The sequence below is a fragment of the Rhyacophila brunnea genome, unplaced genomic scaffold (genome assembly GCF_057557595.1).
Source record: "Rhyacophila brunnea isolate RB1 unplaced genomic scaffold, BYU_Rbru_1.0 scaffold_11, whole genome shotgun sequence".
In the NCBI taxonomy this organism is placed as follows: domain Eukaryota; kingdom Metazoa; phylum Arthropoda; class Insecta; order Trichoptera; family Rhyacophilidae; genus Rhyacophila; species Rhyacophila brunnea.
In genome coordinates this window covers 19,364,720-19,436,808 of record NW_028232763.1, presented here as the reverse complement: position 1 = coordinate 19,436,808, position 72,089 = coordinate 19,364,720, and the positions used below count along the sequence as shown (strand labels likewise).

General features: G+C 33.4%; 5 protein-coding genes across 6 annotated transcripts; 3 read left to right on the top strand and 2 right to left on the bottom strand.

Moving 5' to 3' along the window:
• Positions 1-710: 710 nt before the first annotated feature.
• On the top strand, positions 711-4,834 carry LOC147078460 (uncharacterized). Of its 2 annotated transcripts, XM_085957162.1 has the most exons (4): positions 711-887; positions 1,825-1,934; positions 2,145-2,988; positions 3,686-4,834. In XM_085957162.1, exons 2-4 carry the CDS (start codon positions 1,831-1,833, stop codon positions 3,782-3,784), a joined length of 1,047 nt encoding a protein of 348 aa, XP_085813288.1. In that variant the 5' UTR covers positions 711-887; positions 1,825-1,830; the 3' UTR covers positions 3,785-4,834. The 2 variants fall into 2 exon arrangements, with proteins under 2 accessions (XP_085813288.1, XP_085813279.1); XM_085957153.1 differs by having other exon boundaries at positions 1,825-2,988.
• Positions 4,835-26,652: 21,818 nt separating this feature from the next.
• LOC147078459 (synaptic vesicle 2-related protein) lies at positions 26,653-37,465 on the top strand. Its single transcript, XM_085959736.1, has 13 exons — positions 26,653-27,080; positions 28,241-28,400; positions 28,834-28,930; positions 29,051-29,175; positions 30,844-30,907; positions 31,966-32,091; positions 32,542-32,613; positions 33,049-33,188; positions 33,959-34,116; positions 35,183-35,294; positions 35,962-36,046; positions 36,401-36,490; positions 36,788-37,465. Exons 1-13 carry the CDS (start codon positions 26,951-26,953, stop codon positions 36,932-36,934), a joined length of 1,506 nt encoding a protein of 501 aa, XP_085815862.1. The 5' UTR covers positions 26,653-26,950; the 3' UTR covers positions 36,935-37,465.
• Positions 37,466-40,618: 3,153 nt separating this feature from the next.
• Positions 40,619-49,650, bottom strand: LOC147078458 (lysine-specific demethylase 5D-like). The gene has a single exon (XM_085959724.1). It carries the CDS (start codon positions 49,540-49,542, stop codon positions 47,107-47,109), a length of 2,436 nt encoding a protein of 811 aa, XP_085815850.1. The 5' UTR covers positions 49,543-49,650; the 3' UTR covers positions 40,619-47,106.
• A 1,571-nt stretch (positions 49,651-51,221) lies between these two features.
• Positions 51,222-54,814, top strand: mRpL38 (mitochondrial ribosomal protein L38). Its single transcript, XM_085959712.1, has 4 exons — positions 51,222-51,423; positions 51,512-52,068; positions 54,076-54,234; positions 54,492-54,814. The coding sequence occupies exons 1-4, from the start codon at positions 51,233-51,235 to the stop codon at positions 54,764-54,766; spliced, it is 1,182 nt and encodes a 393-aa protein (XP_085815838.1). The 5' UTR covers positions 51,222-51,232; the 3' UTR covers positions 54,767-54,814.
• A 1,499-nt stretch (positions 54,815-56,313) lies between these two features.
• Positions 56,314-67,917, bottom strand: LOC147078456 (putative protein FAM10A4). The gene is made up of 8 exons (XM_085959702.1): positions 67,869-67,917; positions 67,539-67,763; positions 64,815-64,900; positions 63,831-64,042; positions 63,467-63,576; positions 60,013-60,172; positions 59,095-59,310; positions 56,314-57,850 (listed from the first exon to the last, which is right to left on the bottom strand). The coding sequence occupies exons 2-8, from the start codon at positions 67,739-67,741 to the stop codon at positions 57,641-57,643; spliced, it is 1,197 nt and encodes a 398-aa protein (XP_085815828.1). The 5' UTR covers positions 67,742-67,763; positions 67,869-67,917; the 3' UTR covers positions 56,314-57,640.
• Positions 67,918-72,089: the final 4,172 nt, after the last annotated feature.

The following is a 72,089-nucleotide window of genomic DNA, read 5'->3' as shown; positions in this document are numbered from 1 at the left end:
TTAGGTGCGTGTGAAATACAAAAACGCCATTTACTAAAAATATTGAATTGTTGACTTGTTTGTGTTTGGAAATAGAAGTTTCATATTTAAATTCGATAATATATATAGATGTGGTCTAAAAATAGACTGGCGCATTTTTATGTTAAATTCAAAATTTAATTAAAGCATAGGTGTTTAAAAATTAAGAACTACCCCTTTGTTCTATTTTTGGAAGGCAAAACTCGAATCCATAAATAATCCCTGTGAACAAATCGACCACATTAGTTAAACGGCACGTCGTCGCAAGAAATTGAGCAGTGCAACGGGGGAACAAAAGCGGAAGCGTGGGCCGATTTAAAGACCAAGTCCCCACATAACTAGGCACGGTGAATTTGTGAATGAACACCGTCGCGGCGCGGGGGAAAGGGACGCCGTCCCGGGCATCGCGGCCTCTCCCTCGCACCGACGTCATTCCTATCTTGTTAATATTTACGGAATATTTCCGCGGCCCACACAACCTGTGGATATAAAGCGAGATCAATACTCTGGAATAAATTCGACCAATCAGATATCAGCTTGAAGATGCGCTGGCCAATGGGTATGGGCTACAGGAGCCGCAGCGCGCGCCGAGCTTTTCATTGAGAACGAGTGGGCGGCTGAGGCTTCGCGGGCGGGCCACCTCTATAAATACAGGGCGCCGAGCTGCGGGCGTCATTCTGCCCTAAGCATTTTCCACAAACGGTTTGGCATACAGCCTACAGCGGCCTAAGAAAATTAAATCAACGAAGTAAAAGTTTTCAAAGAATATACTATCAATAAAAATACATTCTAATTAAATTTTGTCAATTAAAAGTGAAATTGCACACAAGTTATAAAGTGTTTACATCTTGGATACCTTAAATTAAACGGTAAGTTTTTTACTTTAACATTTTTAATATCATTTTAAATATCCAAACATTTAAAAGTGTGTGTTCGATTACTGTTAATAATTAAACAATTATAATAAGTGTTTTTTTTTGTAAATATATATAAAAACGTGGTTAAAGTTTCCCAATCCGTTCTCATAACCTGTTGCCGTGGCGCCAACTCTGTCTGAAGCTTCTTTATAGTTATATTATTGATCGTCCAAAAATAGAATCTCAACGGCTTGGCCCGGCCTACTTTCATTCATAATAATTATAGATATTTTTTGATTTAAGATAATAACATCTAAATTATATTTAATTTAAAAAAAAAATTAAAAAACACATTTACCCGTATATAATACAGAATGACAGAATAATAACTGCAAAATTAATAATCTGTATTTATTTTTATCCAACGGATACATAATGTGAAAACAAATCGACATTAATTTTATTTATTAACAACTACGATTAGAACAGTTACATACAATTAAATCTACAGTATTTACTATTATAGATAATCACTTTATTTTGTATTTTCTAAACTTTCCTTTTCACTATTATTATAATCAATCGTTTTCATAATAATATGAGAAAGTTGCATAATCGATTTTTTATGCTAGGCCTGGTCATTACCTGTTGAAATGAGGTCAAACCAATCAACCTATTTTTATTCGTTGAAACAATTCACAACAGCATTTTTATTACTTATCGATTCACAGCGAATCATGATACAATAAAATAAATTACATTTGCATGAGGAAATGTGCTAATCATAATTAATGAATATATTTATTTGATCGATACTTAAATCACTTTAATTTTGTATTACATACTGAAACGTATCGCAATTTTATTTTTATCTACGTACATCCTTAATATATGTTATACAATGATTGGGAATAGTGACTATATAGAAATTGTTTTTATTTTTTCTCAGGTAGCCATGATAAGGATGACAGCAGCCTTGACGTTGTTGGGGTGTTTTCTGGGAGCCATGGAGGCATCTGGCGCCCCTAATGGAGCACTTCCTGTCTACGGAACAGCACGGTACGGCCATCCGGCGTGGGCATACCGAGCGCCTCCACCATATTATCGACAACCATACCCTTACGCCCAAAACTACCCTGAAGACCTTTACTATCAAATGGATCCGATCATCCACTACCCTTACTATCCAGTAGCCAACCCTTACGCCAAAAATCAAGTATACAGAACTATGTATCCTTATTATTATAATGACAGAATGCGCCCTTACAGCTATTACGGCAACGAAGAAGCATTCGAACCGGCTGAAGACATTCAAGGAGACATCCACGACGATAGTTCAAGGACTATAGACCGCGCGGAATCATTGCCTGTTGGTCAAGAAACTTGGTTTGAAGGCGAAGCTGCTCCTCGGTGGCAGAATGATTATGATGATGTAAATGCGGCTTTCCTGCAAAATTTGATAATGTCTCAAATGTATAATGACGCGTTGGCTAAAAATGGAGATACCACCGCCGAACCCGATGAAGCTCATCACGATGCTGATTATGACGATCATCGCACAGGTGAATATTATGGAGATAGAAACACTCGAGACTTTGAAGACGAAGATGTCAGAGAATTGAAAGCATTAGCTGGAAAGCCTCTGTATCACGTACCTAAAACGAGCGTTTATACTGCACCCAGCGACATGAACAATGATGGTGACAATTACAATAGACAACAGCAATGGCGGCGGGATGTTACTACACCGAAAACTATCCGACGCGAAGAAGATCATTTCAATGACGATTACCAGAATGATGAGCCGTGGATCAACTGGGGAAGCAAACGAAACGATAAATCATCAAGAGTAGAGCGCAAGCAAAAGATTGTGGGAGTCTCTTCGACGACGGCTGCTCCTTCTGTAACTGCAACGACACGATCGCCAGGTGTTGTGCGAGCGCTCAATGGACAAAAAGAAGTGGTGCTGCTGCGGCCTGCCACACCGGTACGACATCCTTTCCCTGGTCCCGTTCTGCAAATGTTGGCGGCCAACTCTGCACAGACCAAACGCACGCCCTCAGTCTACGATACCATTAAGCAGCTCCTGAGTATGGAAGAATCAATGAAGCCTGTAAGTATACAATTCCTTTTTTGCGAAACAATTTAATTTAAAAAAAACTTATTACCTAAGTATTAATGCAACCTTTTCTATCTAGCTTTTTTATAAAATAATTGCAATCGCCTTTCTTTAGGAAAACATTTATAATCGTACTGGATTAAATGGAACTGATACCTGAAATGATTCATAAAAAAATAATAAGTTATTTCCGTGTTGAAACTACATTTTTAATCTTTCCGTTACTAATTATTTTAGTTATTTCCGCATTTATTTTAACGTAATATTAAATAAATGTTATAAAAGATAGAATAATAATAATTATGCGGTAATATGATGAATTTCCTTGAAATAATTTGTTAAGTCACGCTGAAGAATATCGTAGCGGGAAGATAAAAGCAATATAAAATAAGAGGCTTTGCGGGTAGCTTCGATCGTCTCATCCTCCGCCCGGATCGAGCTAAAAATAGCCGCAGAGAGCTTTCATTGAACGCAGCCTGTGTTTTTTCGTATAACTGCGTGCTACGAAAGGGTCACACACTTTTACGTTCAACAATCATAAAAGCTTCTATAAAAAAGCTTTTCAATAAGAACATGAATACAGTACGAAATTACTTAGCTTTTTTATCATGCAGGAAGTCTAAGTAACGACTACTGAATATTTGCCTACTTTTATAATATGTATTAATGGTGTTTTTTCTTTTGTTCGCAGAGCACAGATACTAAGGCGAGAATGCAAAAAAGGTTTGTGGCTTCTGATGATGATTTAGTAGGGGAACTTAAAGGTCTAAAGCGGAGAATACCCGCGTAATTAAACTGTTTATGAAAAATCGAACGCTAATTGATGAACTTAAGAGATATGCATTAATATTATTAATAAAAAATATTTATCAAAGCAACATCAAAAATATATCTTTGAAAGTTTTGTATATTTCTTCATTTTTGAGACTGATTGTGTATATTATTGTACAAAAATTAAACTTACATTATTGTTTTCTAATCATTTTTCTTTCATTTCTGAGAGGTTTTACCTCCACGTCATCAATATAATTCGTTTTAATTCGAATATCTCAAAATCGATACATTATAAATTCTGTACATCAGAGCCAGTATGCCATACCAAAATAATTATAAACGCATATACACGTCATATTTTTTAAATAATAAAGCCGTAATTTTATTGTATTTAAAATTAAGGGCATTAAACATTAAAAATTGAAAAAATCCCCAAAAGTGTTATTTTTGGACTCAGCTCTACACTGGTTCTAAAGTATACAATTTAATATCATGGCAACTCTTAATTATTATTATAATTGATTTGTTTTCCTTGATTTTTCACGAAAGAAGCAAATAACTCACTACTATTAGCTTAATTGTAATTATTGTATAAAAATATTCCAAAAAGCATTTGTTATTACGAAATGCAGACCCCTTCCATGGCAGCTATAGTCGCTCACTGAGTAATTATTGTAAATAAAAATCTTAAATAAGATAATAATTATAAGATAGATAGAAAAATGTTTGTTTTTATAAATGATAAACTTGAAGTGTGGCGTGTGATCATAATATTTCTATAAATAAATGTGGTTTTTATATTCATGTAGATAGATATTTTTGCAAATATATTCTTCTCAAAGAAAAGCCTTTAGACATATATTATTAAAAACAATGTTGCATTATCACAAAGAACATTGTAACTATTTAATACCAAATTTGGTATTAAAAAGGGAAAAAAATTAAATACAAACCAACCATAACTTCAGTTCGACACATCACAAAACACAATATACTTACATCAAATTTGACATTTTTCATAATTTTATTCTACACGATTTCGATTTTTTGTCGTATTTTCTTAAAATTAAAATTGGGAATTAAAATAAATATTAAATATAGATTAAAATGATATCTACTATTGGAAAATGTCTGTACCTTACTGCATTTATAATTAGAAAATAATGATAATTGTCATATTATGAAGAAAAAAAATCATATAGAAATCGATGTTTGCTTATTTTTGTATACATATATTTTATTTTCAATGCGCGTTTATAGATAATATATTTCGAATACATTCAAAACGTAAACGCATATATTTTGTATTTATACAAATCAACCATAGTACAATAGTTATATTGAAGCTGTCATTAAAATAATCAAGTAGAAATAATTATAATTCAAGTCAATCCGCTGAGATAAGTATTACTGAAAATTCCTCTGTAAATATGCTCTGAATTTTCTCAGGTGACATTGACGGTTACTCAAAATTTTCGATATATAAAAACATGCATTTATTTATTCAAGTCTCGGTATTTTTTGGATAATTATAATATTTCAATCTAGATTTAATATTTTCATATGCACAAGCGTGGGTTGGCTTTTTACTACATTTACGACTTAAATTTAAATAATATTCAACTATATTTATTTTAAAATCATTATCAAATATGGTCTGGTACTAACTAATTTATCAGTGCTAATTTATAAATTATAATAATGAAAAAAACGTCTTATGCTCTAATTGACAGTACAGTTTACAAAGCCAGCCCTTAGAATAATGCCTATTTATTACAGAAGCATATATTTAAAAAAATACTAAGAAATTCTTCTCGAATTTCAGTGATATCTCAGCTTTACGAGCTCGCGTTTTTCTCTGCCTATGTTTTTTAAAACATAATAAATGTAAATTTTATGATAGTATTACGGCATTTTGATTTGTTTTATGTACGCTAATTTTTCATCAGTATTATAATTTAATTTTTTTTTTAGATATCATCACACATTCGGCATAAAGAATGATTTCCATTCTCTAAATTAACATATCCCAGCTAATTTATAAACAATAAAATAATTGTCTATGAAATGTAAATATAAAATATGTTAATAATTGTTATAAAATAGAATATTGTATTCTTTATTTTTTACCGATGGCAATGTAGCTAAAACATAAGTATTTTTATACGCAAACTTGCGTACAAAACTTTTTTATAAAATAAATAATTGATAATATAATATCAAATTGCTCCAGCTTGACAACATATTGTGCATGATGTGAGCACTTTGTGATTTTTTTTATCAAAGTAAGTTTTCATTCTTTTGTAACTTTCATAGATATTGATAAGTAACTATCTTTCTTATACATGTATTTATAATGTTTCATTTCATATTGCCAACGGATACTATGATAGCCATCCAACATACAATTATTACTGTTGTATTTTCTGAAAGTAGTTTACCATTGTAAGGCATCATAAATTGGACTGATTGTGAAGTAAAAAATATACGATTGAATATTAAAACTCTTTTACTTGACATTTCCACAACCTCTTTATAATATACTATGACACTCTAATAGAACCCACCACACCTAATCGTAATCGTGCATATCACGATGCGTGATAGGAAACGGAGGCGGCGTCTACCCATGGTTTAAGTTTCCACACATACAACTACCTTTTTCTTTTTAATACGACAGCAGGCAATGAGTCCCATTGATAGTAGTGTAGTAGTAGCGGTGAAATAATAACAGAAACACCCAGGCTTTGAGAAAATCACATAGATGTATTGTGACATCACCGGAGTGAGATGCCAGTGCCTAACACATTAAACTATAAGACTCATACATACAATTTTCCAAAGAGTAGAACATATGAACTCATAATAATAATTATAATATACACTAATAAAATTATGAAGGAACTCTTATATCAATACTATCTAGGTATATAGTAGGTATTAAATTGCAGCGATTTCGATCTTAAAGGGTAATAAATGTTGAGTAAGTATGACAAAAAGAAATATAAACAAGTTTTTAAAAACTAACCTTCCGTGAGAACAAAAAATTAGAAAAGTTTCTAAGCCACGAAAATTCTTTGTTCATCGAATTTATATGTACGATTACGATCTCTGAATAAGATAAATCAAAATTAAGACACATTTTAAGGTAACATGATGAAAATATTGTAGCTATGCCATCGTAATAGATGAGGATATTGGTTTACATGGGGCATCAGTATCGAATAAAGTATTATAAAGTATTTTGTCATTTATTTTCCATTCTGAATTTATCAAACTCTCATCAAACTACATTGAATCGATTGGTGAAGATTTTAAATCGATAATAAAATGATAGCAAAAATGTTTCTTGGCCAACTCCGAGTATCAGTTTAATATCCTAATGCATTCTCACCTGATTATCACGTCTATGCTGAATAAAGTCTGTTGGCAGTTTAAACTATATGTGTTAAATTGAAGACCATAACAATGACGCTCATCAGGACCGGATATACCATAAGGGTAAAGGGGATATAGCCCAGGATCTCCGAATTGGTAAAAAAGGCCCCGCAGCCAGAAAAATTAACTGAAAATATCAACGAAAAAAATATGATCTTAGGAAACAGCTGCCTCTGCGCTAAGCTTGAAAAAAATAGTAAAGTACTTTCAATAAAATACAATGATATTAAAATCATGAAATATGTATTTGTTTTTCAAATATAAATGCGGCACTGATGCTAAGATTCTATGTCTAATCGGTAGCCATCTTTGCAATGGAGGAATAGAACTGGAAAGCATAACGTTAAAACACAGCTAATGAATAATAATTATGGTTATAACTTATATCGATGCATACTTCATATCAAAAAGTTACTACACTGAAGATGAGTATCTACGAAGATAATTAAACTATAAAAAAATCCTACTTCGAAATGAGATGGAGATGATGTGTGATGTCTGACTTCTGCACGCTAAACTTTGACACTTTTAAGGAAATGACCGTCCAAGTTCAAAAACCTGAAAGACTGATTCAATTACAGCACATCTTCCTGGTAAGGATAACTGCGGATAGTGACGTCATAGCAGGAAATATTTCCGACGTATCACATATAGCAAAAGAACAAGGCATCCCAATACAAGGTGAAATGGAGTCTGTCCGTACTACTCACCCCATGCCCTGTATCCTGGGTTATCGAGTCACCTCTGTGCAGAAATAAGCTCAAGCTGATAGTGAGACTAATTTTACATTATCAACAAAAAATATATGTCCTTGGTGGAGAAGCGTTCAGCAACTCTGCCTTGAATGTGATATGTTACAATGCCCTAAATTTGAGCGACTTGCAGACATCCTTGAAAACGTCGAGGGGCACAAACGTCCCGTGGCAATGGAGAAAACGGAAGAGTTCGGCAAGATTTTAAAGTTTTTTTTCTTTTATTTTGTTAACTGTCAATTCATGGTGGAACTGCATTGTATTGTTGTTTAATTTAATAAAACGCATTTTTTTGTAGTACTTATTCCACTTTTAATCAATAAATTAGGACCGGTTTCGTCCGCCTTAGAGGGGGCTGAAAACTTGAAAATGTCCCTCTGAGGCGGACGAAACCGGTCCTAATTTATTGATTAAAAGTGGAATAAACACTACAACAAAGGTACGTTTTATTAAATTATACAACAAGATTTTAAAGTTTTTTAAGAAAATTTGAGAGATGGCCTGAACAACGGATCCTCACTCATCTGACTCATCGGAGAAGAAGCGATATGACATCGGATCGCGATAAAACTATAAAAAAGAAAAGTTTACAATAACTGCTTATGAAATAATAACACCCTAATAATAATATCTAAGCCTAATTAAAATACACGTGTGAGACTTAAAGCTTAGTGTCAACCTGTCAACGAAGATGCTCGAATTACTAATTTCCAGAGTTAGTTTTGCTTAACAGAGGACTGCTGATTGAACCGTTTATATTAATTTTGAGACGTCAAGTTCCTTTCTGGATTGTAAAGGAAAATAATACGATATCCTATATTTAACTACCTACCACTAGGGAATCTAATCCCGAGCCAAAATTTTGATCCCGTGATTTCGGGATTACAATTTGGCGATCAAGGGATACCGGGACTGGTACCGGGATTGGCATGTTTTCGATAGTTAATAATAAATTTGTATATATACAAATAACGTTGAATAAAGTCAGTCAAAAATGTCTAGTAGGTATAATTTATACTATTTAAGACATTTATTGTTAATATCGTGTTCGTTAAATCTTCGACATACATATGTTTAATGGAGTAAATAATATTGTAATATAAATAATAATGTGAAAGTATTTAGAGATACGATAAGAAATAAGAAAGTAAGAAACAGATGTATTTATATTAAAATAAAATATAATATATTGTGTTGACAATAAATCCAATACATATTATAATATAATAAGAAAATTAAACAGTTAAACAATTAAAAAGTGTTACTGAATAGACAAATTTTAAGGGGACCACCATGTTGTTACTAAACCTGTAGACCATTTACATAGATGTTTGTGAGAAAAGTTTATGAGGCAATTGTATGAATCCCCAGCTACAGTCGGTGATATTATAATCAAAAAATCTCGTGTGTGTATGTATCTTCATTGACAAATACTGTTTATAATATTATGCATGCAATACCAATTGATTATGATTCATAAAAAAATTAATCCCAAAAGTTTCGGTTTTATGTTTACCAATCCCGGGATTCATATGTATCGAAAATTGTCCAGGATCCCGGGATTGGATTCACTGCCTACCACCTACATACATAGTAAACAAATATTATTATTTAGCAGTCGCTGGTGTATTCTGTATTTGGGCAATGTTTACTTTTTCACAGCAAATTCTAAAATTAATCGAATTGTTTTTATTTTTAAGGGGGGACATGCTCAGCGTAAGTCAAAATGGAGCTTTTGTTCTATTTTCAAAGCATGATCCTGGACATACCTTAAACGTTGGAGATAATCTATTTATATTTTTGAAGCCTTATTATCCTTTATATTTATTTTAAACATTTGATGACTGCATAAAGTATTTTTATTACATAAAATAGTATTTTTTTAAACCTCTCGCTCTAATGTTTTAGAATATAGTCATATTTCAGTACATAAATGTGCAGTAGTGTTAAGATTTTTTACATTTATTAATTTTTAAACGCATTTATAAAACCATCAGTATAATTTATATCGACATTATTATAGTGAAATATTTACGATAAAAAATTATATTGATAATCTCTGTGATCCCAAATTTGACAAGAATTAGGCATTTTATTATTCAAAAAATCGGCAAGATTAACACATTTGAAGATGATTCTAAAGATACTCATTATAAGCTATGGCAAAAATGTCAGTTGCAAGATGTTGATTAAATTATAATAACATATTGGGGTTTAACCACGAATTCAGTATGTTACAGTTACAGTATGCCATTGTAGAAATCGGATTATAAAAGAGTCGCTCGTACCCGAATGACGAAAAATTCAGATCACTGTGCATACTGTTGACACTACACATATTATTATATTGTGCCTTTCTTGGGAGATTATCAGGCTCAATAATTTTTGTACGGGTTCTAGGGTATGCTGTCTATCTTGTCTGATATGTATATTCCATGTATCTTTTTAAGTTTTATATTGGTTAAATACGGGTAAAATTAACGATCACAGCATTTTTTAAAAAATGCTATAATTTTAAATGCTACCCTTCCTATAATTTAACGCTCTTGAGATACTGACAGCATGGCAGTAGCAATTAGTCTAAATACCAGCAAGATATAATGCAGGAGTTTACAAAAATGACTGAAAAGTAGGTTTAAAGATATATTTTTCGAAGATAAACGAAATAATACACTGCCCAGCTTATTCAAAAGTGATTATTATCAACAGCACTCAAATTGAGCATGTTAACAACTACATCTGTCTCGGCCAACAAATGGCTATTGACGGCATTGATATAATTGACGAATGTATATGACGAGCTTGACAACCAACCAGCCATAAAGCACATCCGAATAGTATCTTCGAGAGAGTCTTTCAATTACATATGCCTAAAGCAAAAATATTTAACCATGTTTTCTACCGGTACAGACGTAGGTACGCTAGTGAAATATTTTCCTTTATTTTAAGAGAAATGTAGGATTGGTATCTATGGGGTGACCAGTAAAACACATGTGATCACTTTTGATATCAGTATATTTTTAGTTAATAAATTATATTATAAAGATGTTAATTTATACTCGTGTATTGCAACATGCTTGTCATGGACTGGTTGAATCAAAGCTGCTACATGACCCCCCTCATAGTGGAATGCTTAAGAGCATACATAAGTGAAACGGCAAATAATTTTCAACAATAGGTGGGACGAAATTTCGCACTCGTCGCCAATCGAAGAGCGGCAGTCGAGATGTGAGCACGTCAATTTGTTTTGTGATGGCGTCGATGGAATATATTATTCTTATATCGTGAAAAGATGACTAAAAACGTTACGCATGTACTCGAAAAATAAAACATGTCAATGAATATATTATTATTATTACTAATATAACAATAAACATAACATTAAATGGACGCATGTTGAATTTTTATGACAAATTATATTTCTTTCGGCAAGCGTCATTTGCACAATCCGCGCGTCGAATAGTCACGATCTTTTTAGACCATGCCTTAGCTGAAGTATAGCCTTAAGAAATGAGATCGTAGCATTGAGATAATTTGATAATTATTACTGTAAAGATAATACTTATTTTAAATAATATAACAATTAAGGAATGCGCAAAGTGGTAATAAAAATGTGGAAATATCAGAAAAGAAACCGATGTACCGTACCGTATGCGTGCCGACGTGCGTATAACATGCATATGTGGGGATTACATCCCTCTTTGTATGAGTCAGGAGAAATCTATTTGCTTTTCCTGACGAACTTTCCTGGCACCTACGAAGCTGACAAAAACACGTTGACGTGGACTGATCTTTCTCTAGCACAAAGTATTTCTTAACAGTTAGATTTTTTTGTGACTGCGGTTTCATTTTTGTGGATCTCTATGTTGTCATATACAACAGTCTGCCGCAATACCAGTGGATATATTGAAAATCGAGAATATAACTTTTCAAAGAATTCAAGTATTTTTTTAGTCGAGGATGTTGCAACATTATTAATATACCTAGCTATTAGAAATTCTGTTTGAAAAGTACCTACTCGTAAGTTGGGTAAGATGGGGATGGCAAAACGATAAGAATTCGTTCTTAAAAAAACATATTTTATTTATATATATGCGAATACATTATTATTATTATTATTATTTCGCTTTCAATCTTGAAAGAGAATATGTATAATTCGCTCTTTTCAACTGTTAACTATTTATTAAGAAAAAAACATTTAAAGGTATTGTTATTGACAGACTTGAAAATATTTCCGAGAGCGATGTCCTCACGTTAGACGAGGCGACCCATTAAAAGCAGATCAATAAATGTTGGGCCTGCAGGGGGTCAGGGGGGGGGGGTGAATTTCTGCAACTACCTGCAATGATGGCCTATTTTCCGGATTCACTTTCAAAACACATAACATTATGGTAACGCTGCGACGTAGCTTGGCCGGTGGAGCACCGGTGCAACGTAATGTTCAGACGTAGAGTATACGTTGTATAACTTAGCGCTTTTTTTGCACGTTTACTACACTGATATGCCTCTTTGCCTGATTACCTCGTATAAAATGAGATCAAATGATATTCACTTGTATTGAAATATGAAGTAATAAATAGATAATATAATAAGTATGTAAAAAAATATTTTTAGAATATATTATATCATTTTCATTCTAGAACCAGAGTGCAAGGTTATGAAGCATATTATACTCTACGCAGGTCTAATTTTTATACGAGTTAAGACATTTTTATTAAATAACTAGCTGACCCGGCAAACGTTGTTCTGCCATATAAATTATTTCTAGTGAATATTTTGGTTGTTAAATAAAAAATAACGAATGTATCGTAAGTGTGTGGGGATCGTATCTATGACAGAAAGAGAAATAGAGCGCTGTAGACGATGACCGCCGATAAAAACAAAAAAACATCAACCATTCATTTTCTCAATTCAAAATGAGTAATGATGTTCATAATGAATGAATTACCTGTGACAAGATCTCGTTGTTTAATGTTTATGCAATATCCGTCTTGTCCCTTCCATAAAATTAGCGGATATTGGAGAGCGTTGTATGAACGGTGTGTGTCAGCGATGAGCTCCAGATTATTGTTTCTTCTTCGAATCACGATTTCTCGCGTCGATGTGCGGTCGCCAACCATGATTCCAGCAATATCGTCAACAACAGGAGCATTGAATCGACGCACGTGCTCTCCAGCTGGTGTTTTATCAGGATTGATGACAATATCGTGATTGTCACTTTGCAATTCGTGCATGTGTGCTTTGAAGAATTTCAATAATTCATTGTGCTCATTCAACAGGGCGTCCAGTTCGCCGACGATGCGCCTGGCATTACGTCGCTATAGGATTTGTTTCCCGAATAGACCAAATGTCAATTTTACAGGAGACGAAAAACAAATTTCACTGTCGTATATTTAAATATCAGTAGATGTATTAATCATTCTTTCTACATTGTATGATTGCAACATTATCTAAGAATAGATTCCAAGAATAATATACTGGTATAAATCATTAAATGCACAGAAAATGCGTTTTATTTACAAGTACTCACTGTGGATATTCGGGAAATTTTTAGCGCTCTCTGAGAATAATGGATTCGGGACAAAACAAGGATATTCGGGATTTAAGACCGTAGCGTATTGCTGCACGGCCCACGGATTACTGAGTGGTCAAAAAGTACGCGCCTCAAATGTTATATTTATTTACACGATAATTGTTAATAATTACTTCTACTATTTAAATACTTAATGATAATAATTACCCAAGTTCGTATGTAATAATAACATGCGGCAATCGCTTTTTCGGGTTTTTTCGGATTAAGTAATAAAATAGTTTTTAAGTAATTAACTATTTTTTTATTGAACGAAGATTTAAGAATGTACCATTCTAATAATTGAATATGCATAATTTTTAAAATCACTTCTGAGAAAATATATTATAACCAATAGAAAATACCTTTTTGAAAAAAGTAAGACACCCGGCAGGAATCGACCCTGCATCTCCTGGGTTTACGCCCCAGTCCACGAATTATCCGATATGCTACGAGGTGACATACTTATGACGACAAACTTTAACTATTGGCCTTTTAATACCTGCTCATCAGCACTCTTCAAAATCAAGCAACTATTGGCGATCGGTTTTTGTCTATTAAATAAAAGTAGGTGTCTACTACTTCAATTACTAACCGACGTCACAGATTTCTCCAATGTTTGATGATGGTACTAACTCGTACTTGCTAACAATTTTATATTAATACTTTTTCCAAAAAAAAATCTATGTATATATATCTGTATATTATTATATCTATATATTTCTATTATTAACAATTAAACTTATTACAAACCACCAAATAATATTATATATTTACTATTGTAAGGAATAACAACACAAAATAATAGCATGTATAAATTAATTACCATTGGCTGCTAATATTAGGTAGGTACCAATATCCAAGTATATAATATTCACCAAATAAATAGTTACTAACATACATATTAAATTTAATTAACTATCAGCGCATTCAAAAATAAATAATAGCATCGCCTTTCTTTTCATAGAAATACCTAGATTAAAAGTAAAATAAAGACAAACAATGTTTGATTAATAATAATTTGAAATAATAATTATTTTTTACGTCATAGTAGTTTCCGGGTCACACTGTAGAATTCATATAACCGTTGGGATTTTGTGTCATTTATCAAAACAAAATGCAGTTATTTAGGTTGAATTACTCACTTCCATAACTCTACTGTAAGTTCAGGACGAATTGGTGATATACCAGCTATGAATGATCTCTTCAAATTTGATAAATTCACTATTAAAACAATAGTAACTTTAAAAACAATATCAATAAGACGAAATTTGAAAGAGGACTCCGGACGGCCAAAAAATATGAAAGTGGGCGTGATTGTTTTAGAGCTAGACAGCGTGAATGTGGGAGCGAGATGCACGGCGTCAGCGCGGTTTGATTGGCTAAAAGTCATATTCGGGAAATAAAAACTCAGACAGAGATCTTTTTCGACCGAAATTAACTTGGATATTCAGGTACGAATAGTTGGACATTCGGGAGAACACCACGGAGTAATTGTAACTTAACATGGCGTATTCGGGTTTTTTTTTAAAATATCTCTGTTCCTAGATTAAAATATATTGTTTTTATAAATGATTTCGGTAGAGTTCGATAAAAGAAATTGAACTGCATTAAAATGGCGATTTCGACAAAAATGGATATTCGGGAAACAAATCCTATAGCGACGATTAGGCGAATTGAGGCTATTGTAGCCGCAACGTGCACCCACATGATTGATGGCCTCACCGCCCATGAAGTAGATTTGTAAAAATTTATGTGGTTCGTTTGGCATTGGCAGCAATGAGCCTACTTTGTGGTATACTTGGCCTTTGATTTTGAACGTAGAATGGAATTGTTGACCATTTGCCGCAGTATTGTGAACTATTTCTGTTGCTCCGAACGAAGTCATTTGGAAGCGTGAATTGAATGTGCGAATGGAATTCAGGAACAGGTTTGAATCTGGAACCGTGCCGATGAGCAAGTGGTATATCAATTTCTGGTAGTTGCACTTTTCCTGATGCGCAACACATCCCGGCTGACTCATGTTTGAATTTGAGCGCATGACAATGGGGACATTCTTTGTCCATAGCACCAATCAGCACTTTCGGATGAGCGGAATATTCAATATCTGGCTCGTACTCGAACGCGAGACGAAGGAACGAAGCGGATGTAAATGTTCGATGTACTTGTTGGCGTTGTCGGTCATTTGCTCTGCGTGTGTTAACTACGAACCGGCGCGCTTGGCTCCGTTCCAATTGTCGTTGTTGATTTCGTTCAGCTCGTGCCTCTTGTGATTGGGATGCACGCAATTGCGAAATGCTTACACGCACGTTTTTGTTATCTTGTTGGATTTGTTCGTCTGTTCTTTCTGCTCTACTATTTCGCATGTTTGTTGCTTTATTCGTTCGACGGCCCAAATGGCCCCCCTTGCGTCTTGCTGGCATTAATAATTAATAATAAGGCAAAAATAGATAAATTAAAATAAATCGTACAAAATTTTGCACGCACTGCGTTGTGATATGCCGAATGAAATTTCAAAATGATGCGACGCTTCTCTTTAATTCTTCTCGGACGTAGCGCCATCTGTCATTCAACAACATAAATAATTTCGTTCTGTTTGAAATACGAACGACGGTTAAATTTGTTCATACAAAAATAATAAAATCGCGATTAAAAAATGGGACGGTGGGGCTAGGAGGGTGAAAATTTGGGATTATAGGTATTTTTTTATGCCAAATAATAAAAAAAATACAAAAAAAAATTGTCAAAAAATTAAAGAAAAATGTTCTGGATAGAAATACCCTAATCATTTAGCGGCATGAAATATACTTGTTGACCTATTCTCATACCTAACAAATATACATTTAAAAAAATCATAAAAATCAGTCGAGCCATTTCGGAGGAGTTCGACCACAAACATCGTGACACGAGATTTTTATATATATAGAGATGTAAGTGACTATATTTACCCAGTTTTATAAATAGAAATAGGGTAAGAGGTACAATCGTGGGCCACCCTCCAGTGATGGGCCACTCAGCAGTAAAACACAAAAAATAGGTATTCAAAAACCTAAGTTATGGGTATTTGTTCCTATATGTGACTCACAACATCATATACTTCGGTTCTAGCACATTATTTCCTGTATAGGTAGCAGGACTGACCCTATAAGTGACCATTTTGTATACCAAGTCACACGTTTTGCATTTTGTCTGACAATTGCTTAACTTTTTGTTAAGGAAATAACATACTTTGGAAGGTAAGATCTCTTTAACTATATTACTAATTATACTTTTTATTTAATTATCGTTATGCTGGATATTCAAACATATAATTATGTTAAGTCTACGACAATTTTAAATTAAAATGACACATCTAGCTTGGTGGCCATTTACTGCACTAAATATATATAGCAGTTGTATAATGGGCCGGGCTGGCCCATGACTGAAAAAATGGTTTTTGACTTTAAGTTAACTTTTTTATGCTAAATACAATATTTATAACGCACTATGGTACCTGCCGTTTTTATTTTTATGTTATTTTAATTTTAGACAGTCGTTGGCCACGTGGCCGATCACTGTATTTAGAAACATTTAACTTCCCATTTCTTTCAGAATATCAAAATACTGAATAATTTAAGTTTAAATATGATGTTAAAACAATAGATGATGCTGTTGCATACTTTTATAAAAATGGGGGATCACTATGTGAAGTTGCAAAAAAAAAAAAAAATCGGAGTGCCACAATACACAATACATTGGAAATATTTTCTATCCGAATCTGGTTACTCTGTGAATAGAGTTTCCTATATTATTTATCGAAAGGCCATAAGTCACATCTTATCTACCAAGTTTTGTCTAAAATTTTATTTAAAATACATCTTATAGCACTATAATCCTAATGCATCTAGGATTCTTCAGCCTATAGATATAACTGTTTTCCCTCCAGTTTAAGCTGCAAAATATCGCAAAATGCTGTTTTCATCCTTAAAGATTTAACGAATGTAGTGGGCAATTAAACAGAAGAAAAGCTTAAAAATATTCAAAATACTATCTGAGGTAAACAGATAAAACATTTTTATACCATACTTACCGATTGCGGAAAAACTTAATCAAATTAAGTCATTATCTGACAACAGCAAGAGCATAGAAAATATAACCCTATTAAATGTATCTAACGTGTCAGTGCCGTCAGAGAATGCAACATGGAAATAGATACTGAACGCATGGAAGAAATAAATGAATATATGGTTAATATATCTACAGTTCTAATTCAAACATTATCATGGCCTCAGATACCAAAAATAAACGATAAACATGTTTAACAAAGAGTTCCATTCGCCATCACTTCGCAAAAATATAGAGATATTTAAGATCAAAAAATGGAAAACAAGAAAAGTGCAGAGGAAGATAAAAAGAATAAAGGCAAAAACCACACATTTTAATGAGGCAATTGAAAGTAGAGGCAATCAAAAATTATAGTTTAAAAAATGGCGGCCAAAATCGTTGTGCGATTTGTGAAATAATAATAAAACATCTTATTAAATAAGAATTTTCAGTGTATAAAGATAGCTTCCATTCAAATTGCGTTCCAAAATCTCAGCAGGTCCATGTCTCAATTGAGATTGATGTTTTATTTAGTGACTCAGGTGATGAAGTATTCAACAGATAGGTCGATAATTTTCTAATACCTTAGAATACACTCTCTGTCACTCTATCCTCTTTTATTACATCAACGGTGAGATAAAGGAGTATGTTTGTTGATTATATCATAAGATTAGACACGTCGATTCATTATTTTATTGAAAATTATGCCTTAGTTGTTTAATTTATGCAGAAAAAGACGGGTGGCCCATCACTGTCTGGAAAGTGGCCGATCACTATCTGAGCGTGGCCCATCACTGTACTTTTTGCGATTTTTTTTTCATTTATATTTTTTGTAATAACCATGTTTGGTATTATAAAATATGTACACATATATATCAATATACATGCTTTGTGAACACGAAAAAAATTGCATTTCAATAAAACCGCATTAATAAGCTTGTTCTGACCAATCAAAGCAAGCCATTCGCTTAACTGGCCCATCATTGTACCTCTTACCCTATATTGGTACAAAAATCAAAATTATTATATGAATAACAGAGGTTTTTTTGTTGTACTTATACGTCTTCATCATTTTAACCACTCTTAATAGGTCATTTTAAGTGGGTAGTTACTTTTTCTGATTTTTGTAGTGGAACTACTTTAGACACAGGTGTAATTTCGTTCAATGGAATAGAAAACTGAAACGGAAATCGAAACCTTATGGCTTGCTATGGTGACAAAAGCGCATCATGCTCTCTCTGTAGTATCTGTCAGTCGATGGAGTGGCTAGAGTCTTCATCGCGCATTGCGAGCCGTCGACCTAGACTTCGACTTCTATATCAAGACGTACTTACACATCACTGCGGCCGTTTCTGGAACTAAAACCGTAGCATGTAAAAAACGTGTAATACTGTCATCGCATACAACGCCATGACGTAGACGTCAACATATAAAAGCCGAACAGTACCAGTTGTTTGTTACGGTTCGAATGAGCCGGACTACAATTAGCGTAGTATTTTATAGATATTTATAATAATTACATTATATGACTTACGTATCATATTTTAGTTATCATAAAAAGATAATTTCATTTTGAAGTTCTTAACAAATAAATACATTTTTCAATTATTCTTTATGCTATGTGTTAGTATATTTACCGCTATATAATTCTTACTCCCCCACTTATTTTTGGTATAAATCATCGACAAGTCGTGGTACTTTAAGCAAGTGGTTTTCGAAATACATCGTCAATACTATTCTTCAAGTAGGTACACAACGAATTAAAAAAATGGAGTGATCAGATCCGATTGAGCCAACACAGTAGTATACAATATTGATGAATGTTAGATACAAAAAAAAAATAGAAATAAAGGCCCCAATATCAGACGGACACAGAAAAAAAATAATAAATCATAGAATTATATAAGACTTGTATATAGTGAAGGGATAAATTAAAAATGAGCACAAAAAACAGTTCGTATAAATAACCAGGTCACCAGAGAATGATAAATATAAAAAGGACAGACAATATAAATTATGTAAGAAAACAAATCCAATCCAATTATTATCCAGTTATTATGAATGGTAAGAAACAGAGGCGTACGGTGCATAGATACTGTGTGTCACGTGTGTGTCATGAATCCTTTTCATAAATTATCGATAAACTCCTAATTAAGAATAATAATCTAAAGATAATAATTATCATTTAACTTTAATTATTCTAAAAGTTCAATAGTATTCACATTACGTACATATTTTTAGAACAAATCACAGCTAGCATGTTGCTGTACCGGGTAGGTACTATCAGTGGCGATGGGTGGAGGTAGTCTGTTAAGATTATAAGTCATACTTATTTGTTTTCATCGAACTAAGAATACAATTTGCAGATGATGCTGGTTAGTTTTTAAAATTCAATTTACCCCTGCTTAAACCTAACCATAATAGTCTATGTTTGCTATCTAACCAACGCCATCTGTAAAATGTATTCCTAATTCGGCGAAAACAATAATTAAGTATGACCGAAAAATTGTGCACTATTTTTGTTGGATCCAGCCTACCTCCACCCTATACTATACTATTTGTACTGTACTATTTCATCGGATGCCTACCAAGGTTCAATTAATTAAAACAAGTAGATATATAGCAAATTTTAGGTATTTATCCCAGTGTCCCTACGAACAATAAATTAATCTAACCATACGCCACTGATAAGAAAGCTTTGGAGACTCTTATTTTCAGTTTTATATCCGGTTATATTTTACTTAAGACGATACATCAGTGAAACGGCAAATAATTTTCAACTATAGGCGCGACGAAATTTTGGACTCGCTGGCTTCCGGAGAGAGAACGTCGAGCTGGGAACACGTCAATTAGTTTTTCGTGATGGCGACGGGAGTATTAATTCTTAAATCGTGTAAAGATTACTAAAAACGTTACCCATTTACTTGAAAAAGAAAACATGTCAATGGATATATTATTATTGTTACTAATAGAACAATAAACAGAATATTTAATGGACGCATATTGGATTTGTTTGACAAATTATATTTCATTTGCACCCGCGACCCGCAATCCGCGCATCGCCTAGCCACGATCTTTTTAGAGCGTGCCTCAACTGAGGTTATAGCCTTTGTTTAACGAAAATTTGCGTCCTAGTACTAATACCAAATACTATACAATAATTATGTACATAATATACAATGACATATTAATATATTGTTTTTAAAGGGCAGCATTGACGAAAATTCGGCAAACTAAATGGCGTTAAAAACATAATTTTTCTGCCGGAAATCTCTCTGATTGTTTATAACAATCCATTCAATTTCTATCATATGAGATATCAATCATATGCTCGTACCTACTCTTTTTTTCAGAAGAATTTCTATCTAATTCTTTGTATATTACACAAATTATTCAAGTATAACCAGTCACCTCTCATATACAACTGGCTTAGAACCACTGAATCGTATGTAATTATGGGGATGTCCCCTCAGCTTAATCGCCATGTTTATTGTTTACGAAAACCCAGACAGACTTTCACCAGCCTGCGATAACAACGCAATATTTTTACTCAACACTACTTGCAATAGGTACGTACCAAATTTATAGTACTACCTTTTCTTGGTAGTAAGTCCTATCTTACGGATAGTAGAGAACAGGTATGTCCAACCCGCGGTCTCGGCTCAAAAATCCAATTAATTTTGAAATAGTACTCTTTCGTGAAAAAGTCTGACGACGAGTTTATGATCAAACTAAAGAAATTTTAACAAGGAGATCTGAAATCAAAAGATCTCACTTGGATTCTGGAAGAACAAATCATGGCAGGAAGAATAAATAAGCTATTATAATGGTTTCTGGATAGAAAAAAAATAAAGAGAGAGTTAAAAAAAACTTATTTTTTCTATATGCGAGTGTAGTCTAGAGCAGATAAAAGGTTGCACTCATAGTGTAAAAGATAGTTTCCAATTTTTCGGCTTTTTTCAGCGAAATTTGGATATTTCTATTTCCATCTCAACTAATAATAAAATTGCTAGTATAATTTTTGAATTTCACGGTGTTAGTTTATTTAGTCTAAAGACCGCGTTGATCCCTGCATTCAACTCAACATGATGACGGAAATGCAATCAATAAATTTCTTACCATGGCCTCAGGCCTCGAAATGGAACGGAACGCACCGGAGCGCCGTACCGGCTCGTGAAATTTGTAAAATTATCGCTCCGTCTCGTGGTAAAAATATGTTGACCGTCTGAGCTAGATAGGCCATAGAATAGAAAATCTGATACACTTATTTTTATAAAATACACATACGATTTGATGACTATGTAAATATCTTCAGAAAATTTGTCGAGCGCTCCGGTTCGTAAACGTTTCCATTTCGAGCGCTGCATGGCCTATAATAACCCAGGATAACGTGTGCCATCTGCTTTTGCATCCATCACTTATGGTACCCGTGTGTTAACGTCATGTTTCCTTGGCAGTAGTGCCCATTTTAGGAAACCATGGCGTGAAAATATACACACATCATATAAAATCGAAGATAATGTGTTACAAACCTCAATAACTTGACCGATAAAATGTATTGTTATAACTGGGGTGAACAACCCTTTTGTCAATTACAACAGCTATGATAATGGAGAAGTTTTTCATACTACAGCCTATATAATATACCCCAAAAACCGTGGATAGATTAGGAATATTGTATAATATTTTGGAATGATTCTATCAAATCGGACTTCTCACTTTGCAAATCCCAAAATATAAACGATATAGTGTTTAAGAAGAGAGAATGAATCAGATTACGAATTAACTTAAGGTGAATACTTCACCTACCACCAGAGGCACCCAATAGAAAAATAAATTACAAAGTTTACAATTTGAGACATTTTCTTGACAAGTGTTGCAATAAGAAAAAAGACTTTTTTAAAGTCAAAGATTAACTGGCAATTAAAAAAACGTTATAAAATGTGAATACGTAAATTTTATTATTGTTTACATAATAATATTTTATGGTCATGTTTATTATTAAAATTTAGATTCAGAAGAGACATATTATATTTTCATAAATGTTCATTAATTGTGATTTTGATTACTTAACCAATCAACGACAGTAAAAATGTGTTGATGCATAAAATTAATTTCAATTATTTTATCGCAGCTAATGTTTTATTTTCACATCGGTTCATTATTAATTTTTCCAAGAGGCCAAAAGGACTAATCGAGTCCTTGATCCCTTGCCCCGGATCTGTTACGGCTGAGACCTGACGTATGTAGTATAGTATGTAGGTACACGCACTAAATATTAATAATGACAATAATTCATAATTAATTTCTGAGCGTTACCTCTCATTTAACGTTCAATAATATTTTTCTCAACAAATATTGTAAACAATTTGAGTCGTAAGCCAATAACTGTTTTAAAAAATAAGTTACAAGAAACCATACCATATTTTCCCAATTTTCTATTTTATTATTATACATTTCCAAGATAAGGCGTATTATAGCGATACTTATTCAATAAATCGTGTACGTTTTGATAACGGGGATTTTCAACACCCTCGGGAAATTTCGAAACATTTCCCCCCAGTTAAAGGAAGAGAGTTTTCCAGGAACGATCGCAGAGCCTATTCATAGCATCTTAACTTAACCAATAACGAGCTGACCTAGATTTATATTTAGAGTACCTACCTACGTACTGCTTGTCGTACCTACAGCACAACCATTTCCAAGCCTCTCTTGCTATAATCTTTTATATTGGATTTTACTTTTATATAATTATTTATTTATTCAAAAAAACATATTGAATACATAGTAATGGCGGTTCCACATTTCCACATCAACGGGTATATCAATGGTTTTATAATCATTAACCGTGAAAATAACAAGATAGTGAATTAAGAAAGACAAGATATAGCCAGCACTTGAAATAGAAAATTGTATGAACCGGAGCTTTCTGCTGAATATTAAAGTGTGTGATTTTTTAATTATAATATTATATACATTTAACGGCTAAAAATGATATCACATTTTAACTTTATCATGCATATTATTATCTACTGTCAAAGATTGTATTATAATCTTGTTTTCTTCTATATGCCACCCATAAGCAGGGCATGGTCTGCTTACCCCACAGGACATCACTTCGTTGTACTTATAAAATAAAAACGTATTTTTTTCGATCGTTTAACTCGTGATACTGTGCTGATTGCTGATAGCTTAAAGAGTTTACATCAACTGGTAGAAATGGTTAATGAGGTCAGTAATTCTTATGGTCTAAAAATGAACCTCAAGAAAACAAAACTATTACTAATATCAAAAATAGCGACACCAGACACCAACACAAATTTTGTCATTAACAGCGAACCAATCGAACGTGTGACCCATTATAAATATTTAGGTACATGGGTCAATGAGAAATGGGACCATTATCAGGAAATAAAAACTAGAATTGAAATCGCAAGGAGTGCCTTTCTCAAAACGAGACGCCTCCTTAGCAATCGAGACCTTAACCTAGGTACGTTGTTATGTTCTCTCAATTCTTTTCTATGGCATGGAAGTATGGACGTTAAACCAAGAGATGTCACGGAAACATGAAGCTTTCGAGATGTGGCTGTATGGACGCATCCTCAAAATCTCTTGGACTGACCGTGTGACAAATGTTGAAGTTCTCAATCGAATGGGGAAGGACTGAGAAGTTCTACGTAGTATCAAAACCAGGAAACTATTGTACCTCGGCCACATTATGAGAGGACAAAAGTACAGTATTCCCCAACATGTCATTCAAGGAAAGATCAATGGTAAGCGTAGCAGAAGACAGCGTCGCATTTCGTGGCTTAAGAACCTCCATGATTGGTACGAGTGCTGCACCACTGAACTGTTCCGGGTAGCAGATGACAAAGCTAAGGTCGCCTTGATGGTGGCCGACCTCCGCTAGGGGATGGCACAATAAGAAGAAGAATATATGCAATATATCCACAGATGTCGAAAGACAAAACCCGAGAAGCTAATCCCAAAAAAAAATCACCATTATGGGCCTTCACAGAGTGGAGGTTGTATTAACAGTTTTTACGAGGAATAGTTGCTAGCCATACCTCCCTCCACCTCATTGGGCCTTGCACTAGAATAATTAATATACATTGATAATACAAGATGCATTTTTGTTCATTAACTTTAATCATTAAGTCATTATCTTTGACACAGAACGGAATTTCTTAAATTGGCCGGTATTTTTTTTTTGCAAGAAAACCTAAGAAAAACTCTCGAGATCCAGACGGGATTTTTTTAATTCGCCGGTGAAAACCCAAAAAAACATAAAATAAGGAAATAAAGATGTTTCTCGCGAAAATAAATCGATTTTGAATTCTCGAGAATCACAGGCTCTAATATTATATCGTAAGCGCTTCATTATTTTCATGTATCTACGTTTGTCCGCACTTGCTTTTGTGTTACTTACCCACTTGTTTTTCGTTCAAATTGTATGCAAAATTGCCCACGATGGCAGAACGGGTAATGCGCCGGCTTATGATGTCGTGGTCCTGGATTCGAATGATAGGCAAATATACAAGTTGTTTTTCAATGTGTGTTTAGAGTCAGAACAGTAAAAGTAAAAATCTTTTAATATAACTTCCACTATGTATGTCCATATTATGAACTTTTTAGAATCGCAAATGTTTAAAAATATATTTGACAAGAGGTTATAACACCAAATATTTTATGTCCCCGTTTTTTATGACAGTCAGATTTAAAACATAATAATATGTAAGTACCTAAGTGTGTAATTAATGACAATTGCTGGAAAAATCCAGTCATCCAGTTTTACTCAAAAGGTACCTACCTGGACAATATCCGAAAAGAAGAAAAATATCTATATTTTGTAATTTACAGCCAAATCAACTGCTTAATCTGCAAACCAGTTAACTGCACTTTTGACCAAAAATGAGAATTTGATGGCATATTGTTATGAAGCATGTTTTCCATGGCCCCCACAAGGGGGGCTGACAGGGCTCTAGCCTGGGGGCCCGTCGTGCGAGTTGGCCAGATAAGTGAGATAAACAGACATCACAAATTTGCTTTAACAGTAAAAAAAAAAGTATATTACGTTATTTTACTTCAGTAGTAGGTATTGCTATTTTAAAATACCTATGTAATTGTGCAATGCAACTTTAATTGTGTCAATACTCGACAAGTCCATAAATCAAACGGATGTATTAAAAAATACAAAAAATCGTTAAAAAAAATACACCTTAATTTTACCTACACCATTTGGAAAACGCTACTGTAGAGCGTCACACTGGCTTTACTTAGCGATAGATAGAGAGGCCCGCCAAGAATCCTAGCCTGCGGGGCTGTGTGTGAGGAATCTAGTGTGTGAGGGCCATGATGTTTTCTATGCTCACACAAAATTTCAAATTCCTAAGCTTATAAATAAATGCGTTATCGTTATTTACACAAAACAGCCAACTGCAGGTGCCAAATTTCCAATATCATAATAATGTAACAACTCCGCTCTTTATATAAATTTTCTTGCTAAATAAAAGGGAAGCTAAACTCGTGTATTAATAATTCATAGTGCAGCTTATTATTTGTAAAAATAAATATTTCTATGTGTATTTTTGGAATTATTGTTAAATTCCGCTGGATAGTTTAATTATTAAGTTTTTTCTCCTTACTGAAAATTTGCCCAAGTGTGGAGTTAGCCGGTTTGCAGATTAAGCAGTCGAAATATAATATTTCAGGATTATCGAAAGACATCACAATAAATGTTTTACTATCATAACTGGCAAAATTCAATTATTTTCACGTTCCATTCCTGGTTTTCTTTGTTGATAATTTATTAGTTTTACAAAATTGAAAAATGTGTGTTTTAGCTCTAAAAAAATTGTAATATAATTTATACCGACCTTCTCGAATACGCGGACTTTTTAGTTAGGTATATACAACATAGATACTATTATTTTTGTACCTACCTACCTAGGTAGAAATGTTTATTGATAATGTATCCCTCAATTCAAGTATACTTTGCTTAAAAATGAATAATATTATATTGTAATAGTGCAAACTAACAACACTCATTATATATTTTCAACATGTGGCAAGCGATATTTTGACGTTTACTGTTATAAATATTGTGACGTTTAAAACTTTTCAACCATGAATTTTGGTCTAATAGCAAGAAAGGTCTCTGCCCCATTACAATGATAAAAGTGTGGGTTTTAAAGATTATTAAATAATATTATAGTTTGTCACATTCTTGGACCTTAAAACATCTACATATTATCTGTGAAACAGACACCAAAACATTTTGAACTATTACCAAAAATTTAGCAGGCATATTATTAGCGAAACTAATTGAATTATCGAAAACATGCGGCGATCCAAAGGGTATCAAGATCTTGACGATGGCGGTGAACCTGCCCAAAAACAAAAGGCTCCGCCACCTGTTCTGGGGCCGGTGCAAGAAATTGAAATGGCCACAGTTTCTGTGGTTCCAGATGGTGAGTTTGAACATTTTGCTACATTACTTAATTTTATTATATTAACCTATTATTATTGATAAAGATACAGTACTCCATATCGTCAAAAAAACCTTGAAAAACAGTTCGTAATTCACATTTTTAAATGTAGCAATCATTATGTATTACCACACCAGTTTTTGTAATGTAAGACAATAATGCCAATTATTATAAACACGGTTCAATTTAATCTATCGATGACAGAACCAAATGAGACAATTGTGGTCATCGGAATTTATCCATTAACATCTTCTAATCGAGATCTAAAACCTAACACAACTTACTATAACCAAGAAACAAACGAAAACCTATGCCGCTTACACTAGGTTTTGCGCCATAAGTTTTTGATTGTTTCCGGGTTTCAGTAGATTGTGTTAGTTAATTACTGAATTCTCAGTGGTAGCATATTTCAATCCTGGCTCATTCACATTTTTTTTTCAATCTGTATTTGGATTCAGAGTATACTTTTAATAGGTTGAGCAAATTGGTGAGAGCCATTTCGTATTAAAAAAATCTATTTGTCAATTATATAGTCAAGATCCAAACGATGACAGAGCTAATGATGATAGTGAATTAACTAATTTCCTTCAATTATTACCTTATAAAAAAACATTACTAGTATGGTAAAAGTATTCTTAGCAACTGGATAGGTATTGAATAAGATATTTGACTCTGTGAGCGTTATGAGGAAATTTTGGCATCGTTAAATCTTATACTATATTGTGTAGGATGAATTCAGATTCGAATGAGTGAACAGTTCCTTAAGGGTCGTACCCAGGGAATACAGAATTAATGGTAACTGAAACACCTAACGGGTATGGAGTAGCAGGCAATTTAACTATAACTATAAACTTGAACACGTGTCAAGAATACGTCATTCTAAACTTGTCCTTTGTTCTGATAACTGCTCTCAGTTTATGCACTGACACTCATTCAATATTGGTGTATTTGAAGGTTGCAACACACACTATTGCACTTCTATAATGTGAATTTCATTTTCATAGGACACTCACACATTCAAAACCCTGCTTCAAAATGTAGTGTATAGTATCTGAATTCTATTTATTAATCTGTTCTGTGGTCGTACCGTAATATAATGACTGAGTAACTATCTATAAATTGACGTAAATATTTATTTACAGACACGTTTACAGTAACTCAAGCTGTAAATTCACTAGGCTTTGGATGGTTTCAAGTAAAGTTATCTCTCTGCACCGGGCTGTGCTGGATGGCAGATTCCATGGAAATGACTATCTTAAGTATTCTGTCACCAGCATTGCATTGCGAGTGGAATATAACAAAGTAAGTATTTTTAAATATTTATTTACTTACCTAAAACATATTTGTATTAAGTAATTATGTGTACAAGTTATAGCAGAATCCTGAAGAACCAGATTAGATCAGATCAGATAATTTATAGACAAAAATAATTGTGCAATAGTTATGAATAAATAGATATGAATAAAACTACTATTGATCTTCTTTGTCAATAATTGTGTCATTGAAATTTACTTCAATTACCTCACCTTGTTTTCGATATTCAGATTACATGAAAAATAATTAAATAATTGAGCAAAAATCCATTTTATTACTAATATTACGCCAAATCCTAATAATAAAATTAAATGTGGCCATAGAATAAAATAGGTATTAGTGCAACGCAGTGGCAAAGGGTGGAGGTAGGTTGTTAAAATCTGTCATAAAAGTAAAAAAATATTTATATATTTGTTTTCAGATATCAGCAAGCGCTGACAACAACAATTGTATTTTTAGGAATGATGCTGAGTTCAACATTTTGGGGAAACCTGAGCGATAGATATGGCCGAAAAACGGTACTTCATTTAAATTTTGACTTATATTTAGAGTTTAAACCTCGATATTATGGGGGTTCACAGTATAAACTACAGGCCTAATTGATATTTCTTCTTCAACCGTTCTAATTATTATTGCAGGCTCTCAGTATGTGTGGCGTTCTTCTATTCTATTATGGTTTTCTAAGTGCCATTGCTCCAAATTTTCTCTGGTTACTTTTTCTAAGAGGACTTGTTGGATTTGCAATTGGATGTGTGCCACAATCGTGAGTTTATATTAATTAATTATTTAAGAAGTTGGGCTTTAGTTTGATATTCATAGATAAATTCATGGTTCTATTTTTCGCTTGTCTTTGAATTATTTATTCAACACATTAATTAATAATTTTGTGTCCACAAAATTTTGCATGCTGTTTTTTCATAGATTGTTTTATTTTTAATTTACAAGTTAATTTTTGTCCGTACATAAGTACTTAATTAAATTGTTTTCTCAGGACAAACTAAAAATAAAGTACAAAATGGTACAGTAAACCTTTTCTTAATGGCCGGCTTTCATTCTGTAATATTCCATTGCTTTATCAAATATTAAAATAACAGTATTATACGAGGGTTATCCGTAAAATAAGGTCTCCATTTTTTTTCACAAAGAAAAACACATTTATTTGCAATGAATTGTACATTGTTCGAAAGCCTGGACTTTCTACTATTTTTCTACATAATCCCTGTTGCGATCAATGCATTTTTGCATGCGGTGTAACATTTTTCGTATACCCGTGTCATGGAACTCTCCCGCCGCGGCGTGCAGATAGCGTACGACCTCTTCTCTCAGCTCTCGAATCGTCACCCGTCGATCTTCAAGCGTTACCCTCTCCACTTTTGCAATCGTTTCGTCTGAAACCGATAGCCGTTCGGCACGCTGTTCATCATGGATGTCTGTACGCCCGTTTTTAAACTCTCTGCACCATTTTCGCATGTTTTTGATGTCCATACACTTCACAAAACTCTCGATAAATTTCTATAGGCGTAGTGTCTTTAGCACACAAAAAAGAATAACAAGGCGTAACTCACACCTGGCGGTAGCGGCGAGTGGAAGCTCAATCGCGAACGGCTACCAAACCAAGACTAAGCGTCATAGACAGCTCGGAGTAGTGATTGATTTGTAGGCAGGGAACCAAGCTACACACCAGTGTAGCCAGATCTTGTGTTGAAGCGTCCTCGCGACTCCAGCGCCTTGGAGTCCTTATTTTACGGACAACCCTCGTAGATAGTTAGATTAGTATTGCTATGTAATTTTATAATGATATTACAGTATATTTGACACTCCCACTAGAAAACTACCTATGTTTTTCAAAACTTAAAAATTTCCAATACTTGATGGAGTTAATTGTTTTCGCACAATAATCCAAGTGAATTGAATTTTATAATTATTATTGTTTTTATCAACTTTGTACGTACCATAATATGTATGCAAGAACCGGATAACCTCTATTATCCGAACTTATTTGAGATGAAAGCTATCTTGATGCATCTAAATAATAGAAAAAACCAATTCTTTTTTTAATTCTCAAAAAAAAAATTTACTATTTGAAAATATCACCGTTTACCTATTTCTGATGCATATTTGAAATTGATGATCATAATATTCGTATAATCAAGATTCTACTGCTTGCATAAAGCTTGAAGATGCCGAAAGGCGAATTCCATACTGTTAAAACTAATCTACAGAAGATTACAATGATTTAATAAATTTTAACTTAAATAAATTGTTTATATATTATCTAATTATATCTTTTTCTCATCCATTTGTTTTTAGCGAATCATTAGCCGGCTTAAATGTGTACTTTTGTTTTATTTTACTGTGTGCAGTGTGTTTTTATTTTGTGTTTTTGTTTTTAGTAGGCATTTCATTTACATTCATCATGTTTGTGTTGTAGTGTTACTCTTTATGCTGAATTCCTACCCACTAAACAGCGTGCCAAATGTGTTGTTTTGCTTGATGTGAGTATATCCGTATAGTCATGTCTTTCTTAAGTAACGGGTGTCTCAATAAAATGTATACACACTTTTAGTTGAATTTTAATAAAGTGTGAATACATTTTTTTGAGACACTTGCATTTACAGCAATGTTTTGTATGCTTTATAATTATTTATTTGTTTGATTGCTGTCACCTGAAAAGACACTACAAGTTTTTTATATAATACATATTGCCAAATTTGATTTCCTCGTTATCATAATACACCATAATTTTAAGAAGACAGTAAAATTAATTTATTCACTCGGAAAACAAACAAACTCGGGAACAAAATTTTCATTTGATGATAAACATCAAATCCTCCTCTATGGTAGAACTATTGACTCATTAACTGTCATTGACCCCATTAGATATTATGAAAACATTATTTTCTTAATGTTTACAGTGAAACCCTGTGATTAATTATGTTATGCATTGCATTAAATGTGTTCAAATAAATTGGATTTTTAATTTTAATTGAATTTTGAATATTGCAGATGTAAATCGCTAAAAATATAAACATTATACCGAATATTAAATGTACTAAAATAAAACAGGACTGCAGAAACTACCCGCATATTGCGGAGAAACTTGATGTCCGATTTCGTAGAATCAGGGTTCCACTGTATACATATTATCTTTTCAAGAAATTCAACATTTACTTAGTGGTATTTCATGATTGTTTTATAAAAAAAATTTGTCTGAGTATTCACCATAAATGTATATTATTTATTTAACGACACATGTTTTGCTCACATAGGAAAACTTACATAATTATATTGTATGTTTATAAAATTATAATAATTATTATGATATGGGCGGCAAAAATAAGCTATTATAAAAGCTATATAATAAGAAATTGACAGCTGATAAAATTACAATTTACAATTACTACTGAGTAGGGGGAAAAGGTTTTTTATAATTATTACATGTGAATACCGAGTGATAGATAAATTATATAAAATTATATTATCTGAAGAGTTGTCATAATAAATCCTTACTATTCAAACAATACTGGTTATATTAAAACACTCTATTTTTCAGTGTTTCTGGGCATTGGGGGCCTGTCTGGAAGTTGCTCTTGCATTAGTGGTGATGCCAACATTAGGCATCCATTGGTTATTGGCTCTGTCAACAGCTCCTCTCCTGTTGTTTGCGATCATATGTCCAGTAAGTAATCTATTATTCCAATGGAAACAAAATGATTTGTCGAGATATTTTATATGAGCCTATTTAGATGTGAACAATAAGTCTCAATAACCCATTAACGTTATACAATCTTGAACTAACCTGAAACTTATTAAAAGCTAACATGTCCTGTAAAGGTCGAAAAAAGTTCAGATCAGTAATATATTAAACCATCATAAAAAATATGTATCGCAAAAATAAAATGCAAATTTCAATGGAAATGTCAAATATTTATTTTACCACATAATTATTATGTTAAATTCTTAATTTTCGACGATTTCGCAGCATGCTAGCCCCTAATACTTTTACATTTATTTAAATATGACCTTCTGCGCTACTGCTCTCTTTTGTGGATAAATAATTGAAATAGTAAATTGGTTTTATTTTATTTATATTCATATCATTAAACTACTTGTTTCCTTAATATTCTAGTGGTTACCAGAGTCTGCAAGATTTCACGTAGCTTGTGGAAAACCCGATAAAGCTCTCGCCACCCTTGAACAGGTAAATAATATTGAAAATATGAAGATCATTTTATATGTACCATATAAGGTTTGATAATTAGATGAGCGGGAAACAACAAAGAATGGGAGTGGCTCTGAACGAAACTAGGTGATACAACAGACGCAATGTTAACTCAGCCAGCAATAGTGATCATAGACAATAAACACATTAGTCCTGCTTTCTTCTTGCCTCTGGAAAAAATGTTGGCATCTACACACCAAACTTGTATTACTATAACTATATACGTATTACAATAACATTTTAAATGTAAATAATGTTATTATATAGTCAACTGTGTATTGCAGTTAGATATTTTAATTCTACAATATTTATAATGGTGTTTATAAAGTATTGTAGAAAATAATTTATTTTCCTTATTATTGACAATTATTACATACTATCAAAAAATTATCTATGTTATTTTCAATTTCTCAGGTGGCTAAGGATAATGGAAGGCCGATGTTGAGTGGGCGTCTTGTTTGTGATGATACAAGCAGTATTGGACAAAGGGGTCGATTAGGACCATTGCTCTCCCCTCCTCTTAGAAATACGTCTCTGTTACTATGGTTTATTTGGTAAGTTTGTTTTTTGTTGAAGGTTTGAAGAACTAAAAGCTCGCAATACTTATATTGCACTGTTGCCGCACTTTTTGTTGAAGTTTTCACAGTCTAGTAACTGGCATTTGCTCTGTCCATTGCAACATCAAGAAGTGAATTATTTGTAATGGTTTTATTACTTATTGACAACCGTTTATACTTAATGTAATGCACTGGTGAAGAATACCTGATGAAGGGAGGTAGGCTACCAAATAAAAGTGCTAGGACAGTCATACTTAAGCGACTTTTAGTAGAATCTTATTTCATCAGTAGTTTACTTACAATTATTATTTACTGAACATAAAAAAAGTATAATTTACTATTTTAAAATACACATTTTACAACAAAATGATGCTCAAGCGGGGCTGGATTGACGCCATGACTCCTTTGGTGTGGCCTTTTTATTTATGGAGCTACAGCTTGCGAAATGCGGAAACAATAAATACAGTAGAACCTTGATCAACTAGACTTCTTTTTGATCATCAATTTCGTATGTCTTGTCTATTTACTGACTTAAATTCTTCTATGGTGTTAACTGTCAATTAACCTAATTGTGAGTGAGCGAGAAAGATCTTACGCGCGTGATTCCGCTCATCATTATGATTCCTAACACGTGGCACATATTAAAACAAGTGCGCGATTTTTTTTTATATTAAAAATAAATTTGCAATATAATGAATTTGCACTTGACAGAGTCACAATGGACGAGGTTTTCCTGTATGTATTTTCAAATAACTGATTATTTTCAGGATGGTGTGTGCATTTTGCTACTATGGCTTGGTATTAATGACAACAGAACTTTTTGAATCATCTGTTGACCATGATGGATCATGCGCTGCCGATTGTAGACCTCTTCAGACAACAGACTATATGGATTTGCTTTGGACAACACTAGCTGAATTCCCAGGTTTGTGCTCACACCCAAAGATATTTAGCATGTTTATGTACTAGCAGGGCACCATAAAAAAATATCACCTTGCTTGAAAGCGCGACATCTTAAAAGTAAGTACCTATTAATTATACTTTGAACGGTACCCAATAATGCTTTCCAAATATGGGATGTGCATTTCTGATCGCGTATGAATGTGCATTATGTTACTGTCTATGGACTTAATAACAGCTAAAGTTAACATGTAAACAAAAAAACAACCTAAAATGTGTTTAAAATAACATTATCATATTATTTTATCAGTAACTGTCACAGTAACATCATAAAAACAATTGGTTCTTAAAGTATATAGCTAATTAATCCTAGCTACTTACGTCAATTTATATACCATATAATAATGATATTAAAATATTAATACTACAATGGAAACAGAATTGCCGATATATTTAACCGGTTCTATGCCTTCAGCGAGTTATCTCACTCTATGAGGCCATGATCGACAAGCCGCACATACAAATTTGAGCGAGTTATCTCGCCCGACTTTAAACTCAAATTACTAGCCACTGTCGATATAATTGCATAATCTAAACAATTGAACACACAGTGACATCTGTTTGAATAATTATGAAATACTAAGCCAAAAATAATCAGTATTATAGCAATATTGTAGTAAGAGCTTCGCTCTACATTCAACGTATGTTGTTAAAAATCTGCATCCTGTCAGATACTACCATAGTAATATTGTGAGGCATAGAAAAGGTTAACAAACCCAATATAAATAAAATTTTAAATAAGAATTATAGAAAGCAATACTTGCAACGAGAAAAGCACACGTTGCGATATTCGACGGCTTGACAGATCAAGATTTTGCTACCTATCAAAAAAGTAAGATGACTGCCGTTAATTGGAGTTTCATAATAATATATTGAAACACATGTAAAATTTCTCATACAAAACTGAACCATGATGATTTTCCTTTATAGTATATAGCTTATTTGAAAAATTTAAATACAGGAGATCTGTAATTTTAGCCATTGCCAGAAGTTTTTTATATTTTCTAATATTGTTTTTTTTTTGTTTACAGGAATATTCGCAACAATATTCATTATTGAAAAATTTGGAAGAAAAAAGACAATGGCCTTTCAATTTATAATTTTTGCAATGTGCATCTCTTTTCTTATTGTATCTACAGGAAAGTAAGTTATGTATCTTTTTTCAAATTATCATCATAGACATCTTTGTTATTCAGAATTGTTTACAGAGCAAAAGAATTTGTCTGCCGTCCAAATTAGGAACTTAAATCAATGGCATTAAATATATATATACTTACTACTGGCATGCGGTGTCTTTTGAGATTGGATATGCTGGTCTAAATCATAATGGGTATTTTGAGATGTAGGTAACATTTTTGTCTCGCTGGATATTCTAATTGCGATACATATTTCCACTGAATACTTAATTAAAGTTTTTCAAAATAAATGAATTTAGCTGTCATTAATTCCCAATTAAGTCGTTGACATTGCTGTTAGTAATGGAAAACTTTTTGCAAAACATGAAAAGATACTATCAAATATATAGTCCCACACCTTACCACATTTGCTCTCATAAGGAGTAGTACCGAGCAACTAGTATGTCATTCAATGTATTTAATAGCTTAGTATCATATGAATAGCTTAGAATAATTATTAAGGCATGCGCCGCATCCGCAGCACCTATGAACCGCCACTGATCATAACTTTTGTATTGAAAATATTTTTTCCCCATAAAGCTACGCAATTGATACTACCTAACATCAAACTTTCACAATGTTAGTTTTGTTTTGTGTAGAGACCTAATGCTTAATACTTGCCATTTTCTTTCCAGTCGAACTTTCATGACTTGCATTTTATTTCTTGCAAGAGGAATAATCGCTGGCCTCTTTCAAGCTGCATATGTTTACACTCCAGAGGTAATTCATTCATAAAAATATTCTATAATGTAATTATTAACGTTAGATCTAATTATCACTTTTTACAATAATATTATTGCCTGTGATGGCATGATTACATTAACTATTTGAAAAATGGATAAAATAATCTATCTGCCAATTATTAATTAATTAATGTTGTGCGCCCGTCTCTGAAGGTATAGGATCCATGTTTCATCCAGAGCAAGGACCCAATGGGCCAGACGAATGGCTAACAATCACTCCTACTAAAAAATCTAATAATATAACGTATACTCTGTGGAGGTCCATATTACGTTAGATACGCTTTGTAGTGAAACGGTAATTTACCAATAATTGCAAATCATTGTTTTTTAGGTGTATCCGACTCCTTTGAGAGCTACTGCTGTCGGGGCCTGTAGTGCAGTTGCTAGATTGGGTGCTATGATTACACCATATGTTGCACAGGTACTATTTTTTTTATTATAATCAACCGTTCATAGCCATAGCCATAGGATAACCAATTGGAATAGGTAATAAAAATTTGTATGCTAAAAAATTCCCTAAATATTTTTTTTCCAATTTATCACATTGGTATAATGAAAAAGAAGTAGCAAAAAGTAACAGTATGTCACCGGAAAGGCCACAAAATACATCATGGTGTATTCGATACAGCTGCATGTGCTGACATCCTGGGAAAACCAATTCTTAATTAATTTTTAGAAAAAGGTAATTTTTTATGATAAATGTTATAATTTTTTACAGGTTCTATTGAAGTCATCGTTAGGGCTAGCTACGTCAGTATATGCCGTGTCCGCATTGCTAGCTGCCGTGGCGTCACTAGCGCTACCGTTCGAAACCAAAGGTCAAGAAATGAAAGATTCCATCACTCGGTCTACTCCTAGTACATAATCACCAGACTACTTAGAGCAATAATTACAACGAAACATTGTGAATTTTTTACTACTAGACTAGTTTACCGTGTATTAAATATTTAAATCATGCATTTATTAAGGCATAATTTATAGATTATTCTAACAGTATTTATTAATTTATTAATTATGTCGAACTGACAGTTTTTTTACATCGCTTTACTAATGTTACTATTTATTTTGTTTATTTAACTTTTATATTATTTATTTTAACTTATTATAAGTGATAAAGAGATACCTACTTCATCGAAATTCCTGAAATGTGAAATCTTATTTATATTATAGTTACGATTAACATATTTTTGATTGTTAATTGACGTTCTGAGGATTGAACGAATACAGGTGCATCGGTGACTAAGTTGAGTAAATATGCGATTGTAAATTCTACATAATAATTTTGAATGTAAAGGGCTGTCCATATTGACGTTACACTCTCAGATAAAATCTGACTATCACACAGTAAACATAAAATATAAAAGGATCTGAAAACACATTGGGGATTTAAGGATAAATATTTAAAAAAAAAAAAAAAAAAAAAAAATCTGTTTAACGTTTAGGGGTGGTGTCATAAATGTGACATAATAAAGACAGTGGGGATAAAAATAGCCAACATTGTGTGACATCATAATTATGTGGACCTCTAAATGAGGTCTTGTTCTCTACCCTTTATTACTATTCCACAAAATTCATCTTTCTTTACATATAATATTAATATTTGAAGGAGAATAAGTTAAGCCTGAGACATTAAATTTAATTAAACATATACAGTTGCAGTGATAATACTAACAACAGTTTATACACCATGTTCTTGGAATATACTTCAATTTCTAGAATAAAATGCTTATATCGTACAAAGAAGTTGCACGTTTGAATCCAGTTTCAAGCATACTCTTAGCTCATTTTTTTAATAAAATTATACGTCACTTGTAGTTGTTTAATATTCAGCACCTCAACTATTAATATTTTCACCTCATTATTTGGCAGAAATGCGAAATAGCTGAGAGAAATTGTACCTAATCTACAAGCAAGTATCCTGCATTAAGTATTTTAATTTATAATGTTTTAAAGATTGTGTCTGTGTTATTCGTCTGTTAAGTTTTTGCTTATCTCAATACTAATGCTTATGAATAGATTTTATTTATTTATTCAATTTAATTTATTATATTTTTAAACCTTTGAGTATTATTTAAATACTATTTATAAAACACATGAAAATGCAATTACATACTTAATTCTTATTTCAATATAAGAACAATATTATTTACTTCAATCGAGTATTTTGTCAAACCGTCCAAGTTTATGTAGGTTGGTGCATTATTTTTTTTAAATATTAAATATCATCGACATAAAAGTATTGTGCTCCACGAAGAAGTAGTGGTAGAGTACCCATTTAAAGCTACGGATTCTGGTTCAAATCCCGCATCTGGCAAAAATCAGTTGTTTTTCAATGTGTGTTTGAACAAAAGTAATGTGTTGGGTGAATGGCTAACTACCACTCTTAATAACAAATTCTGTTTATATAACCTCCAAGAGTGAAATGGTGAAGGGTAATATGATTTGTTTAAGAGTAAAAATGGTTTTTACTTTTCAAATCACACTTTTGCCGCATCTAATACAGTACAACGTTGATTTCACACTATCCTACTATTTGCGTGTAGTTCATGCAGTCCCATTTCATTTTAGAACATTTAACTCCCGGTTTTACATTTTTATTTCCTGAAATATTCCAAATTCAATTAAAATTAAAAGTCCAATTTAGATATTTGAACATATTCAATTCAATGCTGGCAATCATCGAAATAAATTCCAGATGCACGGGACATACCTCGGTTGCCCACGACCAAGTTAGACAGCGTGATTGCTTTTTGTTTACAACTGTTCAAATAATGCCTCAGCACAGAAAAACAAAGTCAGTTTAAGATAAAAGGAAGATTGTCGAAAAGGTGATAGAACACGTTGACATAATATGCTCCAACCAGTTTGTATGGTTTTCTGATAAATAAAAAAAATATTTAATTCCCTATTCGTTTTCCCTTTATTTACGTTTTTATCAGTCACTTCAAAAATGTAAAATCGGGTTTTTAATGTAATTATATTTTTCTTTTTAATTTCACCAGAATCCTAATCAAAAAACGATTGTCCCAAGTTCTTTACCATAATATTATCCTTATATTGTATTCCAACCGTCAACATAAAATATGATTTCAATTGTTTTTTTATATAAGAATAAATGCTATGAGGCTACTTTATGAACCTTTCTGGAGATGTCACCGTTCTAAAAAAAAAATTCCCGAATGTGTATATAATATACGCAAGTTTCTGCAACGCTAATACTTAAAATTTCTGGATATCTTATATATTATTTTATATCTGGTTTCGTACTTACATTGGTTGAATTATATAACAAATATAATAATTGAAGAACACTATTCAATATTTTTTTTTACCATATTTGTGATGTCTATTTAACAAATTTTATTAATAAATATATAAATTCTGACGAAATACTGGTGTTTTAATGATGACCAAATCCCTTATCTGTCCAGATTTTTGATACTAATGAATGATAGACAATATTTTTAAATTCGTAATAGTCAGTTCTTTGAAAATCACTGTTCTTATCCAATCAGCTGTTGGCTTCCACCGGTTGACATCAACACACTTTGATTACTTTAAAATACACAAATCATAGAAGAGTAGGTACATAAAATCATCATCACAGCTGATGCACTAGCTCGCGTCCAGCCAAATCGGTCTGTCCCTTTAGTACTCTGCAGACATCCGCCAATACTGCAGATTTTTGCGTAGGTGTAAGATGAAAACATTGTCTATATCGTTGGTTATAAAACTTTTTCAGTAAGCATACTATTCTCCAGTTTCTCAAATCTTTGAATCAAACTACGTATCTACTACTACCCACAGAGAGTGCTGCTCCAACCTATTTTTAGTCTTAAATTTTATATAAAGCCGTTAGCAATTTCTAATAGATTATTTTGCTGTTACATGGGGTTACTCGGGTGTACTTACTTTAATCCTGAAATAAATCATTTTTAGTATCTATTATCAACGGCTAAGGTCAATCCACTGCTGAATGAAGGCCTCCTCAATTTCCTTCCACTCTTATCAGTCCCTTCCCTGCTTCTTCACCGCCATAAACAACCAGCAAGGTTAATAATTCTTTATCAATTTGCGTAAACTTATTCATATTATTTTCCTGTATTTAACTATTTTTTTAAATCAGATACTAATATTAGAAGGGTGTTGCTTAAAAACAATTTTATATTGTGAAAAAAAGCATTGTAAGTTACATACTGGTATAACAATGGGATTTTGCTTCGGCGTGTTGTATTAAAATTTTGTAGTTATTTTTGTTCATACGTCTTCGGCACCCTGAGTATAGGTCACGGCACGGGCACCCGTCTATAACGGCACCCTAGTAGGCTGCAGCACAGTTTGAATGTATAGTACTGCTTGTAGAAAATGCATTTTTTTCCAATCCACAATTCCGGTCGGCTTATAACGATTATAATGGCCTCTATGTATCACCTTAATAGTGATTAACAAACATTGATTTTTTCCATGTGAGGGCAAAGGTCTACTAATTTTTTTTGTTTTGAGGTGATAATACAAATAAAACAAATATATTTTTATTTTTATTGGACGTGTACACTAAATCGACTTTTCAAATACAATAGGAATCATTTAAATAATAGAAATTAATACATAAACACTGACTAAACAAGATTACATTATTCTTAATATCATCCTTATTTACAAATACACACTTAATGTAGTTCATGTGTAATCCAATTTATAAAAAAATTAAGTGCTATCTTATATAAAATAGCTTCTTACAGTCGTATCTAGGATCAGATACCATTCTAAGAAATAAAGTTAATTCTTTAAATATTTACAAAGTTTAAATATTTAATTTTCGACCTGGCAATACATAATAATTATTATGTTCACGTATTTTATTTGATTGAAATAAATACGTTGACAGTAAATTGCCATGGCGTGACAAGATATAGACAGAATTTTGAAATACCCCACAATGCAAAATGAACATTTTCATAAAATGTAATTGCCACTGCAAATCACTATAGGTTTATATATATTTTTTATCATTATTTGGAAAACATAATATCACAAAATAAAAACTTTCACGAGTCAATATTTTCTTTTTTGTAAAACTAAAATACACATCATTCACAAATTAAATACAAATATCAAAATCATTCATGAAATAAAAAAATATTCATCAGATTCTCAATCATAAATCAAACACTATGAATAGACTTTTATTCTTGATATTGAATGAATTAATAGAACACGAAACCATTTGGAAATGCTCTGAAATCTTTTACAATTCATAGTAAATTCGAATGTCACTTTTAGAAAAATGCTTAATGAAATAATAATCACCTAAATAGACTCTTGACAATTATTAAAATATGAGGACTGGCAGACTAAATGACGAACCGTATTTATGGATCTTGAAAAAATCAATCAACACATGCAAATTGAATAATATTAAGGATTTCAGTGGTAATGAAAGGAACAATAAGGAATAATTTTTCATGAATTTATTGTGAATGTTTGAAGCTAACTCTAAGAGAAAAGGTATATGATACCTCAAATTAAATTAGCAATCTCAGATTTAGTGATTCATAGAAATTTTAGTAATATACGTACATAATCTTCATTATTATGGGCTAGCCAAAAAAATATTTCAGGGTTTAAATTATAATAGAAATAAAACATTTACAGCTTAATTATGCGAGTGCCTTACACATAGAATTTCCATGTAGGGCAATATTAACTGTATACTATTTTTTTACTATACATTAACATACCCTCAAAACAATTAAAACATTATACAAAACAAAATGAATACTAGCTATACATTATTATTGACATCGGATCTGACAAAGTACATCCGCGCGACTGCTGGGTTACCCAATCAGTGATAACACTAAGGCTTCGGCCACATAGGCAGGTGCTGAGCTAGATGCTATGCATGTCTACTAAAAACACTACTGCCACATTGCACGCTACGTGCTTAGGTACAAATTCATTTTACATTTGGGAGCGCTCAAGTCAACAACGATACGTCACTATCAAAACTAACCAGAAACCTACTTCTCACAGAGAATTTAAGTCTCAAATTCGAACTTGTTGGGTGCATAATGTCAATTCATCCCATGCGTCATTATTCATAACCTCAAAATATACGGTGTTTGACATTTGTCATACTGAAGAAACATCCGCCATCATGCAAAATCCATAGATAATGGCAATATCACTAGGTGACACAATAAAAATAACCAACATGTTTGTTCGCCGGGAGACTCAAGAGGTGACTAATAATCACGTAGTGAGGCGCGAAGTGTTGCCATTGCGATAGTATAGTGTGCATCCGTTCGCTAGGATATGTCACCTAGCATGTAGCCACCAAGCAAGGCACCTGCCTATGTGGCCTTAGCCTAAAACGCCGATTAGGTGAATTTAGAGTGTTCTTGTTTGATTTTAAAACAATATCACTAATAATTAATATATTGTTTTTACATAAAAATATAACTCTGCAATTTATTTCTTAATATATTACACAATGTATCTATACATTTATAACATAACTGTCAAAATCGGTCTGGTAAAGGACATTCACAACACTGGAAGCTTCGGAAATCAATAACCCTGCAGGACACCACTGGTATATGATACATTGATACAGTATTAAGGCGTGCACGTGTGTGATACGGTTGAGTTCTATATATTATGTACTTAGGTTCTTTTGCGAACTGTCATTATGGTAACTGACAGGAATTTAATAAGATATTCACATTAGCAACCAAATGCTATTTCGGTCCATAAGATTCGCCTAATATCTCGGCAAACTAAAAGCACACTTTACAAGATAAAGCCTTTGCACATCTACACCTCAGAAACCTGGACATAAATTCTGTAAAATTAAATAATTTGGAAATAAAAATCAACGACAACATCAATTATTGGAGGAAAAGATACAGCGCCTTGCTTTAGAGTCAGCAAGAAGAGTCTTCTATCAATTAAAATTGGGAGACTGCTTAGCTCATGTGAATTTTATGAAGAAAGAAAGTACTATCGACAATTCAATAGAATGCAGTGGAAGGGCAATAATTCCACTGCATTCTATTGACACATCCGGCGTTGTCGCTCTCCTGATGTTTTATTTACACACTCATATGACAATGAAGACCTCCCTCCGGATGGATGGACCAAATCAAGAATACCACGTGTTTTCCACTGACACAGGCCCTGCGTACTGTTGAATGTCGACGGGGATCGGAGCCAAGCCATGGAGAAGGCTGAGAAATGACTGAATCATCCGGATCATGATCATCAGTCATGACGTCCCCCGGAGAGAAGAAGAAATTAGTATTAAATACTTTCATTTTCCTAGACGATTTGTTATCCAGATTTACGATTATATGGATGACCGCTGGCTTTATTAAGTCCAGAAAATCAGCATACTACTGTACATATTATTACAATTATTATTAAATTATGGACAAAATAACAAATAATAAAAAATAATGTGAATTATTATTGATGACTTACAATAAGGGCAATTTTAGCATAAAGCACAAAGTTAGGTCATTAATTTATTATCCTTATTTTAAGATAACGTGCAGCCTATGTATGTCCTACAACAGATAGAAAATTTGTTAATATGACCACGGTGTGAATTATTAGTGTTATTAGCGAGATAAAACAAATAAAATGTTAACTGCCAGTGCCCGTTCGTTAACCAGTCAACATAAGTAGGTATTTAAATCCTCAATATCCATACAATAAGTACAAAAGAATGTAATAATTTAAATTTACATACCGATTAGAAAAAAAAACCCAAAGATTTTGTAGGTGATAAGTTCTGAATGTAAATTTTAATATACACAAATTCAAACTACCCTTATATTACTTTTAATATTTCATATTTAGTTCCCTTATTGATTATAATAAACACACCCAACATGTCTCTTCCGTATTATTTATCCATTTAAAACGATTAAGTATTTAGATTTTAAAATACATTTTGATGACATATTCCAGTGGGTCAAGCGGGGCTACAGTACTGCAACACACGTGAATTTCTGCCAAGGCTTGATATGAGTTAAAATGAGTGCGTTGAAAATAAGTATAGACATCTTTTGACAGAATAGCAAAAAATCGTGAATATTAACTAGAAAAAAATAGCGCAAATTTATTATTATAAGCAGTGGCGGCTCGTGGATAAGATATTTGGGAGTGCTACGGTTGATTAAAAATAAAAATAAATGTTTATTTGGATTATATTTTACTATTAACATCAAAATTAAACATAGATAATTAACTATATTAAAAATTAAAATAAAGAACTTTGCAGAAATAAATTTTAGCAATGTTAATAAATCATTATAGCTATATTTCTTTCCTCGCTGTGGCGCACGTGCGACGTAGAAACAGAAAAATACAGAAATCGGACTGTCTGACCGGCAGTGCCGATTTGGCTTACAGCTGCGAGCACCGTTGCCCGCGCCCCGCCATTGGCCAACTCGACAATATTGTATTGAAATCGGTATTATGCAAAATCAAGTACCTACCGCGGTGTATGATAATATTATTGGACATTGGATGTATCGCTTGGGGCGAGCTTATTAGACACTTAATAATATTGATATCTTAATATAATATACATAAATTTATGTATGAGTATTATAATATTACATTTTTCTCAATTTGCTTGGGGGTGCTGCAGTTCTGCAGTGCATATGGACGAGCCGCCACTGATTATAAGTATCTAAGTACTAACATGTGAATACTAATGTAATAAGAAAGGCATTGTTTTAAAACCAAAAACAGATTTCAATAACACTAATGAAACATAATAATGTAAGTGAATGTAATACATGGTAATAATTATTGTTTTTACGGTTTTAGTATTGCTGTGTGCAATTAACATGATTGTAAATATTCGTCTAATTATAAAAACCTCAGTTTAATCAGTTTGCTATCATCAATATACCTTGTACTAATTTAATGTATTTTAAAAAAGACGCTAATTTTTTTTATACATACATTCGTAACTAGTTTTAGAAGTTATATTACCTACCTAGAAAACATCATATTCTGTTAAATAAGTCATTACAATATAAAAGTCTTTTACGACATACAACATTACCACTATCATTAATAATATGATAGAATCGGTCAATATTATTCATGTGCACACAGGCAGGCAATTTTATTCATAGGCAAAGTCTATTTTGTAATATTACTATGGCAAAAGGTGATTTTATTTTAGCCATAGAATATACATCACATGAATAACGGAATAAAAGTTTTACAACCAAAGAAATGCATTTTTTTTTTAAATAATAATTAGTTATATCTAGTTATATTCTCAACTATTAAACTCTTTTCTGTAATGAGTTCTGGCAATGAGGAACCAACATTATAATATATCACTCTTCTAAATTTTATATTCTCCATATTATTATATGAGGACACAAGCTATTACTATATTTTTTTAAGATGCAGAATTTATTCTCTCATAACACAACTGACCCAATTGTTTATCACATCTAAATTGATAACCAAAATGAAAATATAACTCATAAACTCCAACCGGGACAACATTTGTGCGAAGTAATAATATAGTACATACAAAGTGTTAATATTATGCTCTATGCTTCAAAACACAAGCCTGTTAAAGCTGATGTAATTCAATGATCAATATTGATTAGTGGATAACATAAAGAAAAAGAACCTAATTGAAATGAATTCCAATCAAATTCAGACATTTTACAGATACTTCAATAACTACAACATAATGAAAAACCCAATAATCAATATATATTATATGACTCAGAACCATGAATGTTTTTAAACTTTATCATATATATTATAAATGCTTAAAGGCAAAATGAACTGCAATCATGACATGTCATCGTGAGTCAATAATGTTTATAGGCTTTATAGCAATCTATGAGTTAAAACGCTCAGTAGAATTAAGATTATTCTAGAGCAAATGTTTACAATCTTGTAAATGCGCAAATTATATAGTGGTAACAGATTATAATATAATTGACTTATGAAGTAAATTTTTTAACCAGTTAATTTTAAACAAAAATTGGGTAATCGAACACGCATTAATTCTGTAATAATAACGATGAAAAAGGGGATACTTACTTAATATTAAAATGAATGGAATGAGAAGAAATTCAGATTTTAGCTTACAAGACACAGAAATATACTTGCTGTATGGGGGTGAGAGACAAATAAAACTAAAATTGAATGGTTAAGGAAATATTGTTGTTTTTTTTTGTCAAAAGATTACATAATTTGAGTTCTTTTTGTTGAATTTGGTTTATAAACCAAATTTTATAAAAGAATATGTTTCGTTAGAATACAGTAATATTAGAAGACCCCATGTTACACAGCATGGGTTACATAATTGGAAGTCAACATATTATAGCGCCCATTAATGTTACATAATATGTTGTACATCAACGGTTCTGGTTCTGTAGTGTGCTACACAGCGAATTGTGTAGACGTAGACTGTAGATCAACACGACTGTTTAGTACTATTAGGCATGTGTACCACTGATGCGGGCATTACAAGTCCATAATAATTATGAAATTACCCATGCAAAACAAAACTATCTGTATGGATGAATTTTCAAATCTACAGCACAAACTATACTTGATTTACCTACTCCATTTTTTCTGGAAGGTAATGTTATGTATATTTTTTCCATAATCGTAATACCGACTGACTAGTGAGCAAACTAGTGAGTAAATTTTCAATCTGAATTCCTTTATCGTAATACATTTGTAATAAATTGTATTCAATCTTATAGGAGTTGTCGCAGTGTCAATATACTTATATCTGAAAGAATATCAAAAGATATGTCAAAAAATCGGCAACATTTGGACTTGTAAAATAAAAATGTCTTTATTTTTAAAGAAGCTGCCGGTCACTTTCGATTGAAAAAAAAATACTGCAAAGTGTGTGGAACTTATAATACCTGAACGCGTGTTATTCATATCACATAAAATGTTAAAACTAATACTGATAAACAGACTTTGTACTAAATGGTGACGAATGACAGACTATATTTCGATTTGGAGTCAATCCTCGTCGTCCAGATCGATGATAATCACCTCGCTGCTGCTGCTCTTACTCACTTTGTTTAGTTCATTCGACAGTTTATCCAGAATGGTGCATTTAGGTATTTTAAGGTTTTTAGCTTCCTCCACGAGATGTTTAATTTTATCAGCCCGTCCGAAGAGAGTTGCGGTGGGCATCAGCACTTTTTTCACTTCGGTCACCCATTTGTCGGATGACATGAGTCTGTGTTTGAGTTTTTGCACCATGGATTGCAATTCATCCAGGTTGTGACTGTAGAGTAAAGTCAATTTATCGGGAGAGCACTGACAAAGGTCCGCGGCGTGGTCCAAGCATACCATTTTTGGACAATCGTCACAAATCAAAGCCGACATGAAACATGTCGTTTTACATTTATCGCAGACTCTCTCGTCGTCCGGATCACTGTCGAAGGAGTGGCGGCTCGCTCGAGTGACGCCCTTCACCGTCGCCAGGCTACCTCTCTGCTTTATTTCATTCTCCACCGTGACGACCAGCTCCGCATAGGTGGGCACCACGACGCTCAGGCCCATGGTTTCACCGGCCGCAGCCATGTTGCAGATCAGCTCGTCGTGGGAGAACACGCAGAACCGTTTTAAGTTTTTGTAGTGCAGGATGCAGCTACGACCGACAGGCAACCAGTCTGCCGGGGCGAAGTTTACGGCTTCGGCGAAATTGTATCCTTGATTGAAACCCGTGTGGTACGCCCGGGGGAATGTTATCACAAACTCACCAGCCTTCTGGTCCGTTCGAAAGATGGGCACGCCCGCGTCCATCAGGATGTTGGGGTTCATAATGGTCACGAGCTGGTGCAGGAGATCGGGCTGGGATTGAAACAGTTCGGGCGTCGCCGCCTTCATCGTCCTCTCCAAGAGTTCGGCGCCGGTCCCGGGGACACCGTACCACGTTTTGAAGTCGCCCCAGTGCAAATAGTTGATGGAGTAGCTCCAATGGTCTTCATTATGCCAGCAGAATGCGGAGAAGCACATCCCCACGTACATCCACGGTACAGTCATCCCCGAAATGTCCTTGTTGATGAATCTCAACACGGAGCCCTCCAAGACAGGCAGGTTGTTCAGATTCCAGCCCGAGTCAACGTACTCCTGGTCAACGGGGAAGAGGTTGGTGGAGGACTTGGTGGGAAAACCGGAGCCATGGTCCATTGAGTGGAGGTCCGCTCCGTACTCCACGGTGACATCCTCGTCGGTGGACGAGACTATCCGCCAAAACTCTCTCTCCACGGTTCCAGTGGGCACCAGGTGCCCCAACATATTAAAGTATTCAGACTTGAATCTGTCAGCCATCTCGCCGAACTGGTGGAGGGTGTACTCCCTCTCGGCCTGCGCGAATCCGAAGGCTTCTGCGGGCTTCTTTATCTCTTCGGCGATACACTTAAGGCACCGCCAGTCTCCCTCAGGGACGTGATCCAAGGGCGGCTTCAGGCAAAATGTGTGATACGTTTCCGAGCAGCCGTTGCACGCGAGCAGTTCGTTGTCCCTGTTATCATTGCGGCAGATCACGCAGTAGTAGACGGCCAGAGGATCTATTTCAAATTTAGTTCTAGTGCGCAATTTGGAGGTCGAATCTTCGTCGTTGATGGACGGGATCACGTTGCATCCTGGCATTTTGGGTCCAGCCCCGTAACAGAGCAGTTTCCTCAGCTCCCGAGAGCATTTTTCATCGAAAGCGGGTTTTATATCGGATCCGGTTTTAGATTTCAGCAACTTGGGCTTGGGCTCGTACGAGTCGGCGTCTATCTCTATCGCGTCTATTTTACGCTTCGTATCTTCCACGTTGCTGGTCATGGAATATCTCCCCGTTCCGGGTCGAGTCGGAGACTCTTTCGGACATGTTTCGGCCTTCATCATCGGAATCTTTTCCGTGCAAAACTCATAGTAAGGCTTGAGAAGTCGCTCGTAACTATTTTTAATAAAATCCAAAGAATGCGGCCCGTGATTGTAGCCGAGAGACGACAAGACTTTCCGCCATCGTTTATTTGCGGTGCACTTTTCGAAGCCGCCTTCGAGTTTAACGATGTGGTATAAACTGAAAAGGTCAATTTTTTTACCTTCAAAACTGGGAATTTTTAATGGGTGTCCTTGAAGTTCCCAGAAAGTTTTCATTTGGTCCATGAAGTGCAGTTTGACTCTCGTCACCGCTTCCAGCTCGTTCAATTTTTGAATTCTCGGCGTGAAGGTCAGCTTGTCGACGTCGAGAGAGAACGGAGGCTGCCATCCGGCGGGCGGTCGTATTTTACATATCCCCGACTTTTCCGCGATGGGGCGGATTTTGTTAATATAGCCCAGAGGATCGGAAAAGTCTTCGGCCGTAGGCTCGAACACGGGCGCTTCGGGCGGCGGATTAAAATCAAACTCATTTCTACAGGAGTATATATTTCTGCTCACCGACTCTAAATCCATCGCGAACTATAATAATACTAGAACTCACTGTCAAACATCACCCACACATTACAAAACAAACTCGCGTCCGCACCGTTCACTACAGCTGATCACAAATTTAGTACTAGTACCAGTACCAGTATGACGACACGAAACTCGAAAGACTACGTGATTTCCTGTCAAATAAAAATGGCCGCATACCTGATCGAAGCTTTTCTACAGGAATACCAACCAAACACTAATATTGAGCTTTTACAATAGGTAATTTATTTGAATATTTTTGTTAGTCCACGTCTAAAACAGAAATGAGAATCGATAATAATAAATGTACCTTATTAAGTTACAAAGAAAACTCTGCCGTCGCAATTACATTATCTATAACATTGGTCAACAATATATGACACGCGTGCCTTATTTGGCATGCGCGAAAGACTAATAATGACAATAATTAATTAGTATATTAGTCTATGAGGAAACTGACGATAATAGGTATGTAGAATGACGTAGATGTAAATCTCTCTACCAGATTTTAGGCTAGCATTACTGGCGAAATAAAAGAAGAATGGGTTGATAAAAACGAACTCAATCAAGATTCTGAACGGGGCGGGAAAGCGATCGTCCGATGAAATGCTGTTCTCTTTTTTATATCACTTGGTGTATATTATATTGACCTACAACCAGAGAGATTCTTTGCCTACTACCCATTATTGTAATAATAATATTTAATTGTCTAGTTTTTTTCCATAAAGAGATTTGTGACCTCTGATCTGTAACAATAGCTCATAACATAATAATCATAACTATACAGTTCGCAGTCCGCTGGTGGTCGCTGGAGTTGCGTAAAAAAATAAAAGTCACGAAATAAATAATCACCCGTGACAATGAAAATTTAATATTATATCCTGCTTTTACCATACGTAAAAATATTGTAATCAGCATCAAAAATAATAAATTGAGGACCTAGGTATTGGATAATTAAAAAGATTCACTTTGTGTTTAAACATAAACATAATATAGGCACCTAAATCCAAAAACACAACAGACGACGAATAATTGTGGTGATAATAATTATTAGTATAATGTGCGTTTTGTTACAATATAATAATTATATGCTAATATAATATGCTTTGTTATAATATTATCTCTGACTTATTTATTCGTTCGTTGATCAGTAATGGAGTGCTGGCATTATGATCAACTTTTTAGGACAGCATTCATGCCCAATTTAACTTTGAGGGATGTAAACATCTAAAGCTGGACACAAAATAATGAATCAGTACCTACGAAGACTGATAATTTTGTATGAAGAAAAACTGTGCTGTCTCTAAACCCACATTGGGTTTCGCTGAATAAATTGACTGTGGATCATCTTCAAACCACTGTATAATACAGGCGATCAAAGAGATTGAAAGACTTGGAGTCCAATCTCTTTGCAGGCGATAGAGAAAATCGTAAACAAAACTAACAATACACATAGGTACATATTATGCATTAGTACCTACCTATATGACATTTTTTTTGTTTTTTAAGAAATAAATCCTAATTTCCAAAGAGATTGAAGACCAAGATCTCTTTTGGTAAATTCATTTTGTCAGACTTGATGTCCTACAGGGAACTCAGAAATAATTATTATTATCTGTTCTGAGATGTCCCTAATATCATTTGTCTGTGGCCTATGAACCATTAACCATAGATAATTTATAGCCCAAAAATGGCTGCCGTTCTCTGGCGGCGTATTAATTTAGTCATAAACATTCAAAAGTATATATTTGTAAGAAAAGCTCACCGCATGCGAGGTAAGCCTCCAGGAATCGCTAGGAGCTTGGAACAGCGATTAGATGAGCTAAAATGCAAAGATGAACTTTATACCACAAGAGTGAACATTGGTTTACCATTTTTGAGGTTATTTCATTATTATTATTAATTTATGGTGAATATTATTTCATAATTATTGCTTTTAAAAATAACATTTATTATTTATATGTTTAAGGCCAAATGAAAGATTGCACCGTCTTGAACATTTGAAAAAACAAAGAAGCGATGAAAAATTGGAAAAGTTAGCTAGAAATCATGAGTTGAAATTTGATATTAATGCTGTAAACGAGGATTGGCTCGCAAACAATGGACCGTATCAGATAAAGACTATTATCGACCATTATGGAATATACAGACATCTATTCGATGAAGGATATTTCATTCCGAGAGTTCATATGAAAATATACTATAATGTCAGCGATAAGTCACTCCCAGTTTGTTATGGTAATGTGATAAAACCTTCAGAAGCCGCTCAAACTCCCGACGTGGCGTATAATGCAGAAGAGAACACTTTATGGACATTGATGCTGACAAATCTTGACGGTCATTTCACCGATGAGGGAAAAGAGTACATTCATTGGTGCATATCAAATATTCCTGGAAATGATATCAGTAAAGGTGATGAAGTAGTGAAGTATTTGCAGCCAATACCTCCGAAAGGAACTGGATTCCATAGATATGTGTACATTTTATACAAACAAATTAAGCATGTGGATTATTCAAATTTTAAAGGTAAATATCTATTTTTTCTTTATATAATGTATTAGGGGTCTGGAAAGAAATCCATTATTTCATTGGGCAGCATATGGGCCATTCTGCATAAGCAGGTTCATCCGTTACCGACAGATATAACCATTGGCTAATAATTAACTTGTGTACACAAAAGTGTTTGCAAAATGTCGCTCTGCTGCATTCATTGTGACGTGCGTGATCAGTCACAGGACTTATGTTCTTCGATCAGATTTAATAAGCAGATGAATATTGTTTCGATGCAAAAACACTATGAAATAGGTTGTCATAGAAAATAAACTAGCAGTACACGTCATAATACCCTGTATACTAATGGATTTACTGCTGACAGTAGGTACGTATTATCGGGGCCATAACAAAAAAATGCACATGTAAACACGTATTATCATGCAAGTTTGCATGTATGAATCAATAAAGTTCACAAGCTTCTGAATTTTCAGTCAACAGTCGGAATCTGTGCTTGTGCAGTAAAGTGATAGTGGCGAACTTGCCGGAAAAAATACGAACCACACCGCGCAAAGCACTTTAACAATTACAATTTTTCAATACCAGTCAAATAGCACCATAAAATGACAATGCGTCTCGCTTACTTCTGAAGAATGAAATCTTCGAGGCAATCATCACTTTCACGTGTCAACAGCTGTTATTATCGCGATAGATGAATTTACACATTATTGATGTCAGTAAATCGATGCAAGTATAATGCTATTTTTTCATAAGTCAATTTGTCTGCCAATCAACGTAATTTGGTCCTTCATCAGCTGGTTTTGACGGTTACGTGTAGTTTGTAAAACTTAGTAAAGCGTTTTACCTGCTCATGTAGATGGCCCTTAAAATTTAAATTTTTAATGATTACATACTTAATAATTTATTAAGTACCTAATCTATAATATCATTTCTATCATTATTGAAAATTATTTCTTATCGTAATTTTTTGATTCCTTTTTTAAAAACTAGTGTCTGTTTCAAATTAAAATACCGAATTTCGAGTTTTTTACATTGCCCCCTCTTTATTAACACAATCACTGCTGACCTTTTAATTACGACATTTAAATAACATGATAATTATATCTAATGGCCAACTGCTCCAAACACGCTTTTATGTACTGATATTGCAGAACTTTTACATTTTGGCCAATGGTTTTTCTTTGTTCCGTTGCAAAAAAATTATATGTTTTACCCTACACGTTCCCACCTTTTACGCACAAGATAAGCACAACTCCAATGCAGTGTTTCCTCTAAGCTGTGCGCGCGCACATAACTCGCCGAGCGCGCGCATAAAAGTTACACTACCGTCTACCCGTAAACGGTTGGCAACATCGGCTACGTAGTAAAATTACGCCTACTGACGTTTCAATTGATGAATAATTCAATGGCGGATTTGAAAAAAAGTAAAAGGACTAGTTTGTTTGTACTGCCGAGATGCAAAACCCACCGGAGAGTTTTGGGATGGTGTGTGGACACTTGATTTCTTGAAACGCCATCTCTCTAGTAGGTCTCATACTGAAATTTTAGGGGAGGTTTGTTTAACATGTTTCTTGAGAGCTCCGCTGAAAAGGAGAAAAAGAAAACTGTTAATGAACGGAAGCGTTCCACGCCTGAAGAAGTTAAAGTTATAATCGACTGTGTCTTGCTGGCTGTTCGGATGAATATTTCCATACTTTCTGTTCAAGATATTACTGAGCACATGGCTAAGTTCGTGACCGTACCCAACAGCTGGAGAAGCAAAAATTATGTGTTTGAATTTGTTATGTTAATTATTGTCATTAATAAAAATTAGCTGTTTCGTTTAGTAGGTCTAAATACTGTTATGTGGCGCACAACAATTTTAATTTCTTTTTAAAGTTGCACAGCCAATGTCTTTCGGGAACATTGCTCCAATTTATATCCATTGTAGAGGGAACGTTGCTCCAATGCATCTTGCTATGATGGGTTATGTGTAGGGCACTCTTTTGGCAATAAATAGTACAAATCATTTCTATGTCACAGGGAACCCCAGCAGTTTGTCGGACCGTTCATTCCACACTAGGGATTGGTATAGCAAACATCAAGATGTCGTCACTCCGGCTGGGATTGCTTTCTTTCAATCCGATTGGGATTCCAGCTTAAAAAACGTTTTTCACAATACCTTGCAGATGAAGGAACCAGGTAATTTATTACAATTTATATAGAAAGTGCATATCCAAATAAGTAAAAAAAAAACTGTATAGAATGGTCCCCAGTCCAATTCTTAAAACCGGAATGACTGCAAGTTAATTGGCCACATTGAAAAATAGCTCGGTTGATAATGTTCTTCTTGGAAGTCTCATGTTACTCTATGTAGATTGCTGCAAGTATTGTGGTCGCTGGATACCTTTGCAATTGATCTAAAGTAATTAATATTTCAATTTAATTTTTTCTTCTAGTGTTCGAATACGATTTCCCGCCGCCTTACATCAAACCACAAGAATGGTTCCCGTTAAGAGAACCATTTAATTTATATATGGACAAATACCGAGATCCCAAGCAAGTATCCAAAGAATATTTAATGGTGAAGCTAGCGAAGGAACATCCGTTCAAAAAACCTGCGCCGCCACTCAGATATCCGAATGCTCACCCATTCCCCAAGAGTATGCCGTCTTGGTTGAAACTGCATGAAAAGAAAATTCGGTTGAACTACGGTCGCATTAATGATGTTTAGGATGTAGAACTTTTCCCGTAACCAAATAAATACAATACAGTCATCGAACCGTGTGTTATTTAGTTTTATTTATTAATATTAGTCTACAAAATTAATTATGTGTATATGTTACGCCGAATGTGCGAAGTTGATTATTACATGAATTAGCCAAAAATTTTCCCATTTCATGTAATAGTCAATTTCGCACATTCGGCGTAACATAATATATTATAATCTATAGCTATTTAGGTTGTTATGCCGTTATCAAGACTAGTTAATAGCAAAGCCGAAATGTCACCATGACGGATGCTTATATACAGAATATGAAGTTTAAGTCACACTTCGTACAAATTTAGTATTTATAAATGCGGTTCAGGCCCTTCCAAGCTGATTCCACTCTTGAAATATCAATGCCAGAGTTGGCGAACCTTTTTACGTACGCGTGCCAAAATTTCCCAAATAATATCTTTCAACTGTCTTGACGTGCCGAGCAGTTATTCATGGGGAAAAACATGGTTTTTAAGAATCCTATTAAAGTTTAAAAATTACAATTGAGTACCTGAGATTCTATCTTTCACCGTGTTTCTAGCCGAAGGTCTTTTATTTTTTAAATAATTTTTCATTGTTTTCAAAATTTTAAGAGATTGGGTCACACATTTCAGTTCACCAATTTTAAAACTGTTTGCCAGAATTACTAATACTAGCTCCACCAAGTTTTTGTTTCTTATTTGGTACAGCCATTTTTGTAGGTAGAAATGAAATGGTTTGTTACCGTTTTACTTAGTTTGGTTTTTATGCACAAATTGACACGAGAATTGCTCCGATCAGGTGAGGAATTCTCTTATTACAGTAGTCCAAAAATCGATCAAAATCAGAGGTTCGTGGCGCGGTTTTCCCCGCCGCCTGATCATGTCAGTGCGGATAATACTATGTGTGCCGCATAAAGCCTAACTATGAAGCCTAAGGACCGACCTATGCAATTAGATATTTATATTAAATGTAATTCTTCTTGAAGAGTATTTGCTTATTTTTTTTATATACAATGCGATCTGTCATTTATGCATGAATTTCGTAAATTTAGGTAAAAATACTATGGAATTCTACAAAATAAATGCTAGTCTCAATTCACTTAGTAAGTTTGAATCACTGTAGATATATTTTTTTAAGTTAATGAATGAATGAGGTTAATCACAGAACAGACTAATATAATTTATTCCGATAGGCTATACCCAATACACTTCATTTTGAAGATGTGAGTGTCCTATGAAAATGAAACACATAGCTGTGTTGCAACCTTCAAATACACCAATATTGAATGAGCATCAGTGCACAAACCGAGAGCAGTTGTCAGAACGAAGGACCAGCTTAGAATGACGTATCCAGTTTATCCCATATTTGAGATCGGCGGCCTGTTACTCCACACTCATATTTCAGTTCCCACTATTTTTGAGTTCCCTGAAGTTGATGCATAGGTACTGTACTATAAATAGTGAAAAAAATACATAATATAAAGTGGATTTGGTAAAATTTTGTTGCATAATATAAATTATCCAAATAAAAAACAAATAACCTGTATTAAATTGAACTTTATTCACTTATAATTTCAAAATGCTGAAATTTATATAGGTATATCCGTGAAACAATATTTTATTCTATACATATTGAAAAAATCTAAACATTACAATAAATGCAAAATCTTCATATATATTTGACTCATCTACTCAATTAAGGCGAGAATATCCAGGTTGGTGAGCGATGACTGTCTTAAACACCAATGATGGTAAAAATTCATTAAAGCCAATTAAATAATCAATCATAGGCCATTGTCATATCTTTGATATTACTCAATTAAGACTAGTTTACATTTCATTAAAAAAAACTAAGTATAGTATGTAATATTGTTATAAAGCACAGTAGGCTGATTTGGATATTCAAGTACACACATAATTGAATCATCTGGAATCAAAGGTAGACATATCCCATACATATTAATATGTGGGATAGTTCTACCTTTGAGGCCAGACGACTCGATTAACTCAGCCTGAACAGTTATTACCATTATTGGCGGTGGCATAGTTACTGATGTGCGTAGTAGCCACTGAACAACAATTTTCGTAATGTTTTAGGATATAATGTTATTGCATTGAATGTATTCAATCGAGTATCGCGGTAAGTAATAACCGTGATACATACTACATTTTACAAAATGAAAAATAACCAATACAATAAAATTCTTCCGACTACCTCATTAAATTTATTGACAGTAAATTTAATTCGATACGCTTTTAATTAACTCCAAGCACTTTTTGGATAGTAACCATACTTATTAGTACTTATAATTATCATAACAAAATAATAGCAATGAAAAACAAAATTTCAATGACATTTAAAAATTGAATGACAAAGAAAAATTTCAAATGGCAGACATTGTAGGTAATTTCATATAAGTTTAGTTTGGTAAAAATTCATGGAATATGTATTTATGTACATTGAAAATATGAGTACGTATTGGCAGCAATATTCAATGTGAATAGGAAAAGAAAAACTTTAGTGTAATTAATAATATATGAAATTATTGCATTTCACAAACTGTGATGAAATAATTAACACAGTATGCATCCAGAATGAACAATTTTAACACTGAGTTGTGTTAAAATCATTAACATTTCTGACAACAGGACAAGGTGATTGATACATAATCAGATAATGTTAGTATTATTCAATGTTTTACAAGAAACAAGAGAAAATTGATAATAGTAATTGTACATCAATGGGGGGGGTTCCGAATATGTCGTCAAATGCACATTTTTACAATTGAAATTATGACTGAAACGAGAAAATATTATTGTGAAATGCAGTCTTTTGTGTTTGTGAGCCATTTTGGTGGAAGGTATTTTAATCGAGTCCGACATCGTCACTGGAAGGAGGCTGCTTGTCGAATGCGGCATCAGCTGGTGCAGCACCACCCGGCGGGAAATTGGGCGATCCGCCGACTTTGGAAGCCAGTTTGTTGAGAATATTTGCGATCTTCGGGTTATTTTGGTATTTGAAAATGTTTGCCGGGTTGGCTGACGCATCCTTAAATGCTGCGGCTATCTCTGGGTCCTAGAGTAAAACAATAGTCAAAAAAAATACACTAAGAATGAAAATACCACTATGAATGCTGTTACTCTATAATACAGTATATTGTATGTAATAGAATTATATGGACCGCACAGAATAAAAAAAAAACAATATTTACATAATGAAAGATTACATTACATAGCCTATTATTCTGAATTCTCATGTACACGATTATCCACAGAAATTTTATTATGACTACATCCTCTTCCGTATAATCAAGATTCTACTGCAGAATGTATCTAATATTCATAAGTATGCATTCTTAAGGAGGGACATGCTCAGCGTAGGTCAAAATGGAGCTTTTGTTCTATTTTCAAAGCATAATCCTGGAAATACCTTAAACGTTGTAGATAATCTATTTATATAATTTTGAAGCCTTATTATCGTTTGAACACGTACCGTTTAAAATTTTTTTTTCGGTTAGGTACATGTTCAAACACGCGCATTAACATCATTTTACTCCCTACTTCAATTATAGTTTTCCAATTTATGGCTATGGCCGTATGTTGTAGCTTAACCACTGGGAATCCAAAAGAAATGGCGTATTTCAAAAAAAACACTATCTTATTCTTAGGTCAATAATTATTATAAAGCAATCATTATTCGTAGGATGTTTATCACACTTGAATGGTCAAAGACATAGCTTATAATGAGTATCTTTAGAATTATCTTCAAATGTGTTAATCTTGCCCATTTTTTGAATAATAAAATGCCTAATTCTTGGCAAATTTGGGATCACAGAGATAGTCAATATAATTTTTTATCGTAAATACTTCACTATAATAATGTCAATATAAATTATACTGATGGTTTTATAAATGCGTTTAAAAATTAATAAATGTAAAAAATCTTAACACCACTGCACATTTATGTACTAAAATATCACTATATTCTAAAACATTAGAGCGAGAGGTTTAAAAGAATACTATTTTATGTAATAAAAATACTTTATGCAGTCATCAAATGTTTAAAATAAATATAATGGATAATAAGGCTTCAAAATTATATAAATAGATTATCTACAACGTTTAAGGTATGTCCAGGATCATGCTTTGAAAATAGAAAAAAAGCTCTATTTTGACCCACGCTGAGCACATCCGCCCTTAACCCAAAACATTGGACATTCTTAAATTCACGTATATTGCAGCACATAAAATAGCAATATTGTAAGAGCTATTTGATTGAATCAACAGTAAGGTTATACCAATAATACATATTATACTAACTTGAAAAGCAGTCATGAGTTCAGGATCGTTGAAGAATCCCATAGCGTCAGCCATATTGAAGGGCATTCCTCCCTGTCCAGCAGCAGTGTCGTCCCCGAATCCTTGAGGGAACTGGGCATTGGCGTTAGCTTCCGTGGAATCTTTAGTAGGTTTTGCGCTTGCTGCTGCGCTGTGAGCTGCTTTTGCCTCATGGTAGCGCCTCAATTTTTCTTTATGCTGCAGAAACGAGAGTAATCATTGTTATTGTGATAAACAATGAATATCATTTCCAATAAGAATCCTAAAGTGTATTTTGATGTATATCATAAGCAAATTAGTATTTTCGCTCCAAAGCGAAGCAAATGGGTCTCCACCGTTGACGATAAAGGGGCCATGTAAACAGGCCTGCTCATAATAATTCCATTCTTTTGTAAACGGATGAATGTGTTTGATAAATGAATTCAAGCTACGTTGCAATATGGGCACATATGGCAAATCCGAATTCATGTCTTAAAAATATTGCTGTCCTATTCTGCTAATGAGTTAGGGTAAAAGTATTACCAAGTATGTGGTTGAAAAATAGAGAGTGGCCATCAGTGAGTCGATGGACTCTGGAGTAAAGATTATATTAACAGTGTTTTATTTGAGGAATCGTGGTTCTCTTATCTCTTATGCCAAATTTGGTTCTTGTTACACATTGAAAACATTACTCTCGCTACAGTGAATTTTACCAGGTGTGAGAATCAAACCCAGACCTAAGGCTTCCGAGAGACACACTGGCAATATTTCACCGTGGGGCATAATAATTATGGATGTACATACAATGACTTCAATTTTCCATGAAGACTCAATACCGAAAAGTACTTAACTCTATTTATTAATAATAATTATTATCAAATGCAATTGATAATATTGTCAATAAAAAATTTTCAATATCACCTCTTTTTCTTCCTTGCGGCGCTGCTTGTTCAACGCGTGCGTTCTCAGTTTGTCAGCGTTTGGAGTCACCTCGGCTAACCATTCTTGTGCCTGCTCATCATAATCTATTTTACAAGACTCTCTCAGATCAGCTGCGGCTTGTTCAAAGTTACCTAGAAGTCTGTATGTATACAAAAAATTAATATTACAGTTAAAATTATCTAACCTAGATTTAAAAAAAAAAATACTCTATTGAAGTGACCAGATAAGCCCATCTGGCTTGGTGGCTATTAGATTCATATTAGATTAACAAACATTTCGTGTCTATCTAAAAATGCCGTATCTTGTTGAAAGATTCACAAAAATCAATGAATTATATTTATCATCTAAGGATAAAAAGTAAACACTTTCAATGCGAGTTAAAATATTTTCACTGACTTATAAGTTTCAATCTTGAATCTCAGCTGTGGAGCAAAATATAACAATTTCCCAAAAGCAATATAATAGTATTATACTGTAGAAAGGAAAAAGGAGGTAACCCTCAGTATTTTCAAAATAGGTTTTATTGGATACATAACATTGAATATGACTAAATACACGCTGTATCCAACGGATAATAGTATTATACTGTAGAAAGGAAAAAGGAGGTAACCCTCAGTATTTTCAAAATAGGTTTTATTGGATACATAACATTGAATATGACTAAATACACGCTGTATCCAACGGATATTAGCTGCAAATGCCAAATTATTATCTAAATTTGTTTAAAGTGAAGTGGGAAAAAAAACTTAACCATCGTTTTTATTGGATTTTCTCTAATTACCACAAATAATTAATATCAGATTGGGAACATAAAACACCAAAATACAGTAAAACCTTGTTAATACGAATTCCACGGGACCGAAAATCGAAAAAAAATTCAAATAACGAAATATGAAATGTTTGGGAGAAAAATATTAAAATTTTGATTTTTTTTTTGATTTTCATTAATTTTGTTTACGATCATAGATGTGCCTACCAAATTTCCGATACAATTCCTTCCTTCCTCCTTATTACCTTCATAAAATAAGTAATTTATGTTGTTTTAAGGAAAGTCTGTCACAATTTTCAATGACTGGGTCATGAAATAGTGTACTTTATTACGATTTATTGAATATTTTTATATGCGAGGACTCCGAAATCATTTCGAATTACAAAATTCGAATTAAAGATATGGTTTTATATGAAAATAATGTTCAAGGGACTTTTTTTTAAGGAAATTTCGAATTATGGTGAATTTAGAATTATCAAAGAGGTTTTACTGTAATTATCTTCATGCACTTAAGGTATTTGCTAGGTCTTCTCTGTCACCTTTTTTGTGAAGAATGACAATGCTGGCATTTTTCCATACCTCTGGGACATCCTCTTTGCATATGCAGGCTGTGAACAATTGTGCAAGTACTTCATTTGCATCCTTTCCTGCTTTTTTGAGGATATCTATCGTTAAACCGTCTTCCCCGGGGGCTTTCCCACTTTTCATGTAATTTAAAGCATGGGTTACTTCCCAGGATGTAATTTCGGGAGTATGGTCTTCCGAATTTCCATTTCTCTGAAGATCTAAGTCTATAGTCGTATTGTCAGTGTCATCACTGTAGAGATCGCTGTAGAACTCTTCAACTCGGCTTAACAAGTGTTCCCAGTTTCTGACGATAGAACCATCTTTTGCTTTTAGTGCTGTGATTTGACGTTTTCCTATCGACAAGCATTGCTTGTTTTTGTTTAAACTTCTGCCTGCTTTCACAATTGCTTGTATGAGGTTTACATTGAATTTACGAAGGTCTTCTCTAATCTTCCTTCGGAGGGTTTTGCAAAGTGATGAAAACTCCATATCGTTTTGTGCCTGTCTATCGCTCTTGGTTTTCCTTCTCTGCTCCATAAGATTCAATGTTGCCTTCGAAAGCTTGGTGGAAGGTGTAACTTCTGAGCTTTTTACGCCTGTTTTTTCTGCACATTGTAGAATAATATTCGTTATATCCTCCGCGTTGGATAGGGAAACGGTTTCGTTCTCATCTAAGAAAGCCGATAGTGCATTTTTGAGTTCAAGTCTACTCCCTATTCTCTACAAGACGTTCACAAAAATTCTCTCAAACCGTCTGCAAAATGTACTAGACGAGAACCAACCGAGAGAACAAGCCGGATTTAGAGGAGGATACAGCACTATGGACCATATCCAAGTCGTCAGAGAAATCATAGAGCGGTACCAGGAATACAAACTGCCACTATGCATGGGTTTTATAGACTATGAGAAGGCGTTTGATTCGATAAAGAAATGTTCAATACTCGACGCACTCAGAAAACAAGGAATCCCTGGACGCTATATAAATATTTTCAATAATATATACAGTAGCGGAACAGCATCTGTAAATCTCCATAAACCATCGCGCAGATTTCCTATCAGCAAAGGAGTCCGACAAGGTGATACAATCTCACCTAAACTATTTACAGCTACCCTTGAAGACTTATTCAGGCAACTTGACTGGAATGACAAAGGGATCCCCATAAATGGAGAATACCTGAATCATCTGCGCTTTGCCGATGACATAGTAATTTTCTCGCAAGACTCAGAAGACCTCCAAAGCAGAATGCAGGAACTCGCTGAAGTTAGCAACAAAGTAGGTTTGAAAATAAATGTAACAAAGACGAAAGTCATGTTCAACTGCTTTGCAGGCCAAAAAGAGATCCTCATCAATGGCACTCAGCTCGAACAGGTGAAAAGCTACATCTATCTGGGACAACAAGTATCTATAGATGGATGTATATTTGATGAAATTGTTCGCAGAGTAAAGCTAGGCTGGAGTGCTTTTGGCCGCCTGAATAATGTCTTCAAAAGTGACCTTCCACTGTGCCTAAAGCGCAAAGTGTTCAACCAGTGTGTGCTTCGCGTGATGACATATGCGTGTGAAACATGGAACCTAAGTAAAAGAGAGATCCAGAAACTTAGAGTAGCACAACGTGGTATGGAGAGGTGCATGCTGGGCATAACGCGAAAGGACAAAAAGAGGAATGAGTGGATAAGGAAGCAGACAAGGGTTTGCGATGTAATAGAGTTTATTAAAAGCCTTAAATGGAGATGGGCTGGACACATAGCTCGAAGAAGAGACAATCGTTGGACAAATCTAGTCATCCAGTGGTATCCAAGAAGTACAAAACGTCCACAAGGTAGACCTAGAAGCCGCTGGATCGATGAAATGATAAAGTTCTGTGGAAGTACGTGGCAACGCAATGCACAGGACCGAGAGAAGTGGAAGCAACTTGAAGAGGCCTTCATCCAGCAGTGGATAGATTCAGGCTGATGATGATGATGATGATGATGACTTAAGGTATATGCATATTTTAATTTTGACCGAAAACCATAACAAATACGTTTTTGTGCGTCCTGTAAAATTTGATTTCTGTGGGTTACATCCTTTTTCCTTTCTACAGTATTACTATATACCTGTGTGCTCGTCCACGGAATTTGTAAGCAGTTGCGCTGTCACAGTTCAATTCCAAAGCACGAGTACAATCCTTGATGCACGCATTCGGTTTACTCAGTTTTAGTTGGACCTAAAGAAATTGATTCCAATAAATATTTAATTCATAAATACATAAATTATTTATTAAGCAACAGAAATCAGGATTGATAAGTAGTACAAATGTATAATGGTCAAACAGTAATTATAGAAAAACATACCTACATACGTACCTACCTTTATATTTTACGAAATTACATTCAACAAAAATTTGCGTTCTATGACATGCCATAATACCTATGTCACAAATAAATGACTTATGTGGTATAATATGAATGAGCTTGTTACCTGTCCCCTTTTAGAGAACAGCAGTGCGCTAGTAGGGTTCAAGAGAATGGCCTCAGTGTACATTTTTAGTGAGTCTTCAAACTCCTGGTCGGAGAAATGTTTCATAGCTGCCGAGCGTTTCTCATCCGACTGATCGATTTCATCTTCTGTAGAAATCTTTTTGGAATCGCCCATCACCTGTGCGTCATCACTTTTATCGCCATCGATGACACCTAAAAAATTAAAACAATAGTAATGAAAAAACTCTATACAGAAGACAGTATCCGATGGATGCGGGTTCGAATCTCCCCTGGCACTATTTTTTCAAATTGGTATGTTTCTGAGGTGTTCCTGAATTATGTATGTTCAATAAAGAATGTTACATTCTTAAATCTAGTGAATCATTCATTGAATAAAAAAAAGTTTATTATTATGATTATTCATAAAAATGAAAACTGAGTCGAAGGCGATGTCTTTACCTACCAGAGGCACCTAGCGGAAAAATACGAAGCTTGCAATTTGAGATATTTTTTTTCATAATTCACAATTACAACCATGTTAATTTTTACATATTTATTGTATCTGAAAACATTAAAAACATTAAAAAGAAAAATATTTTTTATTTTAAGTCAAAGATAAACTTTGTTGAATTGGACCCCATCTTATTATTACATATATTTTATGGTCATATTTATTATTAAAATTAGTTTATTAAGTTTTCTAAGCATCGCCTAGGAGATTTAAGTCTTAAGAGAATTAAGGTCTAAGAGACCATTTCAAGTTATACACATTTATATTTTTTATAAAAATCGATATTTTTTAATCCTTAAAATCTTTTTAATGTTTTCAGATACATATTTATTAATTAATACAGTTGAAATTATAAATTATCAAAAAAAATTCTCAAATTGCAAGCTTCGTATTTTTCCGCTAGGTTCTCTGTTGGCATATAGGATCCCCTTTAATATGAAATTGATAAAAGATTAATAAAAATATATTTGCAACCTTCCATATCGAGTTCAACTTCGGACTCTGGATCTGATTCATCGCTTGAAAATTCAGGCTTAGGGACTTTTTCCGGTGGAGGTTTCCTAAAAATATGAACAAAAAATTTAAAGGGAGGCTTGGGACCATTATCCAACAGAAATATTATGTCACAAGCCATCAAAACAAAGAGACAAAAAATGCATCATCGCGCCCATGACAACAGTCAACAAACTCCTTGTAACTGTCGAGAAATATGAGCATTTTAACGAGAGAAGCACCTGTGCAGAGGGCACTAACAAAACCGACAGAAAAAAACAATTGCCAACACGTCAGAAAAAAACACCCAGTACTGCAAACAAGTCAACGAGTGTAATTTTATTTTGCACGCACAAATATGAGAGGATCGCCGTCAGAACCTGAATAACCGTCACCGAAAAATGAAGGCATTCATAGAAAAGCCTGTGCCGAAGATTACAAATTTGAACAGACGGTCTTGAGGAAGAATATGTAAATGTTTCAACACACAGCCATACATTCAGTTTATGATGAGGTACTGCCCTAGAGGAAAAATCAAGATGCCATGTCGCAAAGTCGACAGAGTAAACTGTGACATTCTAAATAATCTAAATCAAAAGAAAAGGCAGTCCGATAGATAAGCGAAAACGTTTTAAAACATAAATACTTGTTTTTGTCGTTTATTATGAGCCCTAGAATAATAATTAAAATAATGAAAAGATAAGTTAAAATAAACCAAAATTCCAAGTGTATAATATGCATTCGATAATTTGGTAGGTATATTTTTTTTGTGCCGCCTTCAATGTTTAAAAAGAAATAATAATACCAAGTTAAGATAAAATAGATTACAAAAATACATGAAAAGTGTTAAAAATAAGTGACGACCACAGCTGAAATGTACAAACAAGACCACTACTGTAATAAAACAGATAAACTAATATAACTAATCAACCAAAATAATGATGACATAAGGTGGGTTGCACATATAAACTCCACACAACTGCAACACGTTAACTATGTTGGCATTTAAAAAAAAAACAATTTGAATTGTTATACAGGTGCACGTTATATTAATTTTCGAATATACAGTGGTCGATAATACTATTGCTTTAAAATAGAAATCAAAGTAATTCATAAAAAACCGAAAATAGTGAGATTTTCATAACAAATCGAAATGAAAACAAATATTTTTTTTCATTGATTTTTTTTCTTGACATCAAAAATAATATATTAATATAATTTTCATCATTAGAGTTTCGATATGTTTTAATATATTATTGATATTAAGTCTTTACGCGCCAGGTGCATGGCCATTAGATTTAATACTTTCACTGCTAACGAGTTAATTACTACATTTAATTATCATGCTAATTGATACACGCCAGGCGTGTCTTTAGCAGTGATCGTATTGTGGTAATTAACTGGCCAGAATGGAATGTGTTACATAATTTTTTTTTTTTTAGTTTATAATTTAAAAGCATTCAAAACAAGACATGTTCTGTGTACTATAATTATTTCAAAATACAGTACACTCTCAGTAATCCGCCGCTCGATTATCCGACAACTACTATAATCCGCCGTTATTTTAACTAGTTGAAAGCACAAAATCAAGCTCTATAATTCGCCGGTATTCCATTGTCAACTTTAGTAGTCCGCCGCGTACAAGTATACAACGCAGATTTCATCTTTTGGAAACTTCTCCTTCGTAAAACGTACGTTCATCGCGAATAAAATAATGTACCAGGGAGGAAAGTGCTCAAGGACTATATAGGAAAGGATAATATAGGAAAGCCAGGAATCCTAAGCCATTCAAGAATATCTGCCTCACTGAACAACTGGTTGTGTCAAGTGATTTACTGTTTAATATTATTTAGTTAATAAACTTAGTTTATAAATATGTATAATTTAGTAAATTTTGATTATAAATAAAACCGTAATTTGCTAGTACAAAAGGTACTGTCAGCAGTAAATCCATTCACGTGTAAATGGGGTATTAAAACCAGAATTAAAAAGTTGAAGTGAAATGGTAGATGAAATAATCAATTAATGTAGACATAGCTTTGGGTAGGTTATTTTTTCATAATAATATTTTGAATTATCAGTGATACACACTGTTACCACTATACTATCGTGTTCTACGATTTTGGTCTGTGTACTGTGTGCCGCAGAGGTGGCCATGAGCTTTTATAATATTTTTTTTACGAAAACAGTTTATTCCATGTAGACAATTAAAATAAATACCTTTTTTTGTCTGCGCATCGGCTTTTCGATCCAATAATCGTTGATTGAAAATATGAAAATTTCATACATTTTGATGCATTATCACAAACTAAGATTACGAGGTAATATTAGGTTGGGGTAGGTTAGATTAGGTTAGGTCTAAAAAGAAAGTTGTAAAATTTCATGGCCACCTCTGCGGCACATTTACCTTGCATACTATTTTATTATAAATTTGAAAACCGGAAAATATGACAAAAAAAATCATTCACTGCTCAGAACATACAGAATTTGGATTCTACCTTTCTTCAGCCATCTTTAATAAAAGATAATATTCATAATAATTACATTTCTCACACCCAATTTAAGCCAAGCGATATTTCAATTGTGAATCTTGGCAGAAATATGCTATCGCTTTGCTATAATATAATACATATGACGATTCAGATCTACTGATATATTAAAATTGAACAGAAAGCAAAACCAACTTTGACGCCGGTTTGAACTTACGGTTGTCCCGCGTTCGTCGGAGGCGCAGTGGGTGCAGGTTTGGATGTGGGGGCTGGAATACTTCCGCCGCAAGAGACGATAAAGTCCTTGAAGAATTGTAAGCTTGGATGGTTTAATATCATAGGCGAAGCCTGGCACATCTTTATGAAACCTTTGAGCTGTTCTAATTGAGCTATCTGCTCATCGCTGATCGGCAAATCCATTTGGTCAATTTTTGGCTAAAATCTGAAAAACACAAATAATCCAAAGTATGACTCGGGTAATCTTATTTTTCATATATCTTTTTTGAAATTGACCTTTAGAAAGTGCATTATCATCAAACAGATTTACCTCAAACGCGAAATCAAATCCCAAAACTCCAATCCTGCTTCCACAATATGGCGATGCGGTTTTGTTTTTACAATAATAATAATGTAAATTTTGACATTTCTAGATTATTCGATATTGTGTTTACTTAACCAAACTCTGAATATTAAAACACACTCTATACTTGAACAAAAATATCTTCATGCACTTTTACTTCAATTTCTTTGTGAAATAAAATAATTATATTGCATATATTTATTTCTTTCATTTTTAATTAACCGTTTCGTTTGACTAAATGAGATAAAAATCAATTCTTTTAATTTTGCGGTCATTATTTTTGGTCAATCTTTGTTTGAAAATAATATATACCTATCAAAGACATTGCACGGTGCCTATCAAAGAGATTGGTGCCTACCATATAAATATATGCCTACAAACAAATGACATTAATATGGACGAAGCATCTGGGAAAAAAATGACACTCACTTTATTTGTCGGGTCTGCCGAATGGCATAATCTGTTCTAACGCCATTACAATAAATGTGATATTGCTATAAATTCCCGAAACTTTTTGTCGAGTCTGCCCAAAGAGATTGGACTCCTCCCCAGAGGAAGCACACAAATGTCAGTGTGTACTCGTTTTGTGAGAGAAAGTTCTATTTCTCTGAAATTAGGTACAATTTGCGGCAAATGGGCCATACTCGGACATAAAAACGCCCCACTGAGTATTTTTTTATCAACACAAGCTTTCAACCAATTTATGATAAACGTATTTTCATTATAAAAAGTTCCCGCAATAAAACTTTATTAGGATTCAGGGTAAGAAAAAATAATGCAAATGGATGTAAGTATTATATTTTTAATAACACAAAAAACACAATAATAATATTATGAAAAATTATACTCAAATCAGTTAATAGCAAATGGTTAAATATTGGAATAAGAAATATGGTCTTGTTTTTACATATTGTTCTATATAAAATAACATAGCATTATAGTTCAGATAAAACGGTTAAATAAAAAACACAAACAATTACAGTTAATTACAAACAAAAAATAAGTTTATTATATTGCCTACCTATTTACACATGTGTATTTTGAAAATATTTTATGAAATAAAAATATAACATGGGTTCGTTTCTGACATATTGTGTATACAATTACTTGTTTATATAAACCCATTTGGGTTCAAAATAATATTATGCATACGGCCCTGGATTTTTCGCAATAAACAACCTTTTGACGTTTGATGTAAAAGTTATGAATTGTTATTGTAAAAGATCTTTCAGGAAAAACTATCAATTTATAAATAATTAATAGTATGCATATTGTTCCGAAATGCTGTTACTCATTTGTATTCTTCCATTAATAAACATTTTTTTACCGAATAATAACGTATAATCAGTCTGTCTCGCTAGGTTTTGCAGACGGCTTGGCGGTATTGGATTTTAATATAATTGTGATATATGCATAGATGGCGCCATAGTTTTCCCTTCGGGATGGGTTTTTTATTCACGTCAGACAGTTTGACATTTCGCTGATTTGCCATTTTTACGATTTACAAATCGTCACTGCCAATATAAATTTGGACTCATATACGTAGTCTATTCAGAAGTCTGGCCTTCACAATATCGTCTAACACCGCCTTAGGCTGCAATGCGTAGCAGAATCGCCGATTGCTATCACTGACATTTTAATTTTAATAAAATGTATTATGTGTAGGTATGTGCAGTTAAATATGATAAATAATTATACGCCTCAATCATTAGAATATAAAGCAATATATTATGTGATTATCATAAATAGCAATCCAATATAATGTGATAATAATCTCCTTCGGGTCCCATTGAGATAATAGAAGAAGATTAGCAGTGTAAAAAATAAATTAAAACATTATTTTGTTTCATTGTCTATAAAAAATAAATGCTTGCAGCCATAGAATATTATTTAAAAAATCAAAATTTGAATTAAAAATTAACCTTAAACAATATAGTTTCCCGGTGCGGGACATTCATATCGAGACAAATGTTGATAAATAATGAAGCAATACATATTATATTTGAGAGGAATAGAACAATTCTGACATGAATAGGAATTTATAAGACCTAAAGATGTGGAATTAGCTTAAATAGGCCTTCATCCAGCAGTGAATTGATACAGGTCGATGACGATAAGTAATGACGATATAAATGGGTAGGTATATAAAATCACAAATTTAAAAAATAATGCAATTTATATGACCAAGTAGAGTAGAATTAGGTTGAGATAATCTTCATCCAGCAGTGGATTGATCTTGGTTGATGATGATAATGACGATATTATGAATAGGTAAATATAATATCAACAATTTTGATAAATATAGCAATCGTTTAACCGCTAGTTAGTAGTAGAATCAGGTTGCGGAACCCTTCACCCCCTGGTTGAAGATGATGATCATTATGATGATGGTATGAATATGTAGATAAATATCATTAGCATTTTTAATAAATATAGAAATTCAATACTGTCAGGAATACAATCAACCTTCACATACATTCACCCAGCAGTAGACTTATTGAGGCTCGTGATAATAATGGCATTATATATATAGATAGGTAGATAATAATATCACTGATAAATATAGCAATTCAAATGACAGAAAGGAATAAAACCAGGCTAGGGAGGCCTTTATCCAGCAGTGGATTGGTTCAGGTCAATGTTGATAAGGATGATAGAAATAGGTATAATATCACAAATTCGTTTAACCGCTAGAAGTTGAATCAGGTTGCGGAATCCTTCATGCAGCAGTGGATTGATCCTAGTTGATGATGATAACGATATGAATATGTAGATAAATATAATATCACCGATTTTGATAAATACAGCAATTCAAATGACAGAAAGGAGTAGATTCAGGGTAGGGAGGCCTTTATCCAGCAGTGGATTGGTTCAGGTCGATATTGATAAGGATGATAGAAATAGGTATAATATCACAAATTTGTTTAACCGCTAGTAGTAGAATCAGGTTGCGGAACCCTTCATCCAGCAGTGGATTGATCTTGGTTAATGATGATGATGATAACGATATGAATATGTAGATAAATATAATATCACCAATTTTGATAAATACAGCAATCCAAATGACAGAAAGGAGTAGAATCAGGCTAGGGAGGCCTTTATCCAGCAGTGGATTGATCCTGGTTGATAATGATTTAAATAATATGTATAACACCAATTATTGTTGAATACCTTTTAAATATTTTTGGGTTATATGAGCTAATTGAATGTATATAAGTTTCATTGGTTTAAAAAATTATCATTTAACAGCCATAAAAAAATGTGACGTTATCAAATTTTGAAATATTATTCTATGGTTGATCAAGTGTTGCCATGTCTACTGAAACTTCAGTAAATCAACTAATATTTTTTGCCAATATACTGAATTTTAGATTTTTTTTCGAAATTCAAGAAATCTACTGATATTTGTGTTTCTCCATAATTGTAAATTAACTGATGACTCTTTTAATAATAAACTTGAAATTATACACTTCTAAATTGACATAAAAAGCATTGTAACTCTACCCAAGAGCGCCATTTTACCTATTAATATCATCATTGTTTACAATAAATTAATATTACCTACAAACGATCTTAAATCAATCCGGAATGATCAGGTTTTATATTGCCTTTTATCAATTTAATATGTTCGGTTATCGTTTAAGTCACAATATCACACTGTCGACATGAAAACAATCAAACAAGTAGGCAAAAGTAATTTTTGAAAACTTTTGTCATACTACATAAATGAACTAAATGGCTACCTATTCATGAAGCATTATTTATATTTTGTATATTTAAAATAAATGAATACGAGTTTGTTAAATTTGTGTTATTGTAGACGACGATAGGTTAGAATTTCGTAACAAGTTGACGTTTCAATAAATGTGTTTCTGCTATAATATGTTATTGAATTAATTTTAAGTACTGGCAGCACTAATTTGTCGTCAGAAAAGCGTTCCCGTGGACAATCTGCCAAACAGTCCCAAATCCAACCATTCCATTTGATTTGTTCGGTTCATTTTGAATGGTCTATCTCTATGGTCTATGGCAGTAGACATTCTACGCGCGTAAAAACGGTTCACTTCAAAAATTTGGGCGTGTGGGATTCGAAAATCCATCTTTTACTTTCCGCTGTTGATAAAAATATCATTCTTGTGATTGATTTACGATATCTAAAGTTTTAAAATTAGTTACGCAAAGAAATTG

Coding starts and splice junctions, on each gene's coding strand:
- LOC147078460 (XM_085957153.1), top strand. CDS start 1,831: ATGATAAGGATGACAGCAGCCTTGACGTTGTTGGGGTGTTTTCTGGGA. Junction 2,989..3,685: donor TGGAAGAATCAATGAAGCCT/GTAAGTATACAA, acceptor TTTTGTTCGCAG/AGCACAGATACTAAGGCGAG.
- LOC147078459 (XM_085959736.1), top strand. CDS start 26,951: ATGCGGCGATCCAAAGGGTATCAAGATCTTGACGATGGCGGTGAACCT. Junction 27,081..28,240: donor AGTTTCTGTGGTTCCAGATG/GTGAGTTTGAAC, acceptor ATTTATTTACAG/ACACGTTTACAGTAACTCAA. Junction 36,491..36,787: donor TTACACCATATGTTGCACAG/GTACTATTTTTT, acceptor AATTTTTTACAG/GTTCTATTGAAGTCATCGTT.
- LOC147078458 (XM_085959724.1), bottom strand. CDS start 49,542: ATGGATTTAGAGTCGGTGAGCAGAAATATATACTCCTGTAGAAATGAG.
- mRpL38 (XM_085959712.1), top strand. CDS start 51,233: ATGGCTGCCGTTCTCTGGCGGCGTATTAATTTAGTCATAAACATTCAA. Junction 51,424..51,511: donor ATTGGTTTACCATTTTTGAG/GTTATTTCATTA, acceptor TATATGTTTAAG/GCCAAATGAAAGATTGCACC. Junction 54,235..54,491: donor CTTGCAGATGAAGGAACCAG/GTAATTTATTAC, acceptor TTTTTCTTCTAG/TGTTCGAATACGATTTCCCG.
- LOC147078456 (XM_085959702.1), bottom strand. CDS start 67,741: ATGGATTTGCCGATCAGCGATGAGCAGATAGCTCAATTAGAACAGCTC. Junction 64,043..64,814: donor AGTTGAACTCGATATGGAAG/GTTGCAAATATA, acceptor TTAATTTTTTAG/GTGTCATCGATGGCGATAAA. Junction 60,173..63,466: donor TTCCGTGGACGAGCACACAG/GTATATAGTAAT, acceptor GTATACATACAG/ACTTCTAGGTAACTTTGAAC.